Source organism: Heloderma suspectum, chromosome 1 (assembly GCF_057233095.1).
Source record: "Heloderma suspectum isolate Gila_16-S chromosome 1, 16-S_ref, whole genome shotgun sequence".
In the NCBI taxonomy this organism is placed as follows: domain Eukaryota; kingdom Metazoa; phylum Chordata; class Lepidosauria; order Squamata; family Helodermatidae; genus Heloderma; species Heloderma suspectum.
In genome coordinates, this window is record NC_139458.1 from 32,353,213 (window position 1) to 32,415,881 (window position 62,669).

Here is a 62,669-nt window from a genome sequence, read left to right on the forward strand (position 1 = left end):
TTGATGTTGGTGTTGGGCCCAGGTGGACAACCTTTTTGGCCCTCAGGGTCAAACACATACTTCCCTCCCTCCCAGTGATCCTGATGCAGATGGACTCAGTGGCACAGAGCACTTTATATGAGCTTAGGCTGATATACCAGCTACACCCTTATCCGGACTGAGAATGCCTAGCTACATTTATCCACGCTCTGATAACCTCTCATCTAGATTATTGCAATGTGTTATACATGTGGCTGCCTTTGCAAATGGCCTGGAAACTAGCTGGTCCAAAACAGGGCAGAGAGACTATTAATAGAGACAGCCCAACATGATCATACTATGCCAGTACGTATTGTAATGGTGCATATTCTTATTCTTGCATATATATTCTTGTTCTTGTACTGAGGATTCTGCTGTTGTACCTGCCCCACCCTCTCCCAGTCAGTCTTTCCACCTAAGCTGATCAGGTGGTTGTGCATTCAGTGTTGAGGGCCTCCCACATGATTGTTTTGGAAAGCCTGAACATCTATAATAGAGCCATGGGGGGTGGGGGGGGGACTGATGACTTCATGCCCAGAATGACAATCATGGGCTGTCCCAACTAGAGTTGTGCTTAACCTTTGGACCCAGCTTTTGTTGTTGTCCTTGTTGTTGGAAATTCATTGGGGGAGTGCCAGGCTGAATTTCACAGAAATGGGGGGGGGCAGTCTGTGCTTACCAGTATGTAACATTACGAGCTGGGCATTATTCCTCTTAACTTGAAAATAAAATACTCATGTATTGTTCCCCAACTTTGCTGTTGCATTTCCTAGAGTGCCTGTAGGAGGATGTTGCATGGCATGATGAGATCATCCCTGGGACATTCCAGGAAGCATGCTGGTCAGGGGATTACAAAGTCTTACAAAGTCTCTCCCCATTGGGGAGGAGGAGGGCTGGCTCCTCTCCACCCCAGCAGGGAGAGAAAAGCCCCCTGGAAGAAGGGATTGCACCTCTGTCATGACCTAGAGCAGCAGGGTGGTCATGGCCATGGTTGTCATAGTCCTCCACATGGTGTCCAGCAAAAAGTAAACACAGGTTGAAAATAAACATTGTGTTCCTCTGGAAGTAATCTGTAAACAGAGAATAGGATTCCCATTACAAACTTCAATGACTTAATGAAACATGGATAGCTAGATCCATTTCAATCTGGCTTCAGTTCTGGTTATGGGATGGAAATGGCTTTGACTCAGCGGCTAATAGGTAGCAGTGCAGTTGTTGCAATAATGGTGTACTATGTGCTTGGCCAGGTGCCCACTCCACATCCTGGCCCCCGCCTTCTGCACCAGTTGCAGCTTCCAGACCAAGCACCATGGATTCACTGTGTCAGGGAATTGCTTACCGGCTACCAAGAGGGCTATTCAGTTAGATGGAATGAATGTCCTGATCTTTTTTTCTAGACAGGCGCTGCTTATTTTAGGGTCCAAGCCAACTACATCATCCTTTCTGGATGTATTTTAGTGGTATGAGGGTGGACAGGAAGAAACAATTTCTCTACTGTGCAAGTGCAATTGCTGCCTTCTTACATTTTCTCTTGCAACTGTTTATTCACTATGTTTTGCTCCAGTTTGTACATGTGAGTATATTAATTAAACTAGACCTAGCAGAGAAAATTACCAACAGATAATTGATTGGGAGAGCTGGCAAGGAGTTTTTACTTCTTGCTTTGGCTGAAGATTGTGAAAAATGTCAGTGTGTGAGGGAGTTTTTAATTGGCTTAAGAATTTGATAAATGTTGCAATCCTCTCTCTTCCCTTTCTCCATAGCTCTTCTCTGAACCACTTTATGCTTTTCTGTAGGTCTTCATAATCTCAGGGCCCCTCACCTTAAATGTCTCTAATCTTTTGTAACCTGTTAAGGTAATGTTTCTTTACTCTTTGTAATGTGAGTTAATTAATTACGGGCAAAATATATAGAGTGTCTAGAGAAGAGCTGTCGAGCTGTCCCCCCCCCCCCCAAATAATCCACAAGCTCGAGTTGAGCCAGCTTGCATGGAGGTGAGATGAAGGTTGAGCTGTTGAAAGCTTGGTAAACTCTACCCCTGAATGGATTCCTCTGACATCTCTACAACAGGGAGGATGGGATCTCTTCATATATGAAAATATATCAGCGCTGTGTCAGAAATGTGTCCCACATCTTATTCGACCATTCTCAGGCTGAATGTACACATAGCAGTTATACCGTCATCATACTGCAGTGATAACTATTAGGGCCCATTCATGTCATGTGCATTTCAGTATGATAACGGTGAAACTGCTATGTGTCGGTTCAGCCTCATTCAATTTGATAGAAGAAAAATTGCTTTTGAGAAGAAACTCAAAGAAGGAGAAATTTCAGAGAAATTCCCATGGGATGGGTTTGGGGTTCTTGTGCTTATGAGGTGGCTGAGGGGCATGCATGAGTGTCCTGCCTGTCATTGTACAGTAACCTCTGGGGCGGCCAGTAGCCTCCTTGGCTTCCCACACTTCACTTAAGGCCATCATGAGGAAGACATCATGAGGCAATTCCTCCTGTGGGGCTTTTTCAGTTCAGAAAGTGCAGGTAGTCTGGGACTGGGATGCTGCAGAGCAATGGAAAGATGTGTAACAAAGAGAGAGAAAACACACACAGCACTCTCAGCCACCTCACAGTGATTGTTGTTGTTCAGTCGTTCAGTCGTGTCCGACTCTTCGTGACCCCATGGACCATAGCACGCCAGGCCTTCCTGTCCTGCACTCTCTCCCGGAGCGTGCTCAAGTTCATATTCATTGCATCCGTGATGCTATCTAGCCATCTCATCCTCTGCCGTCCCCTTCTCCTTTTGCCTTCAGTCTTTCCCAGCATCAGGGTCTTTTCCAGAGAGTTTTCTCTTCGCATTAGGTGGCCAAAATATTGGAGCTTCAGCTTCAGTATCTGTCCTTCCAGTGAGCACTCAGGGTTGATTTCCTTTAGGATGGACTGATTTGACCTCCTTGCAGTCCAGGGGACTCGTAAGAGTCTTCTCCAGTACCACAGTTCGAAAGCATCAATTCCTCGGCGCTCAGCCTTCCTTATAGTCCAGCTCTCACAGCCATACATTACTACTGGGAAAACCATAGCTTTGATTATGCGGACCTTTGTCGGCAAGGTGATGTCTCTGCTTCTTACTATGCCATCTAGGTTTGCCATAGCTTTCCTCCCAAGGAGCAAGCGTCTTTTAATTTCATGACTACAGTCACCGTCTGCGGTGATCTTGGAGGCCAAGAAAGTAAAATCTGTCACTGCTTCCATTTCTTCCCCTTCTATATGCCAGGAAGTGATAGGGCCAGATGCCATGATCTTCGTTTTTTTAATGTTGAGTTTCAAACCAGCTTTTGCACTGTCCTCTTTCACCCTCAACAAGAGGCTCTTTAGATCCTCTTCGCTTTCTGCCATTAGGGTGGTATCGTCTGCATATCGGAGGTTGTTGATAATTCTCCCAGCAATCTTAATTCCGACCTGTGATTCATCCAACCCAGCATTTCTCATGATGTACTCTGCATATAAGTTAAATAAGCAGGGTGACAATATGCAGCCTTGTCGTACTCCTTTCCCAATTTTGAACCAATCAGTTGTTCCATGTCCGGTTCTTACTGTTGCTTCTTGACCCTCGTACAGGTTTCTCAGGAGACAGGTAAGGTGGTCTGGTACTCCCATCACTTCAAGAATTTGCCACAGTTTGTTGTGATCCACACAATCAAAGGCTTTAGCGTAGTCAATGAAGCAGAAATAGACGTTTTTCTGGAATTCTCTTGCTTTCTCCATGATGCAGCGAATGTTGGCGATTTGATCTCTAGTTCCTCTGCCTCTTCGAAACCCAGCTTGTACTTCCAGTAGTTCTCAGTTCGCATACTGCTGAAGCCTAGCTTGTAGGATTTTGAGCATCACCTTGCTGGCATGTGAAATGAGCGCAATTGTGCGGTAGTTTGAGCACTCTTTGGCGTTGCCCTTCTTTGGAATTGGAATGTAAACTGAGCTTTTCCAGTCTTGTGGCCATTGTTGAGTGTTCCAAATTTGTTGGCATATTGAATGCAGCACTTTAACAGCATCATCTTTTCGGATTTTAAATAGCTCAGCTGGAAGACTGTCATCTCCGCTAGCTTTGTTGTTACTAATGCTTCCTAAGGCCCACTTGACTTCACTCTCGAGGATGTCCAGCTCAAGTTCAGTGACCGCACTATCATGGCTATCAGGGACATTCAGATCTTTCCTGTATAGTTCTTCTGTGTATTCTTTCCACCTCTTCTTAATCTCATCTGCTTCTGTTAGGTCCCTGCCTTCTTTGTTCTTTATCATGCCCGTCTTTGCACAAAACGTTCCCTTGAGATCTCCGATTTTCTTGAAGAGATCTCTAGTCTTTCCCATTCTATTGTTTTCCTCGATTTCTTTGCATTGTTCATTTCAGAAGGCCTTCTTGTCTCTCCTTGCTATTTATTCTCTGGAACTCTGCATTCAGTTGGGTATATCTTCCCCTTTCTCCCTTGCTTTTCGCTTCCCTTCTTTCCTCAGCTACTTGTAAAGCCTCATCAGACAGCCACTTGGCTTTCTTGCATTTCTTTTTCTTTGGGATGGATTGAGTTGCTGCCTCCTGAACAATGTTACGGACCTCCGTCCATAGTTCCTCAGGCACTCTGTCTATCAGGTCTAATCCCTGAAATCTATTCCTCACCTCCACTGTATATTCATGAGGGATATGATTGAGGTCATACCTGAATGGTTTAGTGGTTTTCCCTACATTCTTCAATTTCAGCTGAAATTTTGCAACAAGAAGCTCATGATCTGAGCCACTGTCAGCTCCAGGTCTTGTTTTGACTGACTGTATAGAGCTTCTCCATCTTTTGGCTGCAAAGGACATAATCAATCTGATTTTGATATTGACCATCTGGTGATGTCCATGTGTAGAGTCATCTCTTGTGTTGTTGGAAAAGAGTGTTTGCTATGATCAGCGTGTTCTCTTGGCAAAACTCTATTAGCTTTTGTCCTGCTTCATTTTGTACACCAAGGCCATGCCTGCCTGTTATCCCAGTGATTTCTTGACTTCCTACTTTAGCATTCCAATCCCCTATGATGAAGAGGACATCTTTTTTTGGTGTTAGTTCTAGAAGGTGTTGTAGGTCTTCATAGAATCCAGCAACCTTAGCTTCTTCGGCATCAGTGCATCCTGTGCACCAAGCTCCAAGAAAACATGATATGACTGTTGCCCTGAATGAGGTTTCAGTTCTGAGATGGAACATATGTCAAGCCTTTACCTTTTCCATTAGTCCCATAACGTTGCATCAAATCCTCACTCTAGGAAAAAGTAGGCAGTGGACTTAGTACTTGGTGTTCAGAAATACAGTCAGGGCCAGAAATATTGGAACAAGGATAACTGTTTTGGCAGTTGGTCTCTGTACACCACCACATTGAAGCTGAAAAGCAACACACCCAGATGGGAGCGAAGTCAGGGCTTTCAGCTGTAATTCAAACAAAAGTTTGACAAAAGTGGGGTTTGACAAAAGTGGGGCACTAACCATTCAGGAAGGACAGCCAGTGGCATATACACACACCCATCGTTGGGGGCTCATAAGTAATGGAACAAACCAACATCATTTCAAACTGAAGGATCACCTTTAATACCTGGATGAAAATCCTTTGCAGTCAATGACTGCCTGAAGTCTGGAACCCATGGGCATGAGCCAATGCGGAGTTTCCTCCCTCGAGATGCTTTGCCAGGCCTTTACTGCAGCTGCCTTCAGCTGCTGCTTGTTTGTGGGTCTTTCTGCCTTCAGTCTTGTCTTCAGTAAGTGAAAAGCATGCTCTGTTGGGTTGAGATCAGGTGACTGACTTGACCACTGAGGAACATCCCACTTCTTTGCCTGGAGAAACTCTTGGGTAGCTTTTGCTGTCTGATTTGGGTCATTATCCATCTGCAATATGAAGCGGTGTCCTATCAGTTTGGCAACATTCGGCTGAATCTGAGCAGAAAATATAGCCCTATACACTTCAGAATTCATCCTGCTGCTTTGATCAGCAGTCAGGTCATCAATAAACACCAGCGACCCGGTTCCATTGGCAGCCATACATGCCCATGCCATAACACTGCCTCCACCATGTTTGACAGATGATGTGGTACGCTTTGAATCATGAGCTGTTCCTTTCCTTCTCCATACTTTTCTCTTCTCATCATTCTGGAACAAGTTACGGTTGGTTTCATCAGTCCAAAGAATTTTATTCCAGAACTGGGCAGGCTTTTTAAGGTGTTTGCTGGCAAAGGCTAATCTGGCCTTTCGGTTCTTGAGCGTTACCAGTGGTTTGCACCTTGTTGTGAAGCCTCTGTATTTACATTCATAAAGCTGTCTCTTGACTGTAGATGTTGACAATGACATGCCTACCTCCACAAGAGCATTCTTGACCTGGCTAGATGTTGTGAAAGGGTTCCTCTTCACCATGAGCAGAATTCTGCGGTCATCCACTTTAGTTGTCTTCCGTGGTCTTCCAGGCCTTTTGCTGCTGCTGGGCTTGCCAGTTAATGCCTTCTTTTTCAGGATGTTCCAAACTGTTGTGTTGGCCACTCCCACTGTTTTTGCGATCTCTCTGATGGCTTTATGTTGTTTCCTCAACCTAATGATGGCCTCCTTCACTCGCATGGACACCTCTTTGGACCTCATGTTGGGAGTTCAAGTGAACAGCTACCGAATGCAAATGTAACACTCAGAATCATCTCCAGGCCTTTTATCTGCTTGATTGGTCATGGGGTACCCAGGAAACAGGCCACACCTGGCCATGCAGCTGCTTGTCAGCCATTTGTTCCATTACTTATGAGCCACCAACAATGGGTGTGTGTGTATGCCACTGGCTGTCCTTCCTGAATGGTTAGTGCCCCACTTTTGTCAAACCCCTTGCATTACAGCTGAAAGCCCTGACTTCGCTCCCATCTGGGTGTGTTTCCTTTCAACTTCAATGTGGTGGTGTACAGAGGCCAACTGCCCAAACAGTTACCTTGTTCCAATATCTGGCCCTGACTGTATAACTACTGTTCAATATTTGTTGTACTTGGATCAATTCTCATTGTTTAATGTTTAATGGAGAACATATGTTTCTCAAGGAAGTCCCATCATATAAATGAAAGCCCACTGCAAATACTTGTCATTGCTTCTACAGAAGGACACCTCTGAATGTAATGTAAGTATCAGATGATCTTTTTCTGATTTGACTATGAATGATCTACAGTTGGTTTTGTTGGGCAAACCTGTTAATGCTTCTGATTTGCTGGGGTACTCCTATTTTATTGTGTTCATATACGAGTGTATTATAAGGTGTATTATAGGCCCTAGAGCCAGTGTTCTTCTCTTGACTCTTCCACACCTTGTTTCTAGATTACCTCCTTCCTCCATCACACCATGCCTTGCATTTGTGTTCTTCTGTCCCTGTTCCTTTATCTCACACTGTTTTGCACCCCTTTGTTCTTCGGTCCCATCCCGGTAAAGCCCTTCCTTACATCCCTGAGCTGAGTCACTTTTTTCTGTTGCCAACTATGTATTTATTTAAAGTATTTTTATCCTCTTCCTTGGCCAAGAAGTCTTTCAGGGCGGTTTACATATAATTGGTAAAGGAGAACAATCCCTGCCCATAGGCTTACAATCTAAAACAACATGACAAGGAAAACGAACAAGAAGAATGGCCCAAACCCTGCTTGCCAAAGTCCTGTATTGTCATCCAGTTATACATCCAGGCAGTGGCTGTGCTCATTATAAAGACTTGTGGGAACTTTATTACAGTACATAACTTTTCAGGGATTAGAGTCCACTTGAAGAAGGAGGCCCCACACGAAGCATCATTTCCTGGCTGGGATCATGGAACTTGTAGTCAAGCCCTATGAACTCTGGCAGGAAAAGCCACCATGGGCATTATTTACCATAAGGGGAAAGTCCCTTTGGGCCTCTCATGGAGTCACTGGAGCCTTCTGTCACTGACAGCTCCTCTCCAAGATAAGGGAACAGGAGGAGAGGGAGGGCATGTATGGAGTGTGAGCCCTAATATGAAGCAGACCAGTCAAGAGCGATTCTGCCTCCATCTGGGACCACTGTAATCTCACCACTCCTGCTCTGAATTATTCCCTCATCCCTATACATAAACATTTAGCAATTTTATGAAGAACCTTCAGAGAAATGGATTTTATGCATTAGCCTTTTGACCTTTTTCTTGGTGAATACATTTGCCTAGATTAAAATCAATCCATCTTGCTCCCAAGACACATCTCTTATTTGTCCACAGAAATATCCCTCTTTCCTTCTGTGAAAAGATGAAGGCTATGCAACCTTTCCCTCTTCCAAAAGCCACAACACTTCCACAGAGTGAAGTGACGATACAATCTTGTACCCAATGCTGTTTAACACCTATATGAAGTTACTGGGGGCTGTCATTGGTAGATTTGGGGCAAGATATCACCACTAGGCTGATGATGACACACAGCTCTATTTCTCTGTGACTTCTAAATCAGGAGACACCATGCATGTCCTGAACCAATGCCTGGACATAGTGATGGACCAATAAAATGAGACTGAATCCTGAGAAGATGGAGACTCTATGAGTGAGTGGTTCCCAGTTATGGGAATTGGGGAATTTGCCTGTTCTAGATGAGATTGCAGAACCTCAGGAAAAAAAAAAAAAAGGTACATTAGGTTTTGGGGTGTTCCTAGATTCAACATTGTCATTAGAGGCTGAAGTGACTTCTGAGTTGAAGAGGATCTATTACCAGGTCTGACTGGTATCTCAGCTACACCCTTTCCTGTACAGGGATAGCCTGGCCACTGTAGTCCATGCACTGGTAACCTCACATTTGGATTGTTGTAGTGTGCTTTATGTGGGGCTACTTTTATACTTGCTCTGGAAGCTGCTGCTGGTGCAGAATGCAGCAGCCAGGATGCTGATGGGGCCCCTGGCCATCCACATATTGCACCAGCACTGAAGCAACTGCACTGACCACCTGAACTACTGAGCCATGTTCATCATCTCACTGTTGGCATATAAAACCCTGAACAGCTTGGGAACAGGTTACATGGTGGATGGCCTTCCATGATATAGATAATTAAAATCATCAGAGAAGACCTTGCTGGTTGTACTTCACCTTGCAGATTGCCATCTTGTGGCAACCTGGAAGTGGGCTTTCTCCATGTGGCACCCATCTTGTGGAATGCTCGTCCTGCTGGTATTCAAGTAGCGTCAACTGTGGCATGCTTTAGGCACCAACTGAGAGCCCATCTTGCCCAGGCCTTCCCTTACTGATCATAGTGCCCCATCTGTTTGTTAATTATGGTAAGAACATAAGAAGATAAGAAGAGCCATGCTGGATCAGACCAAGGGTTGATGTAATCTAGCATTCTGTTCACACAGTGGCCAACCAGCTGTTGACTGGGAACCCACAAGCAGGACACAAGTGCAACAGCACCCTTCTGCCCATGTTCCCCAGCAAATGGTGTACACAGGCATGCCACCTCTGCCACTGGAGGTAGCACAGAGCCATCAGGACTAGTAGCCCATGATAGTTTCCTCCAGGAATTTGTCTAACCCCCCCTCTTTTAAAGCCATCCAAATTGGTGGCCATCACTGCAAAGTGGTGGCCGTCACTGCAAAGTGATGGCCTTAACCTACACTACGTAGCACTGTGAGTACTTGGTTTTAATGGTTTTGCAAAGTTTCATTTGGATGCATTTTAATGTAGTCTCTCTGTAAACCGTGTCGAGGTACTTTCTAAAATATGGTAAGCGGAATAGAAATTCGTTCAACAACCAACACCACCTTTGGAATTATCAGTATGAATAAAATGCCAAGCAGCTGCTGACCAATTCAAAGCAGAGGCTTTGAATCACACAAATAGAAATGAATAATGGACTGGCCTATTGATTGCTCATCTCATAGAGGTATACTCGAACTTGCAGACTTGAATACCAATGCTGTATTGGTTTCAGGGTTGGATCGGAGCCCAGAGAGCCCCAAAGCAGTTCTGATTCTGAGGAAGAGCTACAAACCATGGGAGAGGAACCTGCACGCTGTTCAGAGGAGCAGCCAGTGGGAGAGCCCCTCCTGGTACACATTCCTGAGAGTGATAGTGACCCTGGCAGGGAGAGGGAGGTGAAACAGCAGTTTCTGGACGCTAGGCACTGGCGCAGCATCAAGTGGGAGAAGGCGGGCGCTGAGAGGAGGCATTCAGCCCACTTGGCATGACAGCAACTGCAGCGCCTTGATGCCCCATGGGAAAAGGGTGGACTCTCTCCTCCTAGCCCATAAGTACAGAGGTTTCCCACCTTCCCCTCCAAATGGAGATCAACTGTTTCCTAAGGTTAAAACCCCCAAGTAGGCAGCTCTCTTAAGTCTCACTCGTAGGATCAAGCAAATAGCATCTGTAAGCATCATTAGGTTGAATGGGAATAAAGCCTTGGAAAAGAGCCCTATTGTCTGTGTGTTGATTCTGGCTACTTGAGGATTTCAGAAAGCAGCAGGGGCGACCTCCCAACAATTGGTATCCCTTGCACTCTGACTCATGACTAGGGATGGCGGAGAATTTCTCCCCGAAACTTCGGGGGGCCGAGCGCCAACGTGTTCGGCCCCCCGAACAAGTTTCGGAGAGAAATCCTCCGCCCCCCCGCCCCCCGCCCCCCCCCCGGGACGGGACTTACCTTCCCTGAATGTCCCTCCCGGCGGCGGGTCCGGCTGGCGGTTCGTCCGGTGTTCGAGCGGGGCGGGAGCGGCAGCCGGTCTTTCGACCGGCTGCCGCCCCCGCCATTGCAATGAAAGAAAAAAAAAAGTCCCCTGATAGGCTACGTGACGATTCACGTAGCCTATCACGGCTAGATTTGCAAAGTCAGCCGTGATAGGCTACATGAATCGTCACGTAGCCTATCACGGGTGACTTTAAAAAAAAAAAAGTGTGTACGGATAATGGCGGCCCCCATAGGGAGCCGCCATTCCCGTTCCTTATTTGGTCGCTGTAGTCTACGTCAATGTTTACATAGACTACGGCGAAAATAAGGGCAACGCTATTTGCGTTGCCCTTATTTTCGCCATAGTCTACATAAACATTGACGTAGACTACAGCAACTAAATAAGGAACGCGAATGGCGGCTCCCTATGGGGGCCGCCATTCGCGTACGTGCTTTTTTTTTTTTTAAAGTCACCCGTGATAGGCTACGTGACGATTCACGTAGCCTATCACGGCTGACTTTCCAGATCTAGCCGTGATAGGCTACGTGAATCGTCACGTAGCCTATCAGGGGACTTTTTTTTTTTTTTACTTTCGTGTTCACGGCCGGGCGAGGCGGGAAGCCTCCTCCCCGGCCTGAATTTCGGCCGGGCGAGGCGGGAAGCCTCCCCCCCCGGCCTGAATTTCGGCCGGGCGAGGCGGGAAGCCTCCCCCCCCCGGCCTGAACTTCGCGGGGGGAGCAGCGAAGCGCTCCCCCCCACCGCGAAAAAGCTGCGAGAAAAGGTAAGTGACTTTCGTTCACCCCTACTCATGACAAACCCAATAATTTCCCCTGCCGTTGAGTGTGATCCCCTTAACAAGGAAACCTGTCCAGACATGTCCACACATCTCTAGGCACCATTGAGCATGCATGATTGGGTCCTCTGAAGTTCTACATTAGTCAGTTTGAATTTGCAACCTCTCTGTGGGAGTTCCTGCTCCCCATAAAAATACCTTTGTTTGGGAAATCATCCTTTGGTTTGGTTTGAGCTGCTGGCAAAGAGTCGAGAACTGTGCTGTAGAGTCCCAGGTGGGCAACTTCTGACCCCCACCTGCCAGCTGCTTTGGTGAGTTATTCTTAGGACTCAGATCCCAAATAAGTAAAGTTAATTCTATGCTTTGTTTTATTTTAAAAGCAGGCAGCCTTTTCTGAAGTTCCTCTCAGGTTGGTTCTTGCATAAATACATTCAGTTGGAAACTGAGGTTGACTTAGGGTGCAATCCTATTCAGATAGGCGGCCACCTCTGAACTCTGAGGCGACTGCCTATCCAATGCAAGGCAGGAGAAGCACAGAGGGGATCATTCCTTTCATGCTTCTCCTGCCCTGCATTTTCAGCTAGAAAGATGATTGTGGCTGTCTAGCCACAGGAGGGCAGAGTGGGGGAGGAGGCTGCCTGGATGTGTCGTACAGGCATTGGATGTGTCATACAGGCATTTCTGCCCTCCCTGCCCCAGAATGCCCCCCAGAATGCCCCTTTTCGGCATCTCCGTGCTCCTCTTGCAAGCACGGAGCACGGGGCTTCTCCACGCTGCCTCTGAGGCAGTGCAGAAGCGGGGGGAGGTCAGTTCTCTGGGAACCGACCTCGGAGCATGGGCTCTGAGGTCGGTTCCCAGAAAACCAGATATCCTACGGCTGTCCAGCCACTGCCTAGTGGCCATAGAATTGCTCCCTTAAGCTCTTTTGCCTAGCTTACTCACTTGCAAAGCCCCTATTGCCATGTGTCCAGGCTAAGAGTTATTAATCACATGGGTGGTGGCAGCAAATAGACAACAAAGGGTGTCTTGCAGCCTGTTTGTCGCACTTGTCAATAAAGGTATTCACCCTACAGTAAGATCATTTTGTTCCTATTATTCTGGCTAAAAGAAAAGTAAGATGTTGTTTTTTTTTTTAAAAAAGAAAGAATATATAGAAAGGTACACAGAGACTGAATAATTCCCAAAATGCAAATTAGGCCCCTCTGAACATAGCCTCCGAAATTAATTCACCCGATCAATCCTACTGAAAGAAGTACCTCCAGATGACAAAAGAGCTCGAAGAAGAAATAAAGTTTGTCTGCCATGTTAATATGAAGTTCAATACAAACACCTTTAATATCATTGCAATCAGAAATTGAGAATGTCATTCTGTCTTTACAGATTACTGTCAGAGGAACACAATGGCTGATTTCTACTTGTGTTTACTTCTTGCTAGCTTCTGTGCTTTTGCCCACTGTGGCCATGTCCCTGCCAGCCATGAGGACCGCAGCCACCATCATCATGCTGAAGGTTACCATAATTTGCCCTATCTGAAGATAGCCCAGGGCAATGCTGACTTTGCCTTTAAATTCTTCCATGAGGTTGCTTCCGAGACTGCTAGGAAGAATATATATTTTTCTCCTCTGAGCATTTCCACTGCCTTTGCCATGCTGTCACTAGGGGCTAAACCTACCACACTGAATCAGCTTTTGTCAGGACTTGGCTTTAACCTGACAGAGATCAATGTGCAGGAAATACATGAAGGTTTTTACCACCTCCTCCGTATGCTAAACCGACCTGAGGCTGAAATTGAGCTGAGTATTGGAAATGCCCTTTTCACAGATGACAAACTGAAACCACTGGAGAAGTTCATGGATGATGCCAAACATTTTTATCAGGCAGACATTTGTCCTACTGACTTCAAGAACCCTGCAGAAGCTGAGAAGCAGATCAATAGCTACATAGACGGGAAAAGCCATGGAAAATTAGTTGATGTTATTAAGGGTCTCGATCCAGATGTTGTAATGGTTCTTGTAAATTATATTTTCTTGAAAGGTAAGTCTTAGTATCATAGAATCATAGAATCATAGAACAGTAGGGTAAGAAGGGGCCTACAAGACCATCGAGTACAACCCCTGCTTAATGCAGGAATCCAAGTCAAAACATCCCTGACACATGGATGTCCAGCTTCATCTTGAATGCCTCCAGTGTGGGAGAGCCCACCACCTCCTGAGGTAATTGGTTCCATTGTCATATTGCTCTAACAGTCAGGAAGTTTTTCCTGATGTTCAGCCAGAATCTGGCTTCCTGTCACTTCAGCCCATTCTTCCGTGTCCTGCACTCTGGGATGATTGAGAAGAGATCCTGGCCTTCCTCTCTGTGACAACCTTTCAAGTACTTGAAGAGCTCAATCATATCTCCCCTTGGTCTTCTCTTCTCCAGGCTCAACATGCCCAGTTCTTTCAGTCTCTCCTCATAGGGCTTTGTTACCAGTCCCCTGATCATCTTCATTGCCCTCCTCTGAACCCTCTGTCTGCATCCTTCTTAAAGTGTGGTGTCTAGAACTGGACACAGTACTTGAGATGAGGCCTAAGCAGTGCTGAGTAGAGGGGAACTAGTACTTCCCGGGATTTGGAAGCTATTCTTCTATTAATGCAGCCCAAAATAGCATTTGCCTTTTTTGCAGCCACATCACATTGTTGGCTTATATACAAGATCAACTTGTGATCTACAATTCCAAGATCCTTCTCGCTTGTAGTAGTGTTGAACCAGGTATCCCCCATCTTGTGAATGTGCATTTGGTTTCTTTTTCCTAGGTGCAGACCTTGTCAGATGGACTCTGTCTCAATTGAGTGCCTGTATTGTTCATATCATATACTATTGTAAACTCCCTTTGCCTGGTATTTGATGGCCACAGATTCTAGACACTGATCTTTCTGATATATTTGCTTCTGTTTTAGTCTGGAGTCATAATCTGCCAGTTGTAAAGCTGTAAATGATGTGAGCAAAAGCTTCTCAGAATTTGAATTCTCAGAAAGTTCTTTTAAGTCAAGGGGAAAAAAGACCTTCTCCAGTATTATCAAGATATAGCAAATATTTTTCTGGTACCCCTTTTCTGGTGATAAGATGGTTTCATGAAGGACTAAGATAGGAATAGGCCTACAGAAGTGGGAGTATCATCATGGCAAGCAGTCCACTAAAACAGGAGCTTAGATTTCCTGTTAGAGCAAGAAAGATATGGACGATGAATAATTCTGGTTTTTGCAGTATTATCATCTATACACTAAGAAATTTTATAGTTAGAAAGCAGTCCTATGGTTCCTGCGATGCTCTCCCAGGGACCATAGGATTGCTCAGAAAAAAACCTTCAAGTCGGAAACGGCACCCTGACCTTGGAAGGGGGAGTCGGAGATTCAACCCCAGCCCTTTCTCACTCACAGCCAGCATGGAAAGAACTGCCCATGCTAAGTAAAGTTTGTTCCATATAATTCAGTCTCTGACTGAGGAGGAGGCAGGAAGGGAGAGTTCCAGTGGAGGGGAGGAGGGGAGGTGTCAGGGTTGTATCTGAGCCCATAGAGTCCTAAAGCAGCTCTGATTCTGAGGAAGAGAGGCAATTCGTGGGGGAGAAACTTTCCCAGACTTCAGAGGCGCAGCTGGAGGGGGAGCCCCCCCTTCTCACATCCATGGGAGTGACAGAGAACAAGGCGTGGAAAAGGAAGGACAACCTGAACTTTTAGACACGAGGCGCAGACGCAAGCACAAGTGAGAGATCGCAGGGGCTGAGTTTGGGCGCTCAGCCCTATTGGCTCGATTTCAACAGCTGTTCCCAGAAGCCTTGCGGGAGAGGGGGAGATCTTCCCCTCCCACCACTTAAGTTCAGAGAATTGCCACCCTTTTCTCAAATGGAGATCAACTGATGTACTTTCCCTGTGAACCCCTACATGGCTGTTCCTTTGTAGTTCTCTGAGTCTCCAGCAATTAGCAACTGTATGCCTCATTAGGGTAAATGGAATTAAAGCCTTGGAAAGCAGCCCTTTTGTCTGAGTTTTGATTTGGCTATTGGAGCATTCAGTAGGCAACAGGGGAATCCTGACGGGAGGAGAGCAGAGAGGCCAAAGTATCCTAAGCCTCCTCCAGCCTCCTTCCCTCCCCCTCCAAAGCGCCCTTGCTAGAAGGTCTGAAAATCCCATCTCACAAAACTCTCCAAAGATGGAGGACAGGGAGGTGAAGATCACCTCCACCTCTCCTCCTGCCCTGCCGGCTTCAGCCCAACAGGGCACAGGAATCTTGGAAGCCTCCGAGCTCAGAGGCTTTTGAGCAGCGAGAGGGCAGTCTTGTGCCCTTAAGAGTGGAATTCTAAACTGATTTCCAGCCACATGCATTCAAAGGGTTAAAAATGAGTATTTTAATCTTAATAGTTAACATGAGGTTAAATGGTCATCATAGTGTCTTAATCATCATGTCCATCTGACAGTGCTTACAATTCCAAAAGGTCATATGTGAATTCTGATGTATTGCTGAATTCTGAATTTGTGTGAAATGCTTTTCATGAACAAATCTTTTGACACACTGTAATAACTGATATTACATGCTCTTGTCATTCTTTTCATAAGCTGAGTGGGACAATCCATTCCATCCTAGCCACACTCGCTTAGGCGGTTTCTTTGTGGATGAGCACACCATAGTGACCGTTCCTATGATGTACAAACACAGCATTTTAAAGAGTTACAGTGATGAGGGCCTGTCCTGCCAAGTGGTGCAGCTCCCTTACAAGGGCAATGCTTCGGTGTTGTTCATTCTGCCTGACCCAGGGAAACTGAAGCAGGTGGAGGATGCCCTGGGGAAAGATGTTCTGTTAAAATGGATGAATTCATTGAGAGAACGGTAAGCCAATGGGCTGTAATTAACTGGACGGGGGATGTTTTGATTCCAATCCCTGCTTCCTGGTGTCAGTGATGAGTCTAAGCACCTTGAGATGTCTGACGGCTCCGCTTCTGAATCAGAGTTGGAGCAGCAGCTAGATCAGAGGCTGGGGGTGGGACCCTCCCTAGTGAGCCAAAAAGCTGGAAGAGAGTCCTCCCAAGACCTTGACCAACTGATGGCCCAGACTGAGTCCCTGCCCCCTCCCTCCACCATAAGAATGCAAGTTTCTGAAGAGGTGGAGGAAGAGGGGCATGATGTGAGAGATGAGATGGCATGACGCAAAGGGAAAAGTTAGGAGCAGGGCTCAGATGCTCTGCCCAGGTAGCCATAGGAGGGAGCCACTGTAAGGGAGGGGCATCAGTGTTAAACTAGCTTGGCTGGGAGGTTCATACCCCAAACTGCCAGCAACTTTCTTTCCCTCTGGTCTGTCTCCTCTGCTTAGAGATTGTTGATTCATTTTTTAGAGCCTGGGGGAACCTGAGAGTGTTCCTTGAATCTGCATTTGTAGAAAGACTAGGCTCTAGCACACTAAAGTCATATAAGCCTGAAACTTTGTCTATTGTGATGTTGATTTCAGAAGGAAAGAACAATCCAAATCTGACACCTGGAAAACCTTACACTACTCACCATCTCTCAGCCTAACATGTTTGAGAGCGGTTATCATCTTGTACAGTTAAAAAAAAAAACAAACAGAAGGGGAATTTGCTATGCAGCCCTGACCTTCATGGAGAGAAAAAAAAGAAATAATAAAAAAGGGTGTTCCTACCCCTTACTGAGGGCCAGTAGAGGGGGTAAGGATGGGCCAGAATTAGGGATGTGTGAACCGACCCCCATCCAGGTTCTCTGGGTGCCTGCCCAGCCCCTGTCCCCGCTCGCCGGTCCCCAGTCCCCTGACTGTGCTCGAGCCCCTCCTGCACTCAATGAGCAGCCCACACTCACCCTGGCAGCCTCATCAAGCTCCGCAGTCATCATTTTTTGCAAAATAAAATGGCAATCACAAAATTGCACATATTTGTGTGTGTGCGAAAATGCACATTTTTGCGAATGTGCATATCTACATATGCAAAAATGCACATTTTGTGAATGTGCAGATTTGCACATGTGTGAAAATGCGCATTTTTCAAAAATGTTTTCATGCATGTGCAAAATGCGCATTCACAGAATGTGCATTTTTGCATACGCAAATATGTGCATTCCCAAAATGTGCATTTTCGCATATGCAAACATGTGCATTTGCAAAAATATGCATTTTCATTTTGCAAGAAATGACCACGGAGCTCGACAAGGCCACTGGAGTGAGTGCCGGACACTTGCTGAGTGCGGCCAGGGGGTGAGCGGGGTAGGGGCTCGGTGAGCAGGTGTTGGGGGAGCGGGCAGGGGTGGTTCTGCTGGATTCCGAGATGGAATCGGGGGCCCGCACCACCCCTAGTCAGAATAACCCTTCCACTAGAGATAGGAGCTCCACTGGGAGACCCACATGTCTGCTGTAGAAACCCCAAGTATGCCCACAGAAAGCCCCTACCAGCAGTAAAGGCTAAATAAGTGTGCTACAAAGGCATTTTGTAGCAGGATTGGGGGTAGCCTTTAATCTGCTGAACATGAAGCCCCCTTGCTCCCCACCCCCTGCATGGTCCTGTATTGGGCTCCTTACCTATGCCAGTCTTGAGCTGTTTGCACACTTCTCACATGATTTTCTGTTACGATGGCAAATGGAAAGGTGCTGCATGCAAGGGTTACTGATCACAACAAAATTGTTACATTCAACTTAGTCCTATGTATACTTATATCCACAGTTATTAAAAAAAGAAAGTAACATTTGCATTTTTAAAAATGTGACTATTAGAATATTAAATTATTGTGGTTATTTTTAATAATGTAGTTTCAGCTCTTTTTTATCCAGCCAAATTTTAAATGTCTGTGCACTGTGCCTTGTAAGTATTATTTCAAAATCCATATTAGTGTAATAGCTTTATTGGGTCAACCAAAAGATACAAGCATGTATTATATATATTATCTCACAGTAATATCCCACATGCTTCTGGTTACTCTTTCTTTCAACAGGAGAATAAGTATCGAGATCCCAAGATTTTCAGTTTCTGCTAGCTATGTTCTCAAAGGAATATTAAGAAGATTGGGTATGACGGATGTATTCACAAACCATGCTGACCTATCTGGAATTACTGGGGCTCCTAACCTGAAGGTTTCCAAGGTATGTGTCTCAAAGTGCATAATGCTATCATCATTGATCCAAATACTCTGCATTGTCTTTCATGTGACTGTTAGGCCCCAGGTACCATGCTGTCTCAAGCTATAAAGAATTATAATGTGAGAACAAGAGTACTTTCATCTGCCTCTGAGTTCTACTTCATACCAGAAGATATTCCCCAAGTAAGAAAAAGTCATGTGCACAGTACCTTCCAAATGGACATACCCACTTGTGCAACTTTTCACATGTCAGGATGCATATGTTTCATTCCATCCAGAAGTGGAATGCAAAAAAAGTCATGTGTGAGGCAGCCATTAGAGAAGCTCATAAGAACATAAGAAGAGCCATGCTAGATGAGATCAAATAGTCCAAGAGTCCATATCAAAATGCTTACATCATAAGGTAAAAAAGATTTGACTATCTGGACATCTTAAAAAATTGTGTCATCTCCAAAACTGCCAGTCTAACGAGCAATTGCTGGAACTTTTAAAAGGGCACCCCCCACACCCTTTTCAGGGCCAAAAATTACATCACAAATTACATGGATGAAACAAGCAATATCTGTTGAGGAATAGCCTGTCTGACTTTGGGGGGGGATACCCCCTTTCTAACTCCTCCAAAAAGGGGTAACAGGGGCCACTAATTACATCATAAGGTATGCGGCTGAAACTGGTACTACTGGGTAGAGATCTCCTTCCTGTATCTTAAAATATCCAATCTGACTGCTTTACATGGGACAAGACCCAAATCAAACCATTTAATATGATCAGAGACATAACAATTTCCAATGTACCGAATTGGAGCTATGCTCATCGGTTCTGAAATAATGAACTATTGTAGGAATAAAGTCAAAGTAAAGTACTTTTTTCTACAAGAATGCGTGTGTGTGTGTGTGTATTTTAGTTGAAAAAATTATTGAAAATAATTAACATGCAACTCCCTGAAAACCCCAACATAAACTCCCTGTTCCCTCCTTGTAGTCCAGCCCCAAAATGCTAAGGAAGGAAAAAAAGTTTCTTGTTCATTCTCATTTCTTTCCAGAATCATCTCCTTTCTTGAAAAGGCTGTTGTGTAGTCACATTTAGTGAAGCTATATAATCCAGGTAAGGGATTGATGATCCCAATGAGTCTGCTAGCTTTCTCACACCAGCATACCTCAAATTGGTCTTTGACACCAGGTGGACCTCCATCCAAACATTTATATCAGCCTTTAAGTGTGAAATGTTTCCCAGAAGAATGGCCAACCCATTACATCCTTGTGGTGTATGAAAATATTACTTGCTAAGATACATGACATTGGGAATCTGCCTCCTCATGGGCACATTCAAAAAGGCTCTAGGGATGTACAAAAGGGACTTACCTTGTCCCGCAGCTTTTTTCGCGGTGGGGGGGAGGCGCTTCACTTCTCCCCCCGAAGTTCATGCGAGGGGGGGGTGTCTTCCCACCTCGCCCGGCCGAAATTCAGGCCGGGCGGGAGGCGCCCCATCCCTCGCCAGCGAAAGTCAGGCCGGGTAGAAGCGCCCCATCTACCCAGCCGCGAAAAACAAACAAAGAAACACCCACCCCCGTGATAGGCTACGTAACGATTAACGTAGCCTATCACGGCTAGATTTGCAAAGTCAGCCGTGATAGGCTACGTTAATCGTCACGTAGCCTATCATGGGTGACTTTGGAAAAAAAAAAAAAAAGCGCATATGCAAATGGCGGCCCCCATAGGGAGCCGCCATTTGCGTTCCTTATTTGGTTCCTGTAGTCTACGTAAAGATTTATGTAGACTACGGCGAAAATAAGGGCAACGCAAATAACGTAGCCTATTAACGTATTAAATAACGTAGCCTATTAACGTAGCCTATCACGGCTAGATTTGCAAAGTTAGCCATGATAGGCTACGTTAATCGTTACGTAGCCTATCACGGGGGTGGTTTTTTTTTTTAACTTTCCTTGTAATGGTGGTGGTGGCAGCTGGTCGAAAGACTGGCTGCCGCCCCCGCCCCTGATGAAGACCCGATGAAGCACCACCGGGACCCACCGCCGGGAGGGACATTCGTGAAAGGTAAGTCCCATCCCGGGGGGTGGCGGGGGGGTGGCGGGGGGTGGCGAAGAATTTCACTGCTGATTTCGGGGGGCTGAATGCATTGGCAATCGGCCCCCCGAACATGTTTCAGGGAGAAATTCTCCGCACTCACCCCGCCCCCCGCACCGGGAAGGGACTTACATTTGGTGAATGTCCCTCCCGGCGGCGGGTCCGGCCGGCGGTTCGGCGGGTCTTTGTCCGGGGTGGGAGTGGCAGCCGGTCTTTCGACAGGCTGCCGCTGCCACCATTCCAATAAAAGAAAAAAAAAACACCCCCGTGATAGGCTACGTGACGATTAACGTAGCCTATCACGGCTAGATTTGCAAAGTCAGCCGTGATAGGCTACGTAAATCGTCACGTAGCCTATCACGGGTGACTTAAAAAAAGAAAAAGAAAGTGCATACAGATAATGGCGGCCCCCATAGGGAGCCGCCATTCCCATTCCTTATTTGGTCGCTGTAGTCTACATAAATCTTTACGTACACTACGGCGAAAATAAGAGCAATGCTATTTGCGTTGCCCTTATTTTCGCCGTAGTCTACGTAAAGATTTACGTAGACTACAGCGACCAAATAAGGAACGCGAATGGCGGCTCCCTATGGGGGCCGCCATTTGCATACGCGCTTTTTTTTTTTTTTTAAGTCACCCGTGATAGGCTACGTGACGATGTACGTAGCCTATCACGGCTGACTTTGCAGATCTAGCCGTGATAGGCTATGTTAATCGTCACGTAGCCTATCACGGGGCCTTTTTTTTAACTTTTTAGTTCGCGGCTGGGCGAAGCGAGGCACCTCCTCCCTGGCCTGAATTTCGGCCGGGCGAGGTGGGAAGCCTCCCCCCCAGCCTGAATTTCGGCCGGGTGAGGCGGGAAGCCTCCCCCCTCAGCCTGAACTTCGCGGGGGGAGCAGCGAAGCACCTCCCCCCCACCGCAAAAAGCTTCGAGGCAGGTAAGGGAGTTTCGTGTACCCCTAATCGGGGGGTCCCTGCACAGCCCTAATTTTTACCTCACTCAGTTTTCCTTGAGTATTCTACACTGGAATTGTTTTTAAAATTTCCTCTGTCATATCTTCCTTTATGAAGGTTGAAGGTGTGTCACATAAACAATGAAGCACCTCAACTATTTCAGAAGGGATGTCACAACTGGAACAAAATTCATTGTCATGTAAGATTGTCATAGCTGCACCTGGAAGAGGGTGTACCTTGTAACGTCTGTTACATTGGATACCTGTTGTGAAGCCATCCAGAGATCCGTCAGGTGCCCCTAGAGTCCTCAACAAACTTTCCTTCTGTTATATGTGCCAGACAGATGTGAAATCCACCAAGCATTAGGAACAGCTTGTCAAACTTAGGACTTTCTTGTGCTTTTATCATAACAGAAAGTTTCACAATAGCCAAATTATATATCATGGTAATGTGCCTCTGCTGGCCCTCCACAGCTGTAATTGTTTCTGCCATAACCTGTAGCAATGTTCAGGACTGGTTGATTTGTGGGAAATACGTGGTTTCTGTTGGGGAAAGTCAGCCACCAAAATTTTGAAATTCCAATGGGCCCGCATTGGAGCTCCCTCTGTCTTAAATGCCAGTGGCATCATCCATGTGGTGTAAAGCACAATGAAATCTTCCTTCCTTCCTTCCTTCCTTCCTTCCTTCCTTCCTTCCTTCCTATCATCTATCATCATCATCTCCAGAATGGCAGATCTTTTGCCATCACCAAGTCATACAAATCTACTCCTTCATGGACTCCTTACAGGAGTTCATACTAGGGCTGTGAACTGCCTTGACCCAAGGCCTGAACCCTGAGTCAAAGCGGGCTGTTTCGGGTCACTTTGTGCCCCTTCTGAGGCAAACCAGAGGGGGCACAAAGCAACCCAGAGAGGGTCAGGGGCTCACCCAAGCACTCGGTGTGCTTCAGAGCTTCGTCCCCTGGCCCAGCCCCCCTGGCCCAGGCCCCCACCCCGGCACCTCCAGATCCTTACCTGAGCCACGTTCTCTACCACCGCCGCCTTCTCTGCCTTCTCAGCCACCGCACCACCACTGCTGCCTTCTCTGTCACCACCTTTACTGCCACCATGCCACTGCCACTGTCTTCACCACTGCCACCAACTTTGCCACCGTTGCTAGCTCCTGAGGCCTGGATGTGCAGTGACTCTTCATGCAGAGAGTCGCCATTTTTAAAATGGAAAAAGTTAGTGGCATTGGTGGTGAAGACAGCAGCAGTGGCTGTGAAGGCGTCGGTGCAAAGACAGCGAAGGAGTGACAGAGAAGGTGACAGCTGCGGTGGCAGCAGAGGAGGTGGTGGTTGTCAAGGACTCCTTGGAGGCCTCTCTCAGTCTAATCCAGTAGCCACATCCAGACACAGACAAAGGGATTCTTTTCAAAGCTTTATTCCTCTTTTACAACTTAACAACTCTACTGTTAGCAACTAGATATGAACAGCAGAGTACCTATGCCCTAAGTTGGAACAGTTGGTCCCCATTTGAAAGGGAATCACTGGCAGACCCTTGAACTTAAGGGCTAGGGAGAGTCCCTCCACTTTTCCCTTGGATCCTCTGGGCGCAGCCGTTGTTTGCGCGCCAACCAGGCACTACGCCTCCTTTCTGCACCCTCCATTTGGCACCACTCTCTGCGTCGGCGTCGCGTGTCCATCAAGTCTGCTTCCCGCACTCTGTCACTCCCAGGACTGCTATCTAAGCTAGGAATGCTGGTGGGAGGAATCTCCGTCAGCTGTTGGCCCTGGGAAAGAGGAGCGCGCTTCTCTCCCAGGAGCGACTCCTCTTCCTCAGAATCAGAACTACTCTGGGATTCTATGGGCTCAGTGTCCACCCTGACAGTGGTCCAGGTAAGGAGCTGGGGGGTTGGATGAGGGTGTTGGGGGGGCACAAAGCAGCTTCTGAGGAGAGTCCAATCAGGGGATCCCTGCACAGCCCTAGTTCATACATCATCTTCTATTTATAACCTTCCCATATTTTCCCACCATTTCATCTATCTTTTTTCTTTCCACAATATATCCATTAAGGGGGAAAAGATGGAATAGCTGCACAATTTTGATTGGTAGCACTATTATTTATGTATTTAAAATATTTCTTGGCTGCCTTTCGGGGCAGAAGCCTCCCAAGGCAGCTTAAAGCAATAAAATATATATATCTTTTCAATCAAAAGCCAATGCTCCTACTCCTATGCCACACTGACTCTCTCATAGGGATGTCAGAGAATTCCACCACGGATCTCTATGAAGCCGAATGCCAGTGCATTCGGCCCCCCAAAATCCGTGGCGGAATGAAGCCCCCCCCCACCCCACAAAAGGCATGCAAAATGGAACACTTACCTGCTGCCGTCCATGCTGACTTGTGAATGGTGGCTGCATCTGCGGCCGCCATTTGCTTCCTTATTATAGCCATGATAGGCTACGTAAATAATTACGTAGCCTATAACGGCTAACGCAGGGATGCCATTTGCATCCCTGCAGAGGCCGTGATAGGCTACGTAAGTATTTACATAGCCTATCACAGCAAAAAAAACACAAAACAGCAGATGCAAATGGCGGCAGCTATGGCAGCCGCCATTTGCGTTCCCTTTTTTTTTGCCATTTTAGCCTATGTAAATATTTATGTAGGCTATTATGGTGGGAAAAAAAGGGAATGCAAATGGTGGCCACTATGCCATTTGCGTTCCCCTTTTTCTTTTTGCAGTAATAGCCTACTTAAATATTTACGTAGGCTAAAACGGCAAAAAAAAATGGAACGCAAATGGCGGCCGCTGTAGCCGCTGCCATTTGCGTCCGCTTTTTTTTTTTTTTGCCATGATAGGCTACGTAAATACTTACGTAGCCTATCACAGCAAAATCAGGGACACAAATGGCGGTGGCTATGGCAGCTGCCATTTGCGTCCCTGCAGGCTGCCCAGCAGCTGGATGTCCGGCTGCAGGCGGCCCTGGCCGGTGGCTCTGCGGAATCTCCATGTAGTGGAGCCGGCTGGAGAGAATTTTGGGGAGAGGGACGGAGTGCCTCCCCCCCACCGTGAATGTCACCCTTCAAAAAGGTAAGTGCTTTCGTACATCCCTACTCTCTCATCAGTGGGACACGAGGGATTTGAGAGGCTGTGGGCAGTTCTTAGTTTCTAAAAAAGGAAGGTAGCTGGATTTCCTGACAGCTACATCCTGTCCCCCAAAATGCAGAGTCATCCCTCACCACAGTTACTTGGCACTAAGAGCCCTACATCTGGAAGCAGCCTTGGTTTATTCCTGTATGGTTCCACTTCTGAACCAGAAGCTAGGAGAGGTTGCTATTGAAGACTTTGGTAAAGTGTCAACAGTTTCTTTCTCCAAGGGCATCTCTACACCAAATCCTGCTCAAATCCTGCATTTACAATTTAAAACTTTCTGCTTCCGTTTTAAATGCAGGATCACAACGACTCCCTTTTTCACGTGCTTCCTTTCCACCCACCCCTCCCCCCTCCTTCTCCCCGTATCTGAGTCTTCCAATATCTTTCATTGATCTCGCTCCTCTTCTTGCTGCTTTTCCTCTTTTTCGTGGAGGGAACTCAAGAGGAACACAATGGGGTAATTTGATAGCTCATTATCTGTGATCTATTTAAAAATGGAACAAAGGGCATTTAGGGCATGCTTAATTGCCCGGGGCTTGCGGCTCCAAGACAAAACAGTTTGCTTGTGTGTGTGTGTGGGGGGGATAGGCACTTTCTTCAGTAATCATTTTGAGCACATTGAGAACTGTGCCACAAACCTTTTGTGGCAGATCCATGACATCCTAACAGCGCAATCCTATGGTCCCTAGACAGCATTTAGGATGCTGCAGATCTCCTCCTCTGCACCCGCAGACACAGATATGAGTGCGGAGGAGGAAATGAGAGTGTGTTTTTTCCCCCACCCCCTTTGCTGCTGCCATGGAAATCTCCATTGTTGCTCCTCTTTCCTAGGCCACAACAGCAACCTTGGAAGAAGTTGAAGAGGGTGGAAAGGGGATGCTCCAGTGAGTGAGGAGGGGAGTGGGAAAGAGAGATATGGATCTGCAAGATATCCACCCGCTGGAAAGTACAGAGATCTTCATCATGCCCTGCCTGGGACTTGCTGGCATTTGGATAGACAAAGGGTTCCAATAGAGAGCTCTGATCTCTATGCCACTGAACAGATTCATTTGCTTTGAAGAGCAGGAACTCTAGCATTTAATAAAATCATGTATCATGCATTAATTCTTGCTTACTTTCTTTGCAGGCTATTCACAATGCTCATTTGAATATCCATGAGAATGGCACTGAAGCTGCAGCTGACACTGTCATTGAGACTAACATTTACCATCCAGCTATGGTTAGATTCAACCATCCCTTCCTACTGGTAATCTATGAAGAGATTATCAAGTCCATCCTATTCATGGGAAAAGTTACAAATCCGAAGCAGAAGTAATTTCAAAAGTTGTATTCTTGTTGTAGCACTGACCAAGTAGTCTTCCTAAATATAAAGCACATGTGAAAGAATGCTTAGGTGTCAATTACTTTACTGAGACTGTTACTGTTACACATTCCCAAATAAATAAATAAATAATAATAATAATAATAATAATAATAAAGCAATGTACAGAGTAAAAGTCTATCAAACTACTTGGTGTTTCTTTCTGCAGTACAAAATTCCTAATCATAATTGCGTATACTTATCAACTTTAAAAATATCAACATCAAAAATGGGTGGGTTGAAATCACTACACAGAGTTTTGTATAATGTCCTAGGCCCAACTATTATTTCCTTTATTATTATTAATGGAAGACGTAAAAACAAAACAAAATCCATGCATTGTACCATAAATGCTTGCTGAATTCAAATGAATTCAAATGAATTCAAGTGTCACCATCGCAGATCAAATATAACAGGCATAACCTTTGCATCTCTCATCACCACCTTAAACCCAATAGATATCAGACTACTTGTCAGATACATCTGGAGTGAGCTGAGTAGTGTACGTGGATGTATGTATGATAGCGGTGGCAGAGAATTCTGCCATGGATCTCAGAGAGGCCGAATGCCAGTGCATTCGGCCCCCCAAAATCCATGGTGGAACGAAGCCCCCCGGCCCCACCACCCTGCAAAAGGTGCACAAAATGGAGCACCTACCTGGTGCCATTCACGCTGCTTTGTGAATGGTGGCTGCATCTGTGGCCGCCATTCGCTTCCCCATTTTTGCCGTGATAGGCTACGTAAATACTTACATAGCCTATCACAGCTAATGCAGGGATGTCATTTGCATCCCTGCAGAGGCCGTGATAGGCTACGTAAATATTTACGTAGCCCTATCACGGCGAAAAAAAGGGACGCAAATGGCGGCAGCTATGGCGGCCGCCATTTGCATCCCTGCGCAGCCCAGCAGCAGCCGGATGTCGCTGCGGGCGGCCCTGGCTGGCTGGCGTCACCGCAGAGCGGAGCTGACCAGTGAGGATTTCAGGGGGAAGGACGGAGCACCTCCCCCCCACCGTGGATGTCATGAAACGAAACAGGTAAGTCGTTTCGTACTTCCCTAATGTATGAATCAGCTCTAAGATCATGTTCCTGAAAAAACATGGGGTTAATTGCATGTGAGCAACGTGCTCTCTGCCACAGCCCCAGTGCTGTAGTAGACCCCTCCCTTCCTCACCAGTTTAGGATGGTGTTTTGAAGGGACTTCTGCTTTAAACATCAACTCAAAAGCCTTTACATAGATGCATCCTTCTGTGTTCTCCTATCGCATGTGACATTATAGACCTGTTTAGGTATCTGCTTAAGCATGTGCGTGTTCTGTTCAGCTTCTGTTGTGATGAGAGTTTCACACTGCTGGATGCTGGTAAGGTCTGGTTACAAGGTTCTGCTATGGGTCAAGTGTTTACCCAGGTTTGGAGCAAGGCAGGTTTCTCAGGGAGGCAGGAATGGGAACAGAACAGCACCTCGGAGAGCTCCGACTCTGTGCTGTGGCTGGAAGCAAGACAAGCTTGTCTGTAGGTTGCTCTGACAAGGAGCAGATCAAGACTGAGCCTTAAGGGGGGGGGGTTGGCTTCTATTAAGCTGGTTGGCTCCAGCTCCACACTGACTGAGGACTTTTCTCTCAAAGAGGCTTGTCTGTTGACGCATCCTCAGGTTGCAATGAAACGGGGATGGCTGTGGCATGCTAGACGCTTCATGGCTGGAGTCTTCAGAGGCCAAAAGTGGCAATGCAACGTCCTCTGGATGCAGGGGGGGGGGGCAGGTTTCTGGGGTCTTCCTGGAAACTGGGTCCTGGGGAGGTGGAAGCCTTATGATGCCTTTCTCTAACTAATTCTTCTCCCTTACCTCAGGTCCTCTTCTTCTGAGGATTAGGGGTCAGGATCCTCACTCTGCAGATGAGGGTTCAGGGCCCTGGTTCATGCTGGTGAAGGCTTAAATGCTTGCCCTCCCTCATGTCTCCATGGGCACCAGCCCCCACCCCTTCAGTCGTAACCTTGCTGCAAAAGGACTGGCAAAGTCTGAAGGGCTGTTCTACTTACATTCACTTGAGTATGAGGAGAGCACTCTGTGAGACTGGGGGCCTTGCAGGCACTGTGTTGGGGACCCCTGCTTTTCACATGTCTTCAGGTGAATGCCACTCATGTCTTTAGGTGAATGCCTAAATAGGTCTTATCTGTGTGGAGCAGGGTGTGTTCCTTTATGACTCACATGGTAAGCTGCCTAGGAAGCATACCTCAATTAGCTGTTAGTGCAATTTACACATTACATTATTTATTTATTTATTTATTTATTTATTAAATTTATTAATCACCCATCTGACTGGTCACCCAGCCACTCTGGGCGATGTACAACCCACCATAAAACAATTTAAAACAATAAAATTTTACCATATTTTTTTTTTTTTAAATACCCTAACCCACCCCAAATGCCTGCCTGAACAACCACGTTTTTAATGCACGACGGAAGCTCATTAAAGAGGGGGCATGATGGAGTTCCCTAAGGAGGGAGTTCCACAGAGTGGGGGCCACCACAGAGAAGGCCCTCTCCCTCGTCCCCACCAGTCTAGCTGTCCTGGCTGATGGGACAGAGAGAAGGCCATCTGAGGCTGATCTTGTTCAGCGGCCTGCCTGGTGTTGCTGGAGGCGCTCCTTAACATTACATTACATTACATTACATTACATTTGGCACATGAGGTCAAGCCGGGTTTGTGGGGATGGTAGGAGCAAGAAGGCTCAGGAGTAGGGGTGTACAGATTCCCCACCATCTGTTCCGGTGGGGAATCCATGGGGGGGAGGTGATCCATTCCCCCCCCCCCGGAATCCTCCAGAGAGGCTCCGTTCCGCTCGGATTCTGGGGGGGGGGACTGGCTTGGGGGATTTCCATGTCTTAAAAAAAAAAAAAATGGCCATCGGGAGGATGTGCCCATAGACTTATACACAAATAGAGTCATGAATCTTGCATATAAGTCTATGTATCCATAGGCTTATATGCAAGATTCACAGCTCTATTTTGCGTATAAGTCTATGGGCACATCCTCCCAATCGCCTTTTCTTTTCTTTTTTAAGACATGGCAGTTGGCAGGGACAGGGAAGAGGTGAACGGCTCTGGCTGGCAAGAAGCAGCCAAGTGCCATTCCACCTCCAGTCCTCCTGGAGTGGGGGTAGGTGGTCCCGATCCGCTGTGGATTCCTGAATCTGCAGTGGATTTCTCTGACATCCCTACTCAGGAGTGGCATGATCCTATTGTCTGACCACAGATTAATTGTAGCCAGAGCTAAACACTTGCATAAGAACTAAGGTTTATAGAACATAGAACCATAGAATTGGAAGGGGCCAATTAGGTCATTGAGTCCAACCCTCTGCTCAGTGCAGGAATCCAGTTTAAAGTAGGGATGGACGAAAGGGACTTACCTTGTCCTGCAGCTTGCTTTGCGGTGGGGGGGAGGCGCTTCGGTTTGCCCCCTGAAGTTCAGGCGAGGGGGGGAGGCGCCCCGCCTTGCCTGGCTGAAATTCAGGTCGGGGGGGAGGCACCCCATCCCTCGCCGGCGAAATTCAGGCCGGGGAGGAGCGCCCCGTCTCCCCGGCCACGAAAAAAAAGTAAAAAAAAAAAAGCAACACACACCCGTGATAGGCTATGTAATGATTTGCGTAGCCTACCACAGCTAGATTTCCAAAGTCAGCCGTGATAGGCTACGTAAATCGTCACGTAGCCTATCATGGGTGACTTTGGGGGGAAAAAAAAGCATGTACGCAAATGGCGGCGCCCCATGGGCACCGCCATTTGCGTTCCTTATTTGGACAGGGGTAGTCTATGTAAAGATTTATGTAGACTACGGCGAAAATAAGGGAACGCTATTTGCGTTGCCCTTATTTTCGCCATAGTCTACATAAATCTTTACGTAGACTAGACGTGCCAAAATAAGGAACACAAATGGAGGCGCCCATGGGGCGCCGCCATTTGCATACGTGCTTTTTTTTTTTTCAAAGTCACCCATGATAGGCTACGTGACGATTTATGTAGCCTATCACGGCTGACTTTGGAAATCTAGCCGTGATAGGCTACGTAAATCGTCACGTAGCCTATCACGGGTGTGGTTTTTTTTTTTTACTGTACTTTTTTATTTTGTAATGGCGGCGGCGGCAGCCGGTTGGGAGACCGGCCGCCGCCCCCGTCCCTGCCGAACCGCCGCCGAACCGCCGCCGGGACCCGCCACCGAGAGGGACATTCGCCGAAGGTAAGTCCCATCCCGGGGGGGGCGGGGGGCCGGCGGAGAATTTCCCCAACACTTTCGGGGGGCCAAATGCGTCGGCACTCGGCCTCCTGAAGATTCGTGGAGAAATTCTCCGCCATCCCTAGTTTAAAGCATCCCTGACAGATGGCTGTCCAGTCTTTGCTTGAATACCTCCAGAGACAGAGAGTCCACCACCTCCCTAGGCAGTTGGTTCCATTGTCTGACTGTTAGGAAGTTTTTCTTGATGTTCAGCTGAAATCTGCCTCCCCCCATTCCAAAACACTGCTGCACCTCTGGCTTCCTGTATCTCAAACCAGATTTGCTTGATGGTGATTTCACACACGCAGGCCTTGTTGGAGGCATGTTGCCACCTCAAGTGAGGTTGAAGTGCTGTGGCCCTGGTTCTTATGGCTGCCGCTGTCACCGCCCTCCCTGCCTGCCTGCCTGCTCGGCTGGCCAACCGACTGGCCAGCCAACCCATCTGGCTGCTTGCTCCCACCCTCTCAGCTGCCACTCCTGCCTTGTGCTCTAGCCATGGGGCTCCTGAAGAGGCTGGTTAAATTATCGCAAGAGGTCCCGGCCGCTCCCGCAAGAGGTCCTGAGCTGTTGCTTCAGGTATCTTGTGGGAGCGGCCGGGACCTCTCGCGATAGTTTGGCCAACCTCTCCCAGGAGTCCCATGGCTGAGGCACAAGACGGGAGCAGCTGACAGATGGGCAGGAGTGAGCAGCAAGCCAGCCAGCCTGATAAACAGGTGACCAGTGGCACTGCCAAGAAGAAGCGGCAAGCCCTTTGGTAGGGGAGAGTGGTGCCATTCGCCGCTCTTCCCATTCTGCTGCCTGATGCACCCACATCAGCCAGCTCATTATAGGGCCAACCCTGCACACGTGAATTCATATAAATTCCTTATATGAGAATTTCAAGATCAATAAATGATTCACTTCTGTGAAACCACCATCAGTAGCTTGAATGGAAGGCCTTTCCCAAGCCTAATTGCAGCCAGGATGGGGGTGGAGGGCTTCATATGTGAGAGTGAGTATGTGTATGAATGTGTGTGTTATGTGTGAAAATGAGTGTGTGTGTGTGTGTGTGTGTGTGTAAAAGAATGAAGGGATGTGTTTGTGTTACGTGTGGATGTAAGAGAGAGTGTATGAGGTGACCCTCCCCACTTTACCTTTGACCTCACCCACTTTCTGGGGGGAGGCACCCACCTGTGGAATGTGGCCCCTGGAAGGGAATGTAAAAAAAAGAAAAAAAGATTCCCCACCCCTGCTCCAACCAATAAAAAGTTCCATTCAAGCAGTCTGACATCTCATTGGTGCTTCTTTTATAACTCCTCTGAGGGCCAAACTTTAAATCCATCTCTAGAACTTACATCTTTTTTTCATTTTTTACTCTGGAGTAGGCACAAGACCCTCAATCCAGACTGAGCCTGTGGCAAGGGGAAATCCCTTATCCCCCGCACTAGGATCCTAGTCCAGTTCGGTCCCCCTGTGCTTAGAACTCAAGTGTTTGTTTGTTTGTTTGTTTGTTTTAAGATGTAGCTGCTAGATATGGATGTAAAGTAATGTCTGTTTTGGCCTTCAGGATTAGTAATTGAATTTAAATAAGTTCTCACTTCAAAATGGCTCATTGGGAGACTGGGGAAGGGGGCTTTTATCCCTCCTCTTGGAATTTAGTAAACAAAATAATTGGTTTTAAAATGTCAGTCAGAGAGAGAATTGTGGGAGAAAAAGCCCGTATAAGGCCTGAACCAAAGTATCAGGCCTGAACCAAAGTCTCCAAGGGGAAAAATACAGAGAATATTATAACAGAGTAGCTGAGAAAAGAAAAACAAGACACGAAGAACTGGGTAAGAGGGTAGAATAAACATTCCTGCACACAGATAAAGCAGGCTCCAACTCCTATCTCATGGGCAATGGGTAGGCAAAAACGCATGCCCTACTGAGATAAGGTACTGCCTGTCAGGAGGAATTTGCAGATCATTGTGCCCCAGCTGTGTTTAGGGGTATATTCGTGGTTAGGGAGCACTGATGCATACGTGAGCACCCCCAACCCTAATGTGATTGGATATAGATAACGAATGTAAGTTTTTAATTGGCTAAAGTATTTCTCTTCATATTTTTACTATGTAGTTCGTTTTCCTTTAAAAACCCATGTAACCTGTTCCAAATTGTAGTTCCTTTGCGAGCTACCCATGTATACATGTTTTGATAATAAAGTGTGATTTCAGATACATTGACAACCAGCCTCATCCTTTGGGCAGGGGTGGTTCTCATTCCCTTTTGGTTCCCCACAGTTTCCCCCACAGTTTTGGTGTAGTCTCAGCTGGCACTCCCAGAATGGTATTGGACAGGGGGAATGTGCCAGTGGAAAAACTGCATGCAAAGAGGTAAGAGATCCTTTTAAAAAATCTCCCGTTGTTGCCTCCCTGCTGCCCACATCAGCTTCTGGGCAGTAAGAGTTGTTTCCTGTTCGAAAATCCCTCTCACGGATGTATCTGAACTCACCTTTTTGGTAAAATGCCTCTGAAAATTTATTATTCTGTTGGTTGTCTGAGACAAAGTGAAGTATTGTCCTAGGCTGTGATGGGCTGAAAAGGTCCGCCACCATGGGGGCATCTGGTTCAAAATCACCTCCTGAGGGTTCTCTGCTTGCTAGGATGGTGAAACTCTGCAGCCAATCAGGGAAATTGCCAGCTGGGTTAAGTGTAAAGTGCTTGATGTTTTTATGTCATGTGTGGAATGGGTATGTGTATGATAAGCCTGCGTTGCAGTGGCCTGATGAAGGCTTCTTTGATCAAAGTAAATTGCAATATTCAAGAGGTTTTCTTGAGTCCTCTCACCCAAGACAGATGGATTACTGGTACCTGTGGGATGACATGTCAGAAAAAGGGCAGCTTTGAAGTTTAATGGCTAGCCAAAACAGATGCATTAAAACACCTGAAGCCCAGGTAAAACAATTCTCTCTCTCTTAGTCTTAGCCTGTCTCTCAGACTAAGCCTTCTGCTGCTCTTTACAAGCCTCCTAAATCTATGTATCCTGCTTTACCTTCTTGATCTCTGGACCCCTGCTGACTCTAACCCTCCATCCACAGATAAAAGGGGGCAGCCTTTAATCCTCCTCAGAAACAATGGAGGAAGGGGAAAAATTGGTCTCTTACAATTCTACATGCCACACTTCAGACCAAGTAAAAAAATCTGCTTCAGACCAAGGCAGATTTCTGAATGCCATTACTGAGTGTGTACCACCAACCATTGACTAGGGTAAAATTTCAACTTGTATACAAGGGCTAGCTAAAAGCCCTTAATGAGTTTTTGTGAAGCTTTTCAGAGACACACAGGCATAGATCCCAACATCTATGCCTCCTCCTGAGTTCCTAAGTTAACGGACTGAAGGAAGACTTAAGCCGCCAGATAAAAGATAAAGTCATGGAGTGGAAGGGGCAGACCGCACAACAGATCCTCACTAGGGATGTTAGAGAAATCCACCATGGATTCAAATGAGGCCAGATTCTTTGGAATCCGGCCTCTGGAATCCACAGCGGGACAGCTCCACTTATCTCCGCTCCAGGAGGATTCCGCGCGGAACGCTTCTCGGCTGCTTGCTTAACCGTAGCCGTTCGCCTCCAGGCCAGTTGCCATGTTGCTTAAAAAAATGGTGATGGGCAGGATGTACCCATAGACTTATATGCAAAATAGAGCTGTGATTCTTGTGTATAAGTCTATGAACAAATGAATAATTCTATGAACTCTATTTTGCATATAAGCCTATGGGCACATCCTGCCGATCACCATATTTTTAAGCAACATGGAGATTGGCACGGAGGCGAACGGGTCCAGGACCAGGTAAGCATGCCTCAACCCAGGCGGCTCCGGGGAAAATTCCAGGGGGGGGGGGAACGGATAGCCTCCCCCCCGGTCAGATTCCCCACTGGAATGGACGGTGGGGAATCTGTACATCCCTAAAGTCCTCACTGCTGCCAACCAGTTTTGGGAGAACAGCCAACGTGAGAAGGAGAAAAAGAAAGATTCAAAACACTGACTTGTGGCTGTACAGTTGTGCCATCTGCCTCCCCAAAGCAGAATCAGCCTGGGAAGAAACCAGGCATTTGCCACTATTGCAAGACAGTGGCCAGTGGAAGCGTATGAGAATTCGGAAAGAGCAATGCCAGGTGTCTTCTGTGGGAAGCTACGTACCAGTGCAGCCCCTCCCTCCACCACCTCCACCATCTGCTTGGATGCCACATCCTCCCCTGGCCCTGAGGGCAATTCACCTCCACTGTTCCAGAAATGGCTTCACAGTGACTGTCCGCAGGAGGCTCGAGTACCGTTTCTGAACCTCTTAGGTTAACTGTGTGTGGGGGAAACTGCTTTTTCTGGTGGACACTGGCACCACTACGTCCAGCGTCTCTTCCTCTGCTCTCTCTTTGCCTCCTTCTTCTACTACTGTTTTTGTTATAGGGATTTTAGAGAATCTATAACCTGCCCAGTCTCCAAATCAGTACCAGTAACAAAACAAAACACAACAAAAAATTGGTTCACTGACACTGTCTGAAAAGTATGTATTTCATTGTCTCTAACCACTCCTATAAACCTATTGGGCCAAGATTCATTGTGTAAATTAAAGGCAACTATAAGATGTTCCCCAGATGGCGTCTCAATTGAATTGTCAGGTGCCAGCACTCTGCTTTTGCTCACAGCTTTAACCACTAGGGAAAGCCCAGGCCCGGATGGGACTGACCACCCCACTTTGGGTCAAGTCAACCCCCAGTTGTGGGCAACCCAAGTCTGCCAAGCTAGAAAAATTCCATACCAAACCGACAAGCCTTGGCCCAGATGGAGCAAAATTCCTTGTCTCGGGATGCCGTGGAAGGGATTGCTCCAGTTACCAAGGACCTCCTCCCTCCAACAAAGAGACCTGCAATATTGTACTTCCCTGTGGAATACCCCAATTTTACCAGAACTTTCTGCTTGTAACTGTTTTCCCTCTGTATTGGTCTTGCCCGCTGCAATATTTTGCAACTCTTTTGCCCTTCCCAGCTTTTGATGAGGATCATAACACGCCTCTTCGAAATGCTGACTTCTGTATTCCGTATTCTGGTTCTGTATTGTGATGGTTCATGCCGCCAGGCAGAAAGAGTTTTGTCTACCTCCTCTGCTGTGGTTTCAGATTTCTCTGTCCTAGAGGGGTTTTTTTCCTTTCCCCACTATCCACTCAAGCTTTAACTTGTGCTTGCCTTCTAGCCGCAAGACATCCACACTGACTCAGAAATATGCATTTAGAGTCTGTCATGCCACAGGGCAAATTTGGAAAAATCGTGGTTTTCTTACTTCCTCGGGTTCAAGAATTGCTCAAGGTCTTCTCATTGCAAGCTTGCTTGAATCTCTGCTGTTCCCTGTGCTTGCTGTGATGCACTGTTTAGCTCATACCTCTGGCACTGATCCAGTTTCACAAAGGAATGCCCGGGCAGACGCAGCAGCCCATGGCCCCCCTGCTCCTTTCCTTCTCCAGTCCCTGCTGAGCAGTTTTCTCTGTCCTAATGAAATTTCTGTTTTTCAGTTTGCAGCCTCAGAAGAAGAAAAACAAACCTAGAAAGCTTTTGGTGCCCAACGTGATCCTGCAGGCATTTTCCGGGTCTCAGATGGCTGCCCAGTGGCGCCCAGAACCCTCAGCTTTTGGCTTACACACCTAGGGATGTCAGAGAAATCTGCTGCAGATTCAAATGAGGCTGGATTCTTTGGAATCCAGCCTCAGGAATCCTCAGTGGATCGGGACCACTTACCTCCCCTCCAGGAAGACTGGAGGTCGAACGGCACTCAGCTGCTTCTTGCTTCTTGAATCCTCCAGAGCGGAACCACTCTGGAGGATTCGAGGGGGAGGAATGGATCCCCCTCCCACGGATTCCCCACCAGAACAGATGGTAGGGAATCCATACACCCCTATACACACCAGCAAAGCCCTATGTGCAAAAGTGGGGGAGCAAACAGCATTGCCAAAAGCTGGTTTGCTTCTGGCATACACCCAATCACAGTGTCAAAAAGCTGTGCAGTGTGTGCCCAACACTCCCTGGGACATCCAGCCCCCACAAAGGCAGAAACATCGCCTAGACCCGCCATGCCAGGGTCATGGTGGCAAATGGACTTCATAGAACTGCCTCCCTCCCAAGGGAAGAAATACTGTTTGGTTGTTTGCATGTTTTCAGGATGGCCAGAAGTTTTTTCCTACAAATCGTGCTGAAGCAAGCACAGTTGCCAAAGAAATTAGCCAGAGATTTGGCCTGCCTGAACATTTGGAATCCAACCGTGGCAGTCACTTCACTGCCACCACCATCTAAGGCATCTGCAACACTGGTGGTAATGTATACAGTTGTCTTTCCACACCCCATACCACCCCCAGTCCTCAGGGCAGGTCGAATAGATGAATTAAAAATAGCCTGGCATGATCGTGCCAAGCGTCAGGTTTAAAATGGCCTGATGCCCTCCTTTTGGTTCTAATGAACATTAGAAATACACCTAACAGAAAACATGAGCTGTGTCCATTAGAAATTCTTTGTGGAAGGGCTGGAACCATTGAATTTGACAGGTGCCAGTGAAGTCACAGATTTACAGGTAAGATATATTAAAGCACCTTTATGCCTTTCCTTAGTCCTTACTCCTTCCTGATGTGAGGGGAGGGGGGAAGAAGTGGGATCTTTGCATTAGCATTTCTGGCCATCACAGCTCCGAGAGAGAGAGAGAGAGAGAGAGAGAGAGAGAGCGAGCGCAGAGGATCCTGGTGATTGTCTTAAACAAAAGGTATCACCGGTGTGTCAAAAGGATGTTACATAGGCTTGAACTATCTCAGCATATTTTTCCCTGTCATTTTCTCTTTGGAGGTAGAAGTTTATTTATTATTATCCTCCCCTCCATTTTATCATCACAATAACCCTGTGAGGTAGGTTAGGCTGAAAGTCAGTGGCTGGTCCAAAGTCACCCAGTGAGATTTATGGCTGAGTGGGGACTAGAACCCCAATCTCCCAAGTCCCAGTCCAGCACTCTAACCACTATACCACATGGGCTCTGTTGCTCTGCCCCCTTAAGAACATAAGAACATAAGAAGAGCCATGCTGGATCATATCAAGGGTCCATCTAGGCCAGTATTTTGTTCACACAGTGGTCAACCAGCTGTCGACCAGAAAAACACAAGCAGGGCATGAGCGCAACAGCACCCTCCCACCCATGTTCCCCAGCAACTGGTGTATATAGGCATACTGCCTCTGGAACTGAAGGTAGCACACAGCCAACAAGCTTAGTAGCCTTGATATCCTTCTCCTCCTCCAGGAATTTGTCTAACCCCCTTTTACAGCCATCCAAGTTGACAGCCGTCACCTTCATTTCTGGCACGACATTGGAGTTTTTATGTTTTAAAAGGTGTAAGAAAAAGCTAAAATGCTAAACAAAGTAAATCTGGTTAACAATTTTTACTTCCATCTATCTTAAGCAGGAAGGTTAAAAATCAACATAAAATATTAAAGGGGCACAGGAGTGCCCTTTTAGTTAAGGGTCCACCATTATAAACCACAACAATTCTACTGCTTATAAAAATGACATCTGTTGACCAAATAGTGTGAAACTTGGCATCCATAATCTTACCGATGAGTTCTACAATTGTGTGAAATTTTGAACCACTCGAATAAATGGTGCCACAGGTACACCAAATTGAATAGGGCTGAATATTGACACATTTGTACTCTTTACTCCAAGCTGCAGCTTGCCATATTATATATCCCTTTCAAATTTTGGTGAAAAATACAGATGTACCTTATTTGGGTTTGTCAGGGAGATGTGCCTTTCATTGATTTGGTAAATTTCCATATAGCGATTCAAAAGTTACTAAGGTTTTTCTGCTCCATGAAAGCCTGCAGCATCAACTGCTGGCAAAGTTATGTTGGGTGTGTCCAGTTTCACCCTGAAGCTAGAATTCTGCCAGTGCTCCCAAAGTTTTCAAAGGAATTCTATTATAGAAGGCTTCTCTGTGCAAGGTAGGGATGTCAGAGAATTCCGCCACGGATCTCAGTGAGGCCGAATGCACTCAGTGAGGCCAAATGCACCCCCCGAACTCCGTGGCGGAACGGCCTGCCCCCCTGCCCCCCCACGGATCCCCCCTGGGATGAGACTTACCTGGGGCGGATGTTCTGGGTGGCGGTGGCTCCGGCGGCGGCTGCAGCGGCGGCGGCGGCTGGTCTTCTGACCGGCTGCCACCACCACCATTTGCAGTCTTGTCGGGGTTTTTTTGTTTTTTTTACAAGACGTGATAGGCTACGTAAAGATTTACGTAGCCTATCATGGCTGGGTAAAAACACACACAACCACATACGCAGATGGTGGCGGCTACGGCCGCCGCCATTTGCGTTCCTTATTTTTGGCCGTCTTAGTCTACGTAAATATTTACGTAGACTATGACGGCGAAAATAAAGGGGAATGCAAATAGCGTAGCGGGCGCTATTTGCGGCCCTTTTTGATTCACCGTTTTAGCCTATGTAAATATTTATGTAGGCTAAAAAAAAGTAAAATGGCAAATCAAAAAGGGACGCAAATAGTGCCTGCTATGCTATTTGCGTTCCCCTTTATTTTTGCCGTCATAGTCTACGTAAATATTTACGTAGACTAAGATGGCCAAAAATAAGGAACGCAAATGGCGGCGGCCGTAGCCACTGCCATTTGCGTATGCGGGTTTGTTTGGGTTTTTTTACCCAGAGCCCTCTGCGGCCAGAAATCTGGCTGCGGACGGCTCTGGCCTGGGGAACATGGTTGGGAAGGTGCTCTTGCACTTGCTGGGGAACATGGTTGGGAGGGTGCTCTTGCACTTGTGTCCTGCTTGTGGTTTCCTGGTCAAAAGCTGGTTGGCCACCATGTGAACAGAATGCTGGACTAGATGGACCCTTGGTCTGATCCAGCGTGGCTCTTCTAGCATTCTTAAATGTACCCTGTAATGATGTTGTGCAATTTCAAAAATTGTGCTTGCTTACAGCTTAGCCTCTAATGGATCCACCCCTTTCCTTGGTCTTTCAGGCCCAAATCCTGGGACTAGTCGATGCCCTCTATTGTCCTGGCCCTGTGTTGCCTTATAAAGCATCTAGGCCTTACTGTATTGCCAGAAGAATCCTCCTTTGAGTTGGCCCATGCCTGTTGACCCATGACCCCATAAACTGTGAAATCCAGCTGACAACAAAATTCTAGTCTCAGGAAAGAATAGGAGTATATTTGGCATGGGATCTGCATAATTCAAATACCTGAAGCACTCCTAGCAGAAATGGGATTGGTGAGGTAGGCTGAAATACATTCTTGCCTGTTCCTTGCCAGGCCATTTATTCATGACAATGTTTGCTTACTTCTCCAGACCCTCAACAGAATTGGCCCCATGAATAAACCCACACGGTCCATGCTACAGGGAATGTAGGTTGAGCAAACACCTCAAGAGAGCTCAAGCAAGAAAAAAAGCTAGAACCTCATATTTCCATGGCAGATGAACTTAATGAACATCTTTCATTAAGTCACTGAATTTTGCTGTGGGAATGCCATTCTTTGTTTACAGGTTATGTCCAGAAGAGCATGATGTCTATTTTCAATCTGATTTTGCTTCTCACTGTGTCCTGTACTGTTGACCAATGTCACAATTTCCCTCACCACCATGAGGAGAACTATGGCCACCATGACCCTGGACAACAATTTGCTGTTTCTGAAGGTAGTTCAAAAGCAATATTGATTTTATCTTTAAATTCTATCATGAGCTTGCTTCAGAGGCTGCCAGAAATGCCTCACATTTCCAAGCATTTGTAGGAGGTGACACTTTACCAGGGACTGGAGATCCAGAGTGAGGTTACAGTTAGCATGAGGAAAAAAATTGAGGCTAAATTGTATATTGTGCCTGAACACATTTGTGGCTGGGGAGGGAAATAAGGAGGCAAGACATGAATGTTTGAGTTGCGCTAGGGCCCCCTTTTTGAAATGATGTGCATGGGATTGTCAGCTGTATGTGCCAAGGAATCTGAGGTCTATAACCATAAGCATTACATATGGTTCCCTGGGTGAGTGAAACCCAGCCTTTGAGAGGGGTATTGTCTTATCACCGAGTCACACCTTTACAGGTGAGTACAGAGGCCTTCCCATGTCACCACGTGCTGAAGTGCACCAGCTTTGGGAAGGGGAGATGATGGGGGCTGTGGCTCAGTGGCAGAGCACATGTTTGGCAGGCAGATGTGCTCTACCCCTGAGTGACACGTGGCATGCCATCCCTGACATCTCCAGGTAGGGCTGGAAAAATTTATTCTGGAAAACCTGGAAAGCCACTGCCAGTCAATGTGGACAATACTGGGCTGAGATGGACCCAGGGTCTGACTCAGGATAAGGCAGCTTCCTACATTCCTATGTTCCTAACTCTGAATGAGTGATTCAGGTTAGCCCCAGAAGCAATCCATTCCATGCCCATGGGTCCCACGGCACTGAGCGGCAAGACTCAGAAATTGCCAATCACCATAACGGTGCCTATTGATGCTCATCAATTACAAACTGAGAAATCCAATGATTTCCTCCCCTCTGGTGCTGGACTATCTCATTGACTGGGGACCAAGCAGGAATGTTCAGCCTCCAAATTGGACCTTACCTACTGGATTTCCTGCACATTTGTGTGAATATATGACCTAATTGACTTATTTAAGGCTATACCACCACCAGAACAAAAGAACCCCAGCATTCAGTGCAGAGTTGGTAAAAAACCTGCCACCACAGCCAATTTGGAGGCCAATCATTCCTGCTTGGTCCCCGGTTGATGACATAGTCCAGCACCAGAGGGGAGGAAATCACTGGATTTCTCAGTTTGTAATCTGTTGTTGGGATACTTACCACTGCAATGGGACATAGGAAAGGGACGCAGACTCGGGATGCTACAGGCAGCCTTGGTGGCCAAGCATATCGTATTGAAGAACTGGAAGTACCCTACTGCATCACATGTAGAACAATGGACAGAGGGTCTCTTGGACTTGGCTGTAAAAGAGAAAGTGGCATTTAGCAGCAGAGAGGCAAGCGGAAAATATCTAAGTGTTCGGTCCATGTTCTTGGAACTGTTTGATGGATAGCCTAGATCTCTGAAAGCTACTCTTTGGAAGTCACCTTCCTCAGTCCCTTCACTTCTGGCCCTCCACCCCTTCCCCCTTGTCTTTTGTCTCTTGTGTATTTGATTTGTTTGTTTGTTTTTGTAAGTCTGTATGTGTAGCTGAATTTCATCTGGGACATCCCTTGGAGACCATATTACACTGGTTTTAAAATCTTTACACTGGCTGCCAATTTGTTTCTGAGCAAAATATAAAGTGCTGGTTCTTACCTTTAAAGCCTTACACAGTCTAGGTCCAAGGTACCTTAGGGAGCACCTTCACCCCTATGTCCCAGTCCGCCAGCTAGGGTCCTCTGAGGGCTCTCTGCTAGGGATGTCGGAGAAATCCTCCACAGACCCCAATGAGGCCGGATTCTATTGAATCCGCCACCCCGAAGTCTGTGGAGGATTGGATCTCCTACCTCCGCCTCCCTGCGAAGTCCCTCACTGGCCGGATCCTGCCTGCCGGTAGCTCTGGAGCCCCAGCGATACAGCTGCCATTGCCGTATCACTGGCTGGACTGACGTCCTGCGGACACAAATGTTGTCCAGCGTAGCGGATGCCATTTGTGTCCCTGCTCTTTGACAGGAAAGGCTACGTAAATCTTTACGTAGCCTATTACGTGAAAAACAGGGACGCAAATGGCATATTTGCATCCCTGTTCCTTCACACGATAGGCTACGTAAAGATTTACATAGCTTATCACATCAAAGAGCAGGGACGCAAATGGTGTCTGTTACACCGGACGCCATTTGTGTCCGCAGGACGTCAGTCCAGCCAGTGATACGGCAATGACAGCTGTATCACTGGGGCTCGAGAGCCGGCCGGCGGATCCACAGAGTCAATGCGGATTGGAGCCGGCTGGCGAGGTTTCCGGGGGGGGGGGTGGATGGATGGCGCCCCCCAGTGGACCCCCCACAAATGGCAAGATAAGGGATTCATACATCCCTACTCTCTGCTGCAGCTGCCTAATGTGGGACTGGCAGCCACACGCAAGAGGGCCTTTGCCTTTGCCGCCCCTCAGCTGTGGAATGACCTGCCAGTTGAAATGCGCCTGCTGACCTCGTTGAAGATCTTTAAGTAGGAATTGAAGACTCTATTATTCTGGCAGGCCTTCCCTTTTAAGAACTCCTGCTCCTTTTGCTGACTTCTGTATACTATTTTTAAGCTGTGTGTTTTTTGATCCATTCCTCCCCCCGGAGCCGCTCTGCAAGGATGCCGGGGGGAGGAATGGATCACCTCCCCACCTGCAGATTCCCCACCAGAATGGATGGTGGGGAATCCATACATCCCTAGCTGCCAGGTCCCCATATTTCATATATTTATGATGAAAACTAAAATAGTTATGGCCATTTCTGCCTTTCTGCAAGTCAATAGGAAAAAGTCAAATCCAAATAATTTGGATATCTGATCTCGCCTTGGATTTGAATCTGAAGCAAAGTGGATTGGGCCCAATCAGTCTGAAGTGAAGCAGAGCTGCTTTGGAAGGTCTGAATAGGCATCCAAAGTGAAGTTTGAGCTCCGTGCATAACCCTAGAACAAATGCTCCAGAGATTCGGAAACACAAGGAAGAGACTCAACTTGTGTCTCAGAGTGTTGCGGCTCTGCTCTGCAAGGATTCTGCAGAGCCGAGCGCCACTTACCTGAATCAAACAGAGCCCTTCGACTCCATGCTGACCTCCACTTTTTTTTTTAATGGCGATAGACATATACGCAAGATTCACGGCTCTATTTTGCATATAAGTGTATGGGCACATCCTGCCGATGGCCTTTTTTTTTTTTAAATGGCAATCAGTGCAGAGGCAAAGGGCTCCCGGTGCAACAAGCAGCCATGCCATCCCGCACGGAATCCTCCAGGAGAGGAGGTAAGTGAGGCTGATCCACTGTGGATTCCTGAGGCTGGATTCCAAAGAATCTGGCCTCATTTGAATCTGCAGCGGATTTCTCTAACATCCCTACTGGTAGCCCCCATAGAGGTGATCCCACCTGCCAAATTCCAGACAGTTTGTCCCAGTAGTTTTTGTTCTATGTACAGATAAAATAAGCTGTTCTCCGAAACTCAAACCAAAGGTCATAAAGGGATAATCAGAGAAGTTAAATGTTTAAGTGGTGATTAGGAAGAGGTCACTATTCAGTTGTAGGTTTCTTTGAAGTGCAAATAACCCCTCTCTCTAGTACTTTCCTATTGAACGTCACAGTGGATGACCTCAGGCTCTCTTTTGCTGAATGGAATACACATTACCTGGGAAAACAAGGTAGCAGGCAAGCTGGCAGAGTAGTTTTTGTGCTATGTGCTTTTTTTCAGCAAAAATGCTCAAAGCAAAGAGCTCTGACTTTTCACTGGTTGCACAGAAGTGCATGAAATCTGGACACACGGCAGATGCAATGTGGGTCATTCAAGATGCCAAACCCGAGAAGGCTCGGCCCAGTATTTTTTGTGCTAGGCACAATGTGCTGTTGTCAGAAACTCAGAGCAAAAGTAACAAACTAAAGGGATCAGAAGAGTTAGGTGTTTAAGAGGTGATTAGGAGGAGGTCACTATCCCAAATCTCTGGCGTAAGTTTTAAAAATAATATAACCCCTCTCCCCTTGTACTGCAGCTTCACACCGGATGACCTCAGGCTCTCTTTGGCTAAACGGGAAAACAGGCTGGCAGAGCAGGCAGAGAGGCATCTATGGGCAAGGACACTGGCACATGGTTGGTGGAAAGTGAGAGACACCCATGGGTGCAGCAGGGTGCAAATATTCAATAGGTCTGTGGGGTCAAAGTCACCAAGTCCAGCTATTTCACTCAGGGACAAAGCACAGGGTGGGTGAGCAGGGAGGTAGACAGAGGCAGGCAGAAGCAGGCAAAAGCAGGCAGAGGAAGGCAGAGAGTGAGAGACACCCGTGGGTTCAGCAGGGTGCAAATATGAAATAGGCCTGTGGTGCCAAAACTACCAAGCCCAGTTATTTCATCCAGGCATAGGGCACAGGGTGCATGGGTAAGCAGACAGAGGCAGGCAGGCAGAGACAGGCAGAGGCTGGCAGAGAGAGAGAGAGGCACTCGTGGGTGCAACAGCATGCAAATATGTCATAGCTGTCCAGACTGAAGTGAGGCCGGAAACAAACCAGCCTGCCCACAGGGCATATTCTAGGGATGTATGAAAGTCACTTACTTTTTCGCAGCTTGGATTCGCGGTGGGGGGGAGGCGCTCCGTCCCTCCCCCCGGAATCCTCCCTGGGCCAGCTCTGCTCTGTGGCGGCTTTGCAGAGCCACCAGCCAGGGCCATCCACAGCCGGAGTTCCGGCCGCGGATGGGCTGCTGCGGATGCAAATGGTGGCCACCGTAGCGGCCGCCATTTGCATCCAGCGAAGCTGCCATGATAGGCTACGTAACTATTTGTGTAGCCTATCATGGCAAGCCAAATCAAAAACAAAAAACAGTGTACGCAAAGGGTGGCGGCTACAGCGGCCGCCATTTGCATTCCCTATTTTTAGCCATTTTAGCCTGCGTAAATATTTACGTAGGCTATTACGGCGAAAAAAAGGGGAACGCAAATAGCGTAGTGGGTGCTATTTGCGTTCCTTATTTTTTCCCGCCGTAATAGCTTACATAAATATTTATGTAGGCTAAAACAGCGGGGGTGGGGGGAATGCATGCAAATGGCACCCACTACGCTATTTGCGTTCCTCTTTTTTTCACCGTAATAGCCTACGTAAATATTTATGTAGGCTAAAACGGCTAAAAATAGGGAACGCAAATGGCGGCTGCCGTAGCCGCCGCCATTTGCGTACGCTGTTTGTTTGGGTTTTTTGGCTTGCCGTGATAGGCTACGTAAATACTTACGTAGCCTATCACGGCTAAGATGAAGAAGCAAATGGTGGCTGCAGGGCGGCTGCCATTTGCAAATCAGCGCGGATGGCAGCAGGTAAGTTCTCCGTTTCGCGCACCTTTCGTGGGTTGGGGGGGCAGGGGCTTCGTTCTACCACAGATTTTAGGGGGCCAAATGCACTGGCATTTGGCCTCACCAAGATCCATGGCAGAATTCTCTGACATCCCTAGCATATTCATTGAAGTACAGAAGATAGGAGGTCCTGAGCTGGATTGGACCTACTGGGGCCAAAAACAAACAACCCAAGCCCACTCAGAGGGTAAATTCATTAACAAACAGAAGACAGTGGGTCCTGAGTTGGACTGGGCCGACTGGGGAAAGAGCAAGGGCAAATTAAAAGCAGATATAGAAAGAAAACTCCCTGCATGCGAAAGGGTAGGAGGAAGGGAGTAACAGTATGCCCTGCCTTTCTCATTGGGACTTGAAACTAGAGTATGCGCATCACTCTTGTTCAGCTGAAGTAATACAGCAATGTACTGTTTGGAAACAGACATCCACCCATGCCAAGCGGGCACATGGATTACAAAATATGGAAGACCCTTTGTTCTGAGTTGAACTGGGCCGGAAACAAGCAAAAGAAGCCCGCTAAGGGCCTTTATTTATTGATATGGTAGACCCTGTGTTCTGAGTTGAAGTGGGCCAGAAACAAACAAAACAAGCCCACCAAGAGGTCATATCCATTGAAATATGGAAGACCCTGAGTTCTATGTAGGACTGGGTCTGCCTGGGACTGGAAACAAACAAAACAAGCCTGCTAAGAGCACTTATTCATTCACGAAGAGTCGGAAGTGACTGAACGAATAAACAACAAAACAAAATACCCTGAGTTCTGAGTTAGACAGTACCAGAAACAAACCAAGCCCTCTAAGAGGCTTAAATAAAATAATAATAATAGTAATAGTAAAAGTAATAGTAATAGTAATAGTAATAAATGTAATGCCTTGCCTGACTGAAACAAAGAAAAAAAGCCAGCCAAAATAAAGAGAAAAAGCAGGGTGATGTGAAGCTTCACATCTTCAAATCTTCGAATCTTCAAAGACCATGCCTGAATTAGGAAAAAAAAAACATCACGGAGAAGCCACGATTCTTAGAAGATAATGCCTTAATTTTTAAAAAACAGCTGAAGCAGCGGATAAAAGGGGGTCAAACTTAGTCTCATTTGAAGGGATAGAACAACCCCCTGCTCACTGCAGGAAGCCTGATTCCCAGGTGGTGGCCCATCCAACTACTGACCAGGCCAATGTAAAGCTTTGAATCTTCGAAGATGCCAGCAGCCCCCCCCCAAACATGGGCGCTGGGTGCCGCCAGCACTGCCCCTCTTCTTCGTGACGGCTGTCAAGGGCCAGCGCGGGGTAAAGAGCATTGGCAGAAACCCCCCAGCCGCTTGAACTGGCCTCAAGCAGGTGGGGGTGGAGAAGAGGATAGGTGCCTCCTTCTTCCCTCCACCCCCACCTGCTGCAGCGGCGGCAGCAAGGGACAAGCTGATCGTTTTCCCCAAGGCCAAGAAAACTTGCAGAAAATGACAAGCCTCTCCTGCACCGCTGCCGCGCAGTGGGCATGGAATCAGCAGAAACAGGAACAGTTTCTGATCCTCCAATGAGAGCCGCTGTCTTTAAGAGTAGGAAAACAGCTCAGCACTCGAGTGTGAACTGAGCTTGTGCATTCGATGAAGCACCACAATGGGGAAAATGGCCGAGTGTGGATAATCACGTTTTAATGTGAGAGCGTTTAAACTGACAGGACACTGAATTTGTTGCAATTGCAGGTGCAATGTAGATCGGCCCCTTCTCAAGGCTAAACATGCCCAGTTCTTTCAGTCTCTTTTCATAGGGCTTTGTTTCCAGTGCCCTGATCATCTTTGTTGCCCTCCTCTGAACCCTCTCCAGCTTGTCTGCATCCTTCTTAAAGTGTGGTGCCCAGAACTCCAGATTAGGCCTAACCAGTGCTGAGTAGGGGGGGAACTAGTAGTTCTTGGGATTTGGAAGCTATACTTCCATTAATGCAGCCCAACAATGTGATGTAGCTGCAAAAAAAAAATAATGCTATTTTGCATTTGCCTTTTTTGCAGCCACATCACTTTGTTGGCTCATATTCAGCTTGTGATCGACAACAATTCCAAGATCCTTCTCACTTGTAGTGTTGCTGAGCCAAGTATCCCCCATCTTGTAACTGTGCATTTGGTTTCTTTTTCCTAGGGATGTCGGAGAATTTCACCACGAATCTCAGGGAGGCCAAATGCCAGCGCATTTGGCCCCCCGAAATCGGTGGTGAAATGGTCTGCCCCACACCCCCCCGGGACGGGACTTACCTTAGGCGAATCTCCCTGGTGGCGGCGGCTCCGGCTGCGGTTCAGCGGCGGTTTGGCAGCGGTTCGACAACAAAAAAACGTGATAGGCTACGTAAAGATAGGCTAGATTTTTAAAAAATACCGTGATAGGCTACGTAAATGTTTACGTAGCCTATCACGGCTGAGTTAAAAAAAAAAAAACGTGTGTACACAAATGGTGGCGCCCATGGGCGCCGCCATTTGTGTTCCTTATTTTGGCATGTCTAGTCTACGTAAACATATACGTAGACTACAGCGAAAATAAGGGGAACACAAATAGCACAGCGTCTATGCTATTTGCATTCCCCTTATTTTCGCCGTAGTCTACGTAAATGTTTACGTAGACTAGACATGCCAAAATAAGGAACGCAAATGGCGGCGCCCATGGGCGCCGCCATTTGCGTACGTGCGTTGTTGTTTTTTTTAACTCAGCCGTGATAGGCTACATAAACATTTACGTAGCCTATCACTGCTGACTGCAGGGACGCAAACGTCGGCAGCTACGGCGGCCGCCATTTGCAGACCCAGCCGGCCAGGATTCGCGGCAGAAGGGACAGGGCGCCTCCCCCCCGGCCAGAATTTCAGCGGGGAGGGACAGGGCACCTCTCCCCCAGGCAGAATTTCGGGGGGAGGGATGGAGTGCTTCCCCCCCCCATGAATCAAATTTCATAAAAGGTAAGTGACTTTCGTACATCCATACTTTTTCCTAGGTGCAGAACTTGGCATTTATCCCTATTCAATTTCATTCTGTTGTTTTCTGCCCAGCGCTCCAGTCTATCAAGATCACTTTGAATTTTGTTTCTGTCTTCCAAGGTATTAGCTCTCCCGCCCAATTTTGTGTCATCTGCAAATCTGATCAGCATTCCCTGCACCTCCTCCTCCAAGTCATTAATAAAAATGTTGAAGAGCACTGGGCCCAAGACTGTGCCCTGCGGTACCCCACTCGTTACCTCTCCCCACTTAGTGAAAATCCCCTTGATAAGCACTCTTTGAGTCTGATTCTGGAGCCAACTGTGGAGCCACCAGATGGTCGTTTCATGTAGCCCACTTTGAGCTCATTTGCTCATCAGGATATCATGGCGCACTTTGTCAAAAGCTTTGCTGAAGTCAAGGTATATGATGTCCACAGCATTTCTGCAGTCCAGAAGAGAGGATACTTGATCAAAAAATGAGATCAGATTCATCTGGCAGGATTTGTTCTTGACAAATCCATGTTGGCTTCGAGTAATCACGGCATTGTTTTCAAAGTGCTTCCAGATGGATTGCTTTATAATCTGCTCCAGAATTTTCTCTGGGATTGATGTCAGACTGACTGGTCTGCAGTTCCCATGTTCCTCCTTTTTTGCCCCTTTTGAAGATTGGGACAATATTAGCCCTCCTCCAGTCATCTGGCACTTCACCAGTCCTCCATGATTTCTCAAAGAGAATAGACAGTGCTTCTGAGAGCTCTTCTGCACATTCCTTTATTATTCTAGGATGCAGTTCATCTGGCTCTGGAGATTTGAACTCATACCAAGCCATTAGGTGTTCCTGGAACATATGCCTATCAATCTCAAGCTGCAATCCTGCCCCTTTAGCCTGTACTTCACCTTTGCCAGGGTGCAGAACTTGGCATTTATCCCTATTAAATTTCATTCTGTTGTTTTCTGCCAAGTGCTCCAGTCTATCAAGATCAGTTTCAATAGACCCTCTTTTTTATTTATTATTAAATTTTATTTATTTATTAAATGTATTAATTGCCCATCTGACTGGTCACCCAGCCACTCTGGGCGATGTACAACCCACCATAAAACAATTTAAAACAATAAAATTTTACCATAATTTTTTTTAAAAAAATACCCTAGCCCACCCCAAATGCCTGCCTGAACAACCACGTTTTTAATGCATGACGGAAGCTCATTAAAGAGGGGGCATGACGGAATTCCCTAGGGAGGGAGTTCCACAGAGTGGGGGCCACCACAGAGAAGGCCCTCTCCCTCGTCCCCACCAGTGTAGCTGTCCTGGCTGATGGGACACAGAGAAGGCCATCCGAGGCTGATCTTGTTAAGCGGCCTGACTGGTGTTGCTGGAGGCGCTCCTTAAGATAGGCTGGGCCGGAACCATACAGGGTTTTAAAGGTCAAAACCAACACCTTGAATTTGGCCCGGAAAACAACTGGTAACCAGTGCAACTCCTTCAGCACTGGAGTGATGTGATCTCGCCGGCGGCTGCCTTTAATCAGGCGAGCCGCCGCGTTCTGTACCAGCTGCAGTTTCCGAACCGTCTTCAAGGGTAACCCCATGTAGAGCGCATTACAGTAGTCCAAACGAGAGGAGACCAGGGCATGTACTACTGATGGGAGCAGATGGTCGGGAAGGAAGGGGCGCAGCCACCGTATCAGATGGAGTTGATACAGCGCTGTCCGGCTCACAGCTGACACCTGAGCCTCCATGGACAGCTGGGAGTCCAAAATGACCCCCAGGCTGCGGACCTGGTCTTTCAAGGGTAGCCGTACCCCATTCAACACCAGGTCAACATCCCCCAGCCTCCTCTTGTCTCCCACCAAAAGTACCTCGGTCTTGTCAGGTTTCAGCTTCAGCTTATTCCTCCCCATCCAGCCACTCACCGTCTCCAGACATTTGGACAGGGATTCTACGGCCAACCTTGGTGAAGATTTGAATGAGAGGTAGAGCTGCGTGTCATCCGCATATTGATGAGACTGCACCCCAAACCTCCTGATGATAGCCCCCAGTGGCTTCACATAGATGTTAAATAGCATCGGGGAGAGGATGGAACCCTGTGGCACCCCACAAGTAAGTGGCCACGGGTCCGAAACCTCCTCTCCCAGTGCTACCCTCTGGTACCTGCCGGAGAGGAAGGACCAGAACCACCGCAATACGGTGTCTCCAATGCCCAACCCCTCCAGGTGGTCCAGGAGGATACCGTGGTCAACAGTATCAAAAGCCGCTGAGAGGTCGAGGAGAACAAGGAAGGAGCATTCACCCCTATCCAGAGCCCTCCTCATATCATCCACCAAGGCGACCAAGGCCGTTTCTGTCCCATGCCCAGGCCTGAAGCCCGACTGAAATGGGTCTAGATAATCAGTTTCTTCCAAGTGTGCCTTCAACTGCACCGCCACCACCCGCTCAATCACCTTGCCCAAAAATGGCAGATTTGAGACTGGGCGAAAGTTGTTCAGAACTTGAGGATCCAAGGAGGGCTTCTTTAAGAGCGGTCTTATCACTGCCTCCTTGAGGGCTGATGGCATCACTCCCTCCTCAAGGGAGGCGTTCACCACCGCCTTGATCCCCTCACCCAGTCTCTCTCTGCAGCTCATAATGAGCCAAGATGGGCAAGGATCAAGTAAGCAGGTGGTCGGCCTTACAGATGAAAGCACCTTGTCCACTTCATCAGAAGGAAGAACTTGGAACCGATACCACAAAACCCGTTTGCCACAGGCCGCCTCTTTCTCACTAACTGTATCCACAGTGTGCAGCGTAACACACCTAATCTGATCAATTTTATCTGCAAAGTGCCTTGCCAAAGCCTCACAGGAGGCCTTAGAATGCTCCAGTGGTTCCGGAGCCACAGGACCGACCAGGCTCCGGACCACTTGGAACAGCCTCCTGGGACAGCACTCTGCAGACGCGATGGAGGCAGCATAATATTCCTTTTTTGCTGCCTTCACCGCCACGTGATAAGCTGAAGATATAGCTCTAGCCCGTGTCTGATCGTCTTTGGAGCGAGACTTCTGCCACCGGCGCTCTAGCCGTCTCACCTCCTGTTTCAGAGCTCATAACCGCGGATTGAACCATGGTGCAGTCCGAGCCCTGTTCAGGGGGAGAGGGCGTTTCGGAGCCACCCGATCTAATGCCCCAGTAATTGCGGCATTCCAGCCATCCACCAGGGTCTCGACCGAGTGGCCGTTGGCATGCCCCAGAGAATCCCCAAGCGCGTTCAGGAATCCATTTGGATCCATAAGACGCCTGGGGCGGACCATTTTAATGGGTCCTCCACCCCTGCGGAGGGGTTGTGGAACCGAGAAGTCCAACATCACCAGATAGTGATCTGACCATGACAAGGGGGTGGTGGATATACCCCCGACTTCCAGATGACTCCCCGCTTCTCCAGAAACAAACACAAGGTCTAGTGCATGACCGGCTACATGGGTGGGCCCAGTTAGAATATGGTGCAACTCCCATGAGGCCATGGTCTCCATGAAGTCCCGAGGTGCTCCTGTGAGGATGGCCTCCGAATGTACGTTGAAGTCCCCCAACACCAGTAAGTTAGGGGACTGTACACGCACATCAGAGACCACCTCAAGCACCTCGGCCAGGGAGTCAGTCGTGCAGCGGGGTGGACGGTACACGAGCAGAATCCCCAGACTGCCCTTCGGGCCCAACCTCCAGTACATGCACTCAACAACCTTGGTCTCCCGGAGAGGGGGTCCGGTGAAGACCAAGGACTCTCGGTAGATAACAGCCACTCCCCCTCCCCGATCCCCAGCCCTCGGCTGCTGTGCATATGAAAATCCAGCTGGACACATGGCTGCAAGGGTTGGAGCAGCAGCCTCGGCCAGCCAGGTCTCCGTAATACATGCCAGGTCTGCACCCTCATCCAGGATCATGTCATGGATGAGGGAGGTTTTCTGGGTAACAGACCTGGCATTGCAGAGCAGCAAACGAAGGCCAGAAGATGGGGTCACGCCTCCCCCAGCCATCCTTTGGTTCTGGACAGGCCCGGAGCAGGGGACAGATACTACACATCTCTCCCTTGTTCCCCTTACCTGGCATGGCCTGCCCCTAGCGCTCCGCCAGCGCCTGCCGCCCAGCCTCGGTATGTTTTGGCCCCCAACACTCCCCCCACTGCCTCCATCAGGTGGACACATGCCCCGTCGCTCCCGCCTATCAGGCAGGCTACCCACCCCTAAAAACACAACAAAATCCCCCCCAACAAAATAAAACAAACAAACAAAACAATTAAAATCCCCTTAAAAATGCCAGGCAGGAGTCCACAGGGAAGGCCTGGTGGCGGTGGTAGCGGCGACGGCGGCAGCAGGCCCAGCGGCGGCAAGCACGCCTCTTCCCCGGTGGTGGTGGTGGTGGTGGCGGCTTCTCCTGCAGGCCCTGGCTCTCCCAGGCCACCTCAGCCAGCCAGCTTATGTAGCCCCTCCAGGGGGGGGCAGGTGGAGCAGCACAGCTGGCTCGGTACCTGGGGGCCTAGTCCTGCAGGGACTGGCGGTCTGCCAGGCAGAAGTCCACAAGGAAGGCCTGGTGGTGGTGGTGGTGGCAGCGGCGGCGGCAGCAGCAGGCCCGGCGGCGGAAGCAGCAGGCCCAGCGGCGGCAAGCACGCCTCTTCCCCGGTGGTGGTGGTGGTGGTGGTGGCTTCTCCTGCAGGCCCTGGCTCTCCCAGGTCACCACAGCCAGCCAGCTTATGTAGCCCCTCCAGGGAGGGGCAGGTGGAGCAGCACAGCTGGCTCTGTACCTGGGGGCCTGGTCCTGCAGGGACTGGCAGTCTGCCAGGCAGAAGTCCACAAGGAAGGCCTGGTGGTGGTGGCAGTGGCGGCGGCAGCAGCAGGCCCGGAGGCGGTGGCAGCAGGCCCAGCGGCGGCGGCGGCGGCAGCAGGCCCAGCAGCGGTGGCGGCGGCAGCAGGCCCAGCGGCGGCGGTGGCGGCAGCAGGCCCAGAGGCGGCGGCGGCAGCAGGCCCAGCGGCGGCGGCGGCAGGCCCAGCGGCGGCGGCGGCGGCAGCAGGCCCAGTGGCGGCAAGCACGCCTCTTCCCCGGTGGTGGTGGCTTCTCCTGCAGGCCCTGGCTCTCCCTTTTGGGAGAAGACTGAGCCAAAGTAAGAACTGAGCACTTCTGGCTTTTCTTTCTCATCTGTTATCTTTTACCATCCTTATTTAATAGTTGAACCACCATTTCTTTCCTCTGTCTTCTACTATGCATGTATCTGAAGAAAGCCTTTTTGTTGCTTTTGGCATCCCTCACTAACCTCAGCTCATTCTCAGCTTTAGCCTTCCTGACACCATCCCTGCAATTCTGTGCTACCTAGGGATTGCAGAGAATTCCGCCACGGATTCCAGTGAGGCCAGATTCTAAAGAATCCGGCCTTGCTGGAATCTATGGTGGAATTCTCTAAAGAATCTGGCCCCTCAGAATCTGTGGCGGAACGGCCTCCAGCCCCCCGCCCCTCCGTGGAATCCCCCCGGGACGGTACTTTCCTGGGGTAGATGCGGCGGATGTGGCAGCGGCGGCTCCAGTGGCTGGTCTCCTGGCTGGCCGTGGCCGGGCTGCTGCCGCCACCATTGCCATCCTTGCAGCCATGATAGGCTATGTAAGAATTTACATAGCCTATCACGGCTGGGTTAAAAAAAACAAAAACCCAGCGTATGCAAATGGCAGCGGCTACGGCTGCCGCCATTTGCGTTCCCTATTTTTTGCCAATTTATCTTACGTAAATATTTACGTAAGATAAATCAGCAAAAAATAGGAACGCAAATGGCGGCCGCCGTAGCCACTGCCATTTGCATACGCTGGGTATTTTTTTTTTACCCAGCCATGATAGGTTACGTAAATTCTTACATAGCCTATCACAGCTGCAAGGACGGCAATGGTGGCAGCAGCAGCCCAGCCGCGGCCGGCCAGGAGACCAGCCGCTGCTGCCAATACCGCCGCTGCCACCGAATCCGCTGGCCGTCGAGGATTCCAGGGGAAGGGATGGAGCGCCTCCCAACCCACCATGAAAGATTCCACAAAAAGGTGAGTTTCGTACATCCCTAGTGCTACCTGCCTGTACTCTTCCGTTGTTGCTTGGCCTTCCTTCCACTTCCTATATGTGTCCTTTTTTGTTTTCAAGTCATCTCTAAGCTTTTTGTGAAGCCACATTGGCTTCTTCTGTTGTCTTCCACCTTTTCTTCTTGTTGGAATTGTTTGTAATTGTGCCTTGAGAATTTCCTTTTTTAAAAGCTCCCACCCATCTTCGACTTCTTTTCTCATTAGAGTCGCTTGTCATGGTACCATACTTATCATTGTTCTGAGTTTATTAAAACTGGCTTCCCTAAAATCCAGGGTACACGTTTGGCTGCACTCAGCTTTTGCTTACTTTAGAACCAAGAACTCAAGTAAAACATGGTCATTTTCCCCCAGAGTTCCTGTAAATGCTACTTTATCCACTAAGTCATCTCTGTTGGTTAGGATCAAGGCAAGGACAGCCGATCCTCTAGTTCCTTCCTCTACTTTCTGTAGGAAGAAGTTATCCGTAACACAAGTCAGGAATTTCCTGGAGGGGCCGTGTTTTGCAGAATTTGTCTCCCAACAAATATTGGGGAAATTGAAATCCCCCATTACTACTACATCATGTTTCCTTAAACATTGGCTATTTGCATTGCAAAAGTTTCATCCTCGTCTTCTCCTTGATTGGCTGGCCAGTAGTAGACTCTGACCACCAGGTTCCTTTTATTCTTTGCTCCATTTATTTTAACCAGGGAAGGAGCCTGGGGAAGGAGGACCAGCCAGCAGCTGCACCGGGTGGATCCTGAGCCTGCTTCTGTCCCTGCCCACAGGTATTTAAGGCAGGGCTGCCAGAGGCAGCGCCTCGGCGTCGCGCCAAGTGTGACACTAAGTGCGCACTTAGCATCGCACTTGGAGTCGCGTAGGACCTGAAGACCTACCCACCTGCCTCTCCAGAGACACCAGCAGCCACAATACCAGCAGCAAATAGCAGCAGCGGAGGGCAGCAGCTTTAAAGACAAGGGGAAAGGGGCAAACGTGGATTTTATCTGCTCCTTCTTAGCTGCTGTTCTCTTTTATCTCTAATCTTTTATATTCTTTTAAACTGTTGTGCATTTTATACCCTAACATTTTAATATGTGCCTGGGAGGACTATTGGGCAACTCAGGGGGTGGGGGAGGTGCCACCATAACTGTGGTCACGGGCAGGGGGAGGTATGGCATTGGGGGATTAACAGGCCAGCTGAGGAGAAGAGGGGCTAGACACCTTACAGCTGTCCCCTCTTCTGGTTCTTCCCCCAACCTGATGGTTCCTGGCAGCCTTACCAGTCTGCCCTCGGGTCTGGTGGTGCTGCGGCTGAATGCCAGGTCAGCCCAAAATAAAATCTCCCAAATCCATGATTTGATTGTGGATGAGGGGGCTGACCTGGCATGTATTACTGAGACCTGGGTGGGGGAACTGGGAGGGGTCACTCTCTCCCAGCTGTGCCCTCCTGGGTACTCGGTGCAGCACCAACACCAACTTGAGGGTCGGGGAGGGGGGGTTGCCATGGTCTATAGGAATTCAATCTCCCTCTCCAGGCTTCCTGCTCATTTGAGTGCAGATCTTGAGTGTTTGTACCTTGTGTTGGGTACCCGGGACAGATTAGGGATTCTGTTGGTGTACCGCCCACCCCGCTGCCCATCAGACTCCTTGCCTGAGCTGACGGAGGTGGTTTCAGACTTGGTGTTGAGGACCCCTAGGATGATGGTCCTGGGGGATCTCTACTTCCATGTCGAGGCCGCTGTATCCGGGGCGGCTCAGGACTTCATGGCCGCCATGACAACCATGGGGCTGTCCCAACATGTCATCGGCCCAACGCATATAAAAGGACACACGCTTGATCTCGTTTTCTCGACTGGGCAGGAGGATGGTGATCTGAAAGTGGAGGAATTAACATCTGTCCCTTTGTCATGGTCAGATCACTTCCTGCTGAGGTTTAGACTTCTGGTGGCCTTTCCCCTCTGCAAGGGTGGGGAACCTATTAAAATGGTCCGCCCCCAGAGATTAATGGATTCTGATGGATTCCAGAGGGCTCTGGGGGATTTTCCTGCTGGTATGGCTGGTGCTCCTGTCGAAGCCCAGGTCGCTCTGTGGAATGCAGAGATGACTCGGGCGGTTGACACAATCATGCCCAAGTGCCCTCTCCCTCTGAGCAGAGCCTGGCCAGCTCCTTGGTATACACCTGAGCTGAGGGCAATGAAGCAAGAGGGGAGATGGCTAGAACGCAGGTGGAGGAAAACTCGTGCTGAGTCTGACCGAACACAGGTAAGAGCCCACTATCGAGTCTACTCTGTGGCGGTGAGGGTGGCAAAGAGACAGTTCTTTTCCACCAGCATTGCATCTTCTCAGTGTCGTCCAGCGGAGCTTTTCCAAGTGGTTCGCAGCCTGTTACATTCTGGGCCAGGGAGAGAGATGGTGGAACCCTTGGTGGCACGCTGTGACAAGTTTGCACGGCACTTTGAGGATAAAGTCGCTCAGATTCATCATGAATTGGACGCTATGATTAATGCAGTTCCATTGGTAGAGGCGTTCAGAGCACCGTCTGGTCCAGTTTTATTGGATGAGTTTCAGTTACTGAGGCCTGAGGATGCGGACAAGGTGCTTGGCCAAGTCCAATCGACCACTTGTGTGCTTGACCCTTGCCCTTCATGGCTTATTAAATCAAACAAGGAGGGGTTGTCCGGCTGGATCCAGGAGGTTGTAAATTCCTCCTTGAGAGAGGGAGTGGTGCCTGCTGCTTTAAAAGAGGCGGTAATTAGACCACTCCTGAAAAAGCCTAACCTGGACCCAGAGGATGTTAACAATTATAGGCCAGTGGCCAACGTCCCCTTCCTGGGCAAGGTGCTTGAGCGGGTGGTTGTAGAACAGCTCCAGGCACTCTTGAATGAAACGGATTATCTAGATCCATTTCAATCGGGCTTCAGGCCTGGTTTTGGAATGGAAACTGCCTTGGTCGCCCTGTGGGATGACCTCTGCTGGGAGAGGGACAGGGGGAGTGCGACCCTGTTGATTCTCCTGGACCTCTCAGCGGCTTTCGATACCATCGACCATGGTATTCTTCTGGATAGGTTGTCTTGTTTAGGAGTTGGAGGCACTGCGCTACAGTGGTTCCGCTCCTACTTGAATGGCCGATTCCAGAAGGTGGTGCTGGGGGATTATTGCTCTGTACCATGGCAATTGTGCCATGGGGTTCCACAGGGCTCTATTTTATCCCCCATGCTGTTTAACATCTACATGAAACCGCTGGGGGAGGTTATCCGGAGGTGTGGGCTGAGGTGCCATCAATATGCAGATGACACCCAGCTCTACCTCTCTTTCTCATCAAAACCAGGTGAGGCAGTGGCTGTTCTGAATCAGTGCCTGGGCACGGTAATGGACTGGATGAGGGCCAATAAACTGAAACTCAATCCAGACAAGACGGAGGTACTGTTAGTGGGTGGTTCGTCTGCCCGGCTAGGTGATATTCAACCTGTTCTGGAGGGGGTTGCACTCCCCCTAAAGGATCAGGTTCGTAGTTTGGGGGTGCTCTTGGATCCAGAACTGTCACTTGAGGCACAGGTGAACTCAGTGGCACGGAGCACTTTTGATCAGCTTAGGCTGGTATACCAACTACGCCCTTATCTGGACAGAGATAGCCTAGCTACAGTTATCCATGCTCTGATAACTTCTCGTCTGGATTACTGCAATGCATTATACGTGGGGCTGCCTTTGAAAACGGTCCAGAAAATTCAGCTGGTCCAAAATAGGGCAGCAAGATTGTTAACAGGGACTGGCCTGCGAGCTCATATTACGCCAGTACTTTTCCAGCTGCACTGGCTGCCAGTCCATTTCCGGGCCAGATTCAAAGTGCTGGTGTTAACATTTAAAGCCCTTAATGGCTTGGGGCCAGGTTACCTGAAGGATCGCCTCCTCCCATATGTGCCTGCCCGGACCTTAAGATCATCGTCAGCGTCCCTTCTCCGTGAGCCCCTGCCAAAGGAAGTGAGGCAGGTGGCTACTAGGAGGAGGGCTTTTTCTGCTGTGGCACCCCGGCTCTGGAATGAGCTCCCTAGTGAGGTTCGCCTGGCGCCTACATTGTATTCCTTTCGGCGCCAGGTGAAGACCTTTTTATTTTCCCAGGCATTTTAGCTTTCTAAATTTTTATCTTTGCTGTTTTAAATCTGTATTTTAAACTCCTGCACTGCTGCTAGATTTTATTGTGGTTGTATTGTTATATTGTGGTTTTAATGTTCTATATATTTTAAATTGTTTTATTGTGTGTTGTTTGGTTTTAATTTTTGTGAACCGCCCAGAGAGCTTCGGCTATTGGGCGGTATAGAAAATAAATAAAAATAAAATAAATAAAATAAATTAACCCAAATGCTCTTGATGAGGCTACCAAGCTCCTCCTCCTGTATTTCTGTGCAGAGATATGTATTTTTCACATACAGTGCAACCCCACCCCCCTTTCTGTTCCTCCTGTTCCACCTTTGTAGCCAGTCATTCACCCAGAGTATCTTTCTTTCCCTTTCTAGCCCTCCTCTAACTAATGGAAAGATGGATGAGAAAACTATCAGGGCCCCCAAGTTCTTGAGTTTCCTTCCCAGACTTCAAAGTCTGATGTGATTTCTTCATAGCTCCGCTTGGTGGCATCATTTGTTCCCACATGGATGAGAAGAAAGAGATACTTGTCAGTGGGCTTTATGAGTGCAGGCAACCCTTCAGTCATGTCCCTAATTTATCCTCCTAGGAGACAGCATACCTGGCAAGTTCACGGGTCTTCGCAACATACTTGGGTTTCGATCCCACACAGCAAGGAGTCTCCCACCACTCTTCTCTTCTTGCTGTTGTAGGCCTTGGTTACATTGCCTCTGACTGACCTTCAGCCTCTTGCTCACTCTCATGAAGGTTCCCCTGAAATCCTTCCTCTGCAGGCTGTCCTCCAGTCTCATCCTCAAGTATCTGGCAATGGTTCCACAGCTCCATTGCTTCCACTGGTGCAGAGTGGCATCCAGTTCTTCTGCTCCTGTCACCCTTCTCCAAGGAGGATCCTCTACTTCATTTTTCCTCGCCTCAACATTTCCCACTTCTCCCTCATCTTGCTGTTGCTCTTCAAGCTTCTGTTCTTCACTTTGCTGCTGTAGTTCCACCGTTCTGTCCAAGAACTCTTCATGTTCCCTTATTCCCTGGAGGGTTGACAGTCACCACTCCAGTCCTCTTACTTTTTCTTCCAGCAGTGTGATCAACTTGCACTTCTTGCACCTGTAGGCCATGTTGTTCTTAGGAATGTACGAAAGTCACTTACCTTTTCACAGCTTGGCTTCGCAGTGGGGGGGGAGGTGCTTCACTTCTCCCCCCGAAGTTCAGGCAAGGGGGGGGAGGCGTCCCGCCTCGCCCGGCCGAAATTCAGGCCTGGGGGGAGGCGCCCCGCCTCGCCCGGCCGAAATTCAGGCCGGGGAGAAGCGCCCCGTCTCCCCGGCCGCGAAACAAAAAGTGAAAAAAAACCCAAAACAACCCATGATAGGCTACGTAACGATTAACGTAGCCTATCACAGCTAGATTTCCAAAGTCAGCTGTGATAGGCTACGTTAATCGTCACGTAGCCTATCACGGGTGACTTTGGAAAAAAAAAAAGCGCGTGCGCAAATGGTGTCGCCTCATGGGCGCCGCCATTTGCGTTCCTTATTTTGGCACGTCTAGTCTAAGTAAAGATTTACGTAGACTAGGGGTGGACGAAAGTCACTTACCTGTCCTTGAAGGACATTCGCGGTGGGGGGGAGGCGCTTCGCTGGTCCCCCCGCGAAGTTCAGGCCGGGGAGGAGGCTTCCCGCCTCGCCCGGCTGCGAACGCGAAAGTTAAAAAAAACAACAAAAAACGCCCCCTGATAGGCTACGTGACGATTCACGTAGCCTATCACGGCTAGATCTGCAAAGTCAGCCTTGATAGGCTACGTCAATCGTCACGTAGCCTATCACGGGTGACTTTAAAAAAAAAAAGCGCGTACGCTAATGGCAGCCCCCATAGGGAGCCGCCATTCGCGTTCCTTATTTAGTCGCTGTAGTCTACGTAAATGTTTACGTAGACTATGGCGAAAATAAGGGCAACGCAAATAGCGTTGCCCTTATTTTCGCCATAGTCTACGTAAATCTTTACATAGACTAGACGTGCCAAAATAAGGAACACAAATGGCAGCGCCCATGGGCGCCGCCATTTGCGTACGTGCTTTTTTTCCCCCCCCAAAGTCACCTGTGATAGGCTACATGACGATTAACGTAGCCTATCACGGCTGACTTTGGAAATCTAGCCGTGATAGGCTACGTTAATCGTTACGTAGCCTATCACGTTTTTTTTTTTTACTTTATTTTGTAATGGCGGCGGCCGCAGCCAGTCAGAAGACTGGCTGCTGCCCCCGCCCCTGCCGAACTGCTGCCGAACCGCCACCGGGACCCACCACCGAGAGGGACATTCGCAGGAGGTAAGTCCCATCCCGGGGGGGGGGCGGAGAATTTCACCACCAATTTCGGGGGGCTGAATGCATTGGCATTCGGCCTCACCGAGATTTGTGGAGAAATTCTCAGAAATTCTCCGCCATCCCTAGCTTGTTCTCAGGCAAGAAAACAAACCTTGCATACACCTTCCAGGTCACCACGACTGGAGAAGCTTGTCCTTCCATAGTCTCTTCTCCCTTTTTGTGTCTAGCTTTCTGATTCTACTAGAGTAGCCTGGGCTTGGTCCTCTACTCACTGGAGGTTAAAAACAGAGTCCCACTGGTATGGAAGTGTGTGTTACAAGAAAAATACATTTAAAAATGTTTTTTTCTTTTAATGTTAGGGGTCTCCCCCTTGACTTCCCCTTCTGAACTCTCCTGGCCAATTCCTGTTTGCTCTCCACTCACTCCCTGAGAGCTTGCTTGCTTCTATAGTCCCTAGACCAGCTTGAGCAGCTTCCTCTGCTCTGCTCTGCTCTGCTCAGCTAGGAGGTGGGAAACAGATTTAAACTTCCTGCCCACACAGCTGCTGGGAGTACTTAGGCCACACCCCCTCAATTCAATTGGAGCTCTCGGGAGCACCTGGTGAGCCCACAGCCACTCAGAAGGGAAAGGACAGCCCCCTGGGCTTACTCAAGCCCACTTATGTCTTTGCCTTTGTCTCCTGTGTCTCCTATGTTTCCTGTGTCTCCTGTGTCTCCTCTTCCACTGCAACTCCCCAGGCCAACTCCTGTTTGCTCCCCCTGTTCACTTGCTCTGATCACTCGCTCTCTGGGACCTTGTTTGCTTCTATAGTCCCTAGACCAGCTGGAGCAGCTTCCTCTGCTCTGCTCTGCTCTGCTCTGCTCAGCTAGGAGGCAGGAAACAGACTGAAACTTCCTGCCCATACATCTGCTGGGAGTACTCAGGCCACACCCCCTCAATTCAATTGGAGCTCTCAGGAGTACTTGGTGAGCTCAGAGCTACTCAGAAGGGAAAAGACAGCCCCCTGGGCTTACTCCACCCTACTAAACCATATTTGTTAAACATTTTTTCCGGTCTGGTGATTGTTTTTGTCTTAATCCAGGGGTACGTTTTTGGTCATCTGGGCACATCTGGCAATTAAAAAAACCTCTGGAATACACAGGCCTGGTATAAATGGTCAAAGCCCGGACTTCTCTCCTTGCATTGTGGACAGAACAAGACCCCCTTCACTTCAGGATCTACATCTTCCACTCCCAGAAACTAGTCCTGGTTCTTAACTGTAATGTAGCTTATATTATGGCTATTCATACAATGGCTGGTTCCACAGCAGATGAGGAAGGGAACTGAAGATATCACTTCATGCTCAGTGATACAACAGCATACATAGGAACAGTGACCTCAGTTTTCCACATGCTGGTACTGAGGTAGCCAAAACAGCACGACCCAGGGAGGGATCAGCAGAGTTGGAGCAACCCCAAGATTAGAAAAAGAATAAAAATCTTTAGGAAAAAAACAGCCAAATGAGGAAACCACTTGATGGGAGGAAAAACAGAATGTAGTATCCTGTAGTATCCCCTCTACTCAGCACTGGTAAGGCCTCATCTTGAGTCCTGTGTCCAGTCCTGGGCACCACACTTTAAGAAGGATGCAGACAAACTGGAGAGGGTTCAGAGGAGGGCAACGAAGATGATCAGGGGACTGGAAACAAAGCCCTATGAAGAGAGACTGAAAGAACTGGGCATGTTTAACCTTGAGAAGAGAAGACTGAGGGGAGATAGGATAGCACCCTTCAAGTCCTTGAAAGGT

At 48.2% G+C, this 62,669-nt stretch overlaps 2 protein-coding genes across 2 annotated transcripts; both read left to right on the forward strand.

Moving 5' to 3' along the window:
* Positions 1–1,315: 1,315 nt before the first annotated feature.
* On the forward strand, positions 1,316–26,271 carry LOC146357068 (alpha-1-antichymotrypsin-like). The gene is made up of 5 exons (XM_084839892.1): positions 1,316–1,591; positions 12,866–13,519; positions 16,078–16,348; positions 18,449–18,596; positions 25,895–26,271. The coding sequence occupies exons 2-5, from the start codon at positions 12,886–12,888 to the stop codon at positions 26,081–26,083; spliced, it is 1,242 nt and encodes a 413-aa protein (XP_084696018.1). The 5' UTR covers positions 1,316–1,591; positions 12,866–12,885; the 3' UTR covers positions 26,084–26,271.
* A 23,931-nt stretch (positions 26,272–50,202) lies between these two features.
* Positions 50,203–60,152, forward strand: LOC146357069 (uncharacterized). Its single transcript, XM_084839876.1, has 2 exons — positions 50,203–53,504; positions 55,147–60,152. The coding sequence occupies exon 2, from the start codon at positions 55,529–55,531 to the stop codon at positions 58,559–58,561; it is 3,033 nt and encodes a 1,010-aa protein (XP_084696002.1). The 5' UTR covers positions 50,203–53,504; positions 55,147–55,528; the 3' UTR covers positions 58,562–60,152.
* The last annotated feature ends 2,517 nt before the right edge of the window (positions 60,153–62,669 follow it).

Coding starts and splice junctions, on each gene's coding strand:
- LOC146357068 (XM_084839892.1), top strand. CDS start 12,886: ATGGCTGATTTCTACTTGTGTTTACTTCTTGCTAGCTTCTGTGCTTTT. Junction 13,520..16,077: donor AAATTATATTTTCTTGAAAG/GTAAGTCTTAGT, acceptor TCTTTTCATAAG/CTGAGTGGGACAATCCATTC. Junction 18,597..25,894: donor CTAACCTGAAGGTTTCCAAG/GTATGTGTCTCA, acceptor CTTTCTTTGCAG/GCTATTCACAATGCTCATTT.
- LOC146357069 (XM_084839876.1), top strand. CDS start 55,529: ATGTGCCTGGGAGGACTATTGGGCAACTCAGGGGGTGGGGGAGGTGCC.